A 61,183-nucleotide genomic window follows, 5' to 3' on the forward strand; every position below is an offset into this window, starting at 1 on the left:
GTCTTTGTAAGGAGGCCTGCAGAGCTGGGAAAGGCTGAAATTTCAGCTTCATATGGTTCTGTGGCTTCTTAGACGGTCCCCACCCTTACAGATGTGAGATTAGTTTATTGTAAAGAACAGAAACAGGGAATTACAAACTTGTAATTCTATCAAAATGAAAAACATGCTTCAGAAACATATAGCTGGCTTGCCTCAGTACATAAAAGTGTTCCCTCCTACTCTCGATTTTTAAAGGAGGCAGTGGGGACACAGATTAAATTATTAAATCAAATCAATTGACTAATTACATTTAAGCAGTAAATTGGATAAATTATTTGGGCTTGCTTTACAATATTTTGTAGGCTAATTCCCTGTGCAGCTTCACACATAAAGTAGGAAAGACTCTTATTTAATGGGATTTGGTCACAGGAGTTATGCAGAGGATCAGAGCCAGAAATAGCAGTCAGAAAGAAATGATACTTCAGACAAAGTGGAGCAGTACTCCCTGACAATTCTGCCAAAGTTGTTGATTTATTTTAATCATTGTTTTCGAAGCACTGAATGATGCTTTGTTTTAGTGGAGGTAACCTGCCCAAGCTAGCAGGCTACATGACACTGAAGTCATGTTTTGATTAGCATCAAGATTCCTACATACCTAAATCAATTTATTGTGCAAAGGTACAAGAGCCAAAAGGAGTAATACTCAGAATTAATGATGTTTGGTCATCCATTCTCTGGCAAGGCTAGAAACACGGATGAATGTGGTGCCCTTCCCATTGTGTGTCATCAGAACTCTCTTTTCCTCAGCCCTGAAGAAAACACCTTTTTAGCCTTGCCAACTCTCTCTGCTTTATCACACACCTCATTTTTGGCATGGTATGATCCTAGAAAACTTATCTTTCATTTGAAAGACAAAATAAATGTTCTTTAGTACTTAGAATTGCCAAAAAACTTTCAAATGCACAACCATAGGGGCAATAAAGCCAAAAGATAAGTAACATGAACACAGTATTTATTATGTTTTAAATTATCATTATTTTGAAAATAATTTCTTGATTTATCTTGGGGTTTGACACATACCTTTTTTATTTAATGTTTGCTGTTGGCAGGAGTAGAGTCTGTTCATTTTTCAGTTCTCCTGATTTTTGCTCTTCAGTAAAAGTTGAACATTTCTGTTTTCATTTTCATCTGCATGGAACACCTTCTTTCTTTAATGTTACCACTACCATTGAAGTAAGAGAGTGTTGCCGATAACTTCAGAATGGAGCTTAATAAAAATATCTTTTGGTAAATTTAAGCAGAATCTTTTAGATTGTTTCATACTGGACCTTTTTTGAATCATTGTTATTCTTTTATTCCCTCTATATAAATACAACAGCAGTATAAAAATCTTTTTGATGTCTAGGATAGCGTATGGCATCACAGGAAAACTAAGGAGGTCTTCTAAGCTGATTAAATAAAACCAACAAGAGTCACAGGAGGGAAGGGAGGAGGGAAAACACTTGCTCGCCTGATCTGAGATGTTTGCAAAAGCTAAAGCAATTCTCCATCAGTTAAGGATTGAAGTTTCCCTGGTGGACTGATGACCTTTGATGTGATAATTGCTGGTTTTCCTGAAACTCCGAAACAGATCATGTATAGTATGGTTAGAAGAAAAAGGATAAATATTAATGAAGCATTGCATATTCATTCAAAACCAGCAGGAGCCCAGCAGTTAAACACCCCTTTTCATCCCATGAGGCAGGATGGAGACTAAGATCCCTATAATATTTGCCACATAACTTACACACCTTAATCTGGGAGCAGTTTTACAGAGTGTTGTGTATCTCTGTGGCTAAAGCTTATCTTGTTATTGAGAAGAATATTCTTTCTGTTAGGTTTTCCTTCTTTTGAAATTGTCATCTAAAGTTTAAATTTAAATATTATTTAAAGTGTTTTTACCTCTTATGTAACACATACATATATGTGTAAGAGTATCAATTTTCCGTCATGGTGGCCTTAGAACTGAACCCAGGTGGATCCTAAGTTACTGCTTTTCAGCATCCTCTTGCACACAGTTCACTACCATCTGCTTGATCTTAGAAAATAACAGCTAAATGTGTTATAGTTAGCATACAGTTCTCTTGCTTTCTCAGGAGTTGAGAAAAAAGATAAATGTTTGCAGAGCAAAGAAGGGACAACATATCCTATTGCTTACTGCAAAGACTTTATTTTTATTATAATAAAGGTGCAAGTGTTTTATTTACCACTTGAAGTTACTTTCTTCTGGAGTTAGTTGTTGCTTTAGTTCATAGAATCATAGAATTGTTATCATAATCACATTTAGTAGGTGAAAAGATACATAGAGTTTGTCAAAAGGCTTATCATCCCAGTCAGATGTTAATTTGCATGTCTGTCATGGCTTGGAAAAGATTAAGTATTAGCCTTTCTTCTACCATGTCAGCCGTATTGTGCTGTTATCTTGAAGTATTTTAAAGTCAAATAAAATTGAGATTTTCAGACTGATTAGCTGGTGTGACTGCAAAGGCATTTTTGTATTCAAGAAATGTCTTTGTTGTAGCAGCGATCATATCTGACCTGCTTCCTAGGTCAAGAAACTTGAAGGGCTCTTGGTCTGTTGCAGAAGCAACTCGTTGTGGCCTGCAACTGGGCCTGCTTTCATACGCAGACACTTACTGCCAGCCTAGCAACATACATGTTCTCTTCAAATGATTAATTTAGCATCAAATGAGACATACTGTTTCTCTGGAAAACATCCTTGTAAAGCTGACTAAAATGGGAGGTTAAATATCAAAGGGCTAACACAAAGAAAGGGAATGATCAAACAACTAGGCTATTTTGTGATTTACATGGGTTATTTTGCTGATGATTAAGTAAAGAAAAACCTGCTGGGATGAAGAGTAAGCAATTACACATTGAGGAAACTCTCATACTTATTGGTAGTATTCATAGACTGAGAGACCCTCCACAGGGTGATCACTTGCTAATTCCTTGTAGCCAGCAGCTTTGATGTACTTACACTATGAGATTTTCTTAGAGGAAGGGAATAGGCAGGAAATATTCACTGAATGCATAACCACTGGCCATCAAAGAAAAACTGTGGAGTGCGGAAAAGATCTGTAAATAAGAAGGCTTCATGCAATATTGATGGCTGTATCCTGTCTTCAACTGTCAATATCTTTTTCTAGAAGGCCAGTTAATAAGAATAATACATTAATCATAACCCTTGGTTATTCTAAGATACAGAATAATTGCCAAAAGTGGGAGGAAGATATTTCATTGTCAGCACAGGTGACAACAGCAGTAATAGACATGGAAGTAGAGAAAACTTTGATTACAAGACCATAAACATTTATTTTTACTGAAGTTCCAGTGTGTTGCACTGAAGACTTGGGAAAATATTTTCACTGCACTAGTAATTTCTGGTTCCTCCCATGTGCAATATAGTTTCCTTTCTAAGGAACCTTGACTTTACGCTGACAGCTCCTTTCCTGCTGCAAGGACAGGGGAAAGATCCTGAGCAAAAATTAGGTTCAGATGTGAATTGATATTGTTAGATAGATTTAAAACCAATTCTAGTAATGGTGGATAGAAAAGAACATCTTACCTGTGCCTGTGCCAGTAATGAACAAAATCAACAACAGATGGTGACTCCTGCTTGAATGCAAGTGCTGCTCCTTGAGGCACAAGCATGTTGTGAGGACTTTTTTCTGTGGGACCTAGGAACAAAGTACAAGATAATAACACTAGCCTGATTGTATGATCAGCAAGTTCATCCACTGGCACAACTGTGCTAACTTACAGTTCAAGATGTGCTCCACTTGCTGCAATGGATGACATGCCTAGTTAACAAATGATGCATCTGCCATGATAGTCCACAATAGCAGCAAGTGATGTGTCATAGTTTAGTTCCCACTAGCATTGTCATTGCTAAAGTCTGAATGCCCTGTAGATTACACAATTTCAATGCCCTCTGTCTTCAAAGATAGAAAAAGCAAGGGTGTTGAGGAGCAATTAAAGATTGAATGTTCCATATTTACATATGGCAGAGAACCATAACACAGATGAAGACTGTAATATGAACCTGTCTGAATTTTGTTTAAGTAAATAGGTAAACATCAGTAAAGCTTTCCCAGTTCCCCTGTTTGGCTCCTAAGGTAACAAGCACTATACACTTCTGAAAAAATACAGTATCATGGCTTAACCCCACTCAACAACTTAAGCACCACCCAGCTGCTTTCTCACTCCCCATGCACCCCAGGATCATAATCAAGAAATGAGAAACAGAAGCATAAAAGTAAGAAAACTCATGGGCTGAGGTAAACACAGTTTAATGGGACAAAAGGGGAAGAAAGGGAAAAAAGAGCAAAAATAATAACAATAACAATAAAATAATTACAATATACAAAACAAGGGATGTACAATGCAATTGCTTACCTCTTGGCGACTGGTGCCTAACCAGTTCCTGAGCAGTGGTCCCTGGTCAGCTTTCCGCCACCCTGTTTATTACTGGGCATGACATCATGTGATATGGAATATCCCTGTGGTCAGTTGGGATCAGCTGTTCAGGCTATGTCCCCTCCCAGCTCCTTGTGCCCCTCCACCCTTCCCACTGTCAGGGCATGAGAATCTGAAAAGTCCTTGAATTAAGTATGAACACTATTTAGTATAAGCACTACTTAGCAACAGCTAAAAGCATTGATGTGTTATCAATGTTATTCTCATAATAAATCCAAAACACAACACTGCACCAGCAGCTAGGAATAATTAACTCTATCCCAGCCAAAACCAGGATATACACGCTGTCTGATATTCCTACAGTATGGAGCAGTAAGTGAAACGATGGTAATACTTTGAACACTAACCCAAATGCAGCATTCTCAGCTTATCATTATTTTAATAATTTCTGAATAATGTGTGATAAGTTTACAGGTAAAGAGATGAACTAAGTGTAAGACAGTCTTAGCTCGAATGTAAGATTGATGAATGGAAACAAGTCAAGAATACATCTTCAAGGAGGTTTAGTTGGGTGATTATTAAGGATCAAAGCTCTTTGTCCAGTCTAACTTTCAAATCATCATCCATAATAAATTACAGAATGGTGTTGGATTTGGAAAGCCCTTCCTGTACAACATCCTTAGCAGTAATATTATCATTTTAAGGGAGGTCTTGTTCTTCTGACTGTTGCCATTTAATATCATAGGGATGTATGATCTGAACTATGTAGGGATGTATGATCTGAATGATGTCTTTCATTAAAGGTAGAGCTGGACAGAGAATGACAGTTTAGCTTTCAAGATTCAGATTTTTTGATTTCACACTGCAATGAAGACAAAAGCCTTCCAGTGGAATTTTTTTTGTTTTTCTTTCCACCACATAAAAGTGTATTGACATTTATTTTCAGGTTGAACAGTTAAGGATTGAACAGTTTGAACAGTTGAACAGTTCAGGATTTCCTACTGAGCCTCAAGTCTCGGAGTAAGTAGGAAGCTTAACCTGGACTCAGAGTAGTTGAGCTGATCCTTCTATGTTTTAGTTTCAATGTTTTTTATTGATACCAGTGATAATCAATTAGCTAATTCTTTGCACAGTGAATCCAGAAACGTACATAAAGACATCGTGTAAGAAAGCAGGAAAAAAATTCTGAAGGTTTTATATCCAACATAAAGTTTGCAAACAGAGAATGACACATTAAAAATTTGTTCAAAAGCCCTATTCAACAGGATATTTCCATAACATATGGCAGAAGGCGTTTTTCAGCCAAGCCTTAAGCAGGTATTAGATGCTAACTTGTGACATTCATTGCACTGTCTAGGAGACGCATATGATTCACACTAGTCAATCAGCTACCTTGGTTTTAAGCAATTTCACGCTAAAAAGAAAATGTATTAGCAAAAGCTCTTTCCTATTTGGTTATGGTTATGTGCTTCCTAAAATTGCCTTCCCACTGTGTCGTCACCTGTAAGCTAAAATCTGTATCATTTGACTGTTAACAGTTGATTTGTATTTTGTATAGACTGCTGAACTCAATGTTAAACCATAGAAGATAGGATAATTTGTAATAAATAGATCCCTTTTAATCATACTGGTACTGTAAGGTGATGATTTGTGATATGCTCCATTCTACTGTGTCAGAATTTTTGTTTGTTGCTATTTACAACCTTCACCACAAAACTGAGGATTTATCCTTAAAGGTTGCCTTGTGAAAGGTGCTTGTCCATTTCAGCTTTGAGTGCAACCTTTCTGTAGTTATAGATAATGGGTTTTGATTCTCATTCAGCTGTGTAGATACTTTTTCATTCATTTACAACTGATCTATTGTTGCCTGTGCATGTCATGAACATGAGGTACTTCTGGCCCTGCCTGCTTCTGCCCACCCCCTGGGGCTTATGACTCAGGACCCCATTCCAGCCCCCTGGGGCTCCTCCATCACCTACCCATGTCACAGTGATGGATTTAATTTGCAGATACATAAAAATTGCATTAGCGAACATAGGAAACACATTCCAACGTTCAGGCATTTTGCTACATCTCTTTGCATTTCTATCCCATGAAAAGCTGAATACGCAACTCAATATTGTAATAAAGGCCTAGTTTGGCTAGAGAAAGTCATGCAGGAGTTTTACAAATAGTTGCAATGTTAAGATAAATGCCTCTGAGCAAGGGTCAACAGAGTTTTAAATGCAGGAGACAACGGAAACATAATCCAGTGCCATATGATACATTAGTGTAATGCATTTTGCATTTCAGATTCTCTCTCTATACCCTGAAACCTTGGCATATTTTTTTCCTGAGTTTTAACATATCTATAATCTAAACATATTTTACCAGCTAAGGAAAAGTTTCTAGGAGCTTCTAGTAAAATGGGATAACCCAAGCAGGTGACCAAGAAGTGGGTTATGCTGTGTGTTATATGAGTGTTGTCATCCCGCATCCCACAGCCCAGGGGAGGGAATTTAGGGTACATCATCTGCTTGAAACCACTCTGCTTTTAAAGGAGATTCTAAGGAAATCTAGTAATTTCTGCATCTGCTGTCCAAGAGGCACTATTTACTCTTCACTGTAAACCATGGAAAGCACCTCTAATTTGGAGGGGGGGAAATATCTGGAAGCTATCATAATCTAAGAAACCTGTGATCCTCAGTCTCTATTAGAGCTTATGATCAGAGTTGCCTTTCTGCGGACACAAATGCATGTTGTTAGCTTCATTCCCAGTGTAAAAAAACCGTGGAAATGCATTAATAGATCATAATAATATCTTCAAGAATAATATGGGGGTTTGATAGATTTTAAGATATTAAGAAATAAAAAGATTTGTAAAATTTAATACATGAAGGGCTGGTTATGATTTCCCTTTTTTTTCCACTAGACTTTTCCTATAAAACTGCTTTATTGTGGTTATACCTTCCATCAAAATTTCTTAAATAAAATCTAGAAATAAACACATTTTGAAAATGCGGTGCCATTGTAAATAGAAGCTTTGGAAATTATAATTATTCACTGTCTGCAGCCTGTGTTTAGTTTTTCAGTCTTCTAAGAAACTCATAAGCAGCTTGAATGATACTTTCAGGAACAATTGGAACTTGTTGACAGCGCTAAAAATTTGAAATTCCATGTTTTAAAGCAGTAACTGTTTCACATAGTGAGACAGAGGTTGTAACTTAAAAACTGCCTGCATTTAGACTTTAAAATCAGCCATATGGGACAGAAAGGGTCCCTCTGGAAAAATATTCATTTAACTCTTGATAAATTACTCATTTTTGCTTGTTTATTTTAAAGGACAACATACACAGGTATGTATTCATGGCAGATGAATTAGCTCCTATATTATGAGTGTGGTGTGGTTAGTGTGAAACATTTACACCACCCAGCTCATCAGAAACCAGTCAGATCATTTGTTTCATTCCAGCTGTGCTCTTTACATTTACACGGGGCCTGGGACAGATGGGATTTCAAATCTCTGTTCCCTCATATATAGAGTTGCACTTTTCCAAATCCTGACTGCTTTTATCACTCTGCTTTATTAACAAACACACACACACACACAAAAGAATGTTTAAATAAGCTTTCATTTCTGTTGAAGCAGTCACCCACTGAAATAATTGGAAGACTTCTGACCAGCTCAAGGGACTTTGAATAAGGCCTGAAATTCTGTCTAATTCCTGTGACTGGGGAATAGAATTTGGCCTTTAACATTTAAGACTTTTAAATGGGAGGGACAGATGTCAGACATCTCTTATAAACTGTGTATAGTGATGAAATTAAGTGGACCAAGAAGACAGTAGGAAGAGTGTTAGACTTGTGGACAATGAGAGACACGGATGCTATTCTGTGATACTACTATACACTGAATTCCAGGACTTGCTTTGGTGGCAGTGTCCTTAAGAAAACAGTCTACTAATGTACTGCTGCCTTCTGGATCATGGTCAGCCTGTAACTGTAACAAAACTTGTGGTTTTTTTTGTCATTATTCATTTCTGGTCCTGAGAAAAACACAGAATGTTCAGAAATAACCAGAAATAGAAAAATCGTGTTTTAGGTCAATACAGATCTTTGAAAATCTTTATTGATTCATTTGCTTTGAAAGGAAAGGCTCTGTGAAAGTTTTGTTTCATTTAATTCATCTCACTTTTCCCTAATAGCAATACCACTTTAAACAAATATTAAAATGTATTTGAGTCAACACTTGCTAAACAGCATCTAAAATACCATGTCCAGTTCTAGGTCCCTGATAGGGGAAAGACATAAGCAGATGGCCATCAAGACGGCTGGGGGCTGGAGCCCTTGTCCTGGGTGAAGAATATAGGGAGCAGGGTTGTTCAGCCTGGAGCAGTGACAGCTTTGGGAGGTCTAACAGCAGTACCTCAGTGCTTACAGAGAAGTCATTGAGAAGATGGAGCCTCTTTCTTGACAGTCATGAATGGCAGGAAAACAAGAGGCAGTGGACATAAATGTGGACAAAAAAGGCTCAGACTGAATGTAAGGAAAATCCAATTTCACCCTCAACTCAGTCAAGCAGTAGAACAGGGCCCCAGTGCATTTGGGCAGTGTCCATCCTTGGAGTTTCCAAACCTTGGTAAAGTTCTGAGCAGCCTGGTCTGACCTCACAGCTGAGCCTGCTAAAGAAGTGGATTCTCTATGTGTTGGTCTAAGCATTCCTGAATTGGGTCATTGATGCAGTTTGTGAGACACCTTTCACATAAGAACATCTCATCTACATTTAGGGAAAAAAAAAACAAACCAACAAACAAACAAACCATCCAGTAAAGCAATCACTGATGGTTTCCCCACAATAATCACTGTCAACTGGGATGCCTCCCAGATTCCTTCCCACACAAAATGAAGAAAAGCACTACATTTCTGTACTTTGCCTTTCTATCTCTTCTCCATTAGGTGGGAATTATTTCAGATACATCCTGCTCCTTTCCGCTCCTAATCTGTACTGTATTATTCAGATGCTTCTACCTAATGATTACCAGTTTCCATTCCTGTCTTCCCTCTCTGTGCATAATGCAGTCAGACACTGGGACATCAGGTGGACTGCCTGCTCCATCACTGATAGAGAAAATATTTCAGTCAGTGTTGTGTCAGGCATCTTAGTAGAAGCTTGGCTCATGAACAGGCTTACCATTGATTACCTATAAAGATATGTTATATATATAATTTATAAATATGATATAAAATCATGTCTCTTCATTGCTAAATAGGAACTTCACTTAGTAAGAAATGCGTTGTAAATAAAATTATGGGTGCTTCAATATATTCAGTTTTGTCTTGCATCCTTTAAAACTGCTCTCTCATCTACAGAAGCTAGGATGGTGAAATTGAAAGTACCTGTATGTGAGCTTGAAAGATGAAGAAAACCTTTCTGTAGGCATTTTCCCTTGAAAATGAAAGCACATTTATATGTGCTAGCCTTTCAAAATGTTTTCTGAGATAAAATTATTCACAGAATAATTTCAACAAGTCCTTCTGGAGTCTCTTAGATCTCAGACTGAAGATTATTTTCAAACAGCTCTTTGAGAACAAGTTACCAGAATTCAGGCTGAGAGAATTTATATTCCTCAGACAGATAAGTTGTATATGGTATATTCTGTCCTTGAACAGGCAAGGATAACTCTGATTTTGGGCTTTTTTGAAAGGTATACTAATTCTCAAATGAAATTCATTATCCAGATGATTCTTATATTTTGGCCTTTCTCATGTGTTTAGCTTTTCTTGAAGTATTTAGCAAAGATCTTAAAGCAGCTTTGCACCAGAGATATATCAAAGAGCCTGCAAGAGGTTGTTTTAAGGACCTGACCAGTCCTGTTGAATCCAGCAGGCATATTTATTTTACATAGCGGAACATATGTATTGGGATCTAAGTAAGGACCTGGGACGTCTGATTTGGCAGTAAATGCATTACTTGTGTTCCTTGCTCATAGTTGCTGCCATTCCTGTGCAAAACCTTTTTCACCTGGAAGGACATGGCCATGTGGAGCTAACTTTCTGAGTTTTCCCACAGTGAGTCAGTTGCAGGTCACTGGAAATCCCCTCAAGCATATGCAGGTGTGTGTTTGAGTGGAGGCTGTGGGACAGCAAGGTGGCAGGACTGGAAGAATTGCTATGATAGACACAAGTCCCCTCTGTTTGTGGACTGGGGATGTACCTTGTGCCCCCCCAGGTGTTTACAATTATTAGTAAGCTGGTTTCTCTATAGCACAGGTTTGTCAAGAACTTATTTGAAAACAGATTTCTTTATCTGTCAAGGAGCTTTTACATGTATATCAGAGTAAGCAAAATTATACTGTGCCAGGACTGGAAAAGCTGCTTGACAAAAAGAAGTAGGCTAGTGAGGACAATCTTGCTTTAAAATCAGTACTCAGGACCTGATCTGTTGGGTCTATCCTAGAATTCCTACTAAAGTCAGTTTGAACTTACCTAGAGTAAAACTCATTTGAATACACTGCACTACAGCTTAAAGTACATCTGAGATCCTCTCCTAGGAGTACAGGTGATGCTATCTGTTTATGTACAGACATCTATATAGATTCATAGTGCCAGTTCCTCATGCTTTCAGACCTAGCATTGGCTCCTCTGGGCCCCTGAACTCCTGATGCTTCCCCCTGTGCTGTCAGCAAGGAAAGTAGCCAGAGCAGCCATGCATTAGGCTCTGCTCCCACCGAAAGACCACCCACCCACACGATGGCACAACCTACCTTAACCTCTCCCTGTAATAATGGAGATGTGTACATTGCCATGAGGAAATTGACATGTTCTCTGCCTTCTCCTATATACGTAGATCCATAGCTACTCTGTGCTAAAGATGCTGTATTCGTATTCAAATTGATCGTGTCCATTTATTTAGGAAAGCAAACTATTTACCAAATAAAAAATAAAAAGTCCCTCTTTCAAAGAGAATTTCAGAAATTTGAGGGGAAGTAAACATATGTAGGAAGGAAGCTTTTTAAATTGAAAGAGTTCTTTACCTAAAGGGGATGTGAAAATCTGTACTCTTGCACTGTTTCTAAAGCTGGTGGACTTAAATAGAAATTTAAAGAAATGTGCAAACTGTGTCGCTGTTGTTCACCTCTGTTATATGATCTCCCAACCAAGACTACTTACTGGATTACTGAATCGGCACTGTGTTATTGTAAGGTATGTTTTCATAATGCCCCACACTGCTGAAGTGAGCAGGGATATAGCAAAGATATGTGGGTTTAAATGGAATTTTAAAATTATCTGCAATTCTTTCATACACAGAATTTACTCTTTATGTTTGAAAAATAGTTGGAGTCTCTTAGTAATAATACTACCTGGTAGCTGGAAAGCCACTTTCTTTAAAGATTAAAAAAGTCTGATATCAGAAGCCTGTTTGGACCCTAGTGCACATCTAATTATCTTTCTCAGTCTTAATTATTTAGCAAGTGCTAATAAAGTGCACGTATCATGACACTCATGTTTAATAAGCATATAAATTTAATTGATTTTTTTCCTCTCTTTGAAGACTAACAGACACGGAATTCAATCACAAGGCAATGGCATTATAACTTCCAATATAACATCAGGTTTTAATAAGCCTCCTGTTTGCTGCACACATGTGCTTAAGACTGCCTGGAAACCAAATCAGTAGAGAAAAGGGATTACTTTAGATTACTTTGAAATGTGCATTGTTTGAAATGGCCTCTGGTGACCAGCTTTCATGAATGGCTGATTTTACTTGTGGGGCACATCATCTGGCTCAATTATACCAGGCTCTTTTGTATGACAAGTGCTCTTCTTGGCTGTGTTGAAATATGAAATTCTAAAACAAAGTAAATCAGATGGTGAGAAATAAATTGAAGTAACTGTATATTATTAGCAGTTTGTAACTTAGCAGCATGCTGAAAAATATGCAGGAATTTTCTTTTAAAACTTTCACAGATTTGAAGCTAATACAAAAAACATTGGTTTTATTTTTCTCTAATGTTTTATTCAACTATAATAACAGCATTAAAATCAAAGACACATTTTCCTTTTCTCAAATATAGAGAATTTCTTCTGCAGTTACATATTTTTAAAAAGTGATTGGAGTTTGTTGTTTTACTCTGACATACGAAGTGTTGGAAACTTTTACCTAGAAGAATATTCCTTAGCCTATACAAAGCTATAAAAGTGGGTTAGCAAGCGTGCGTTATACTTTCAAGTCACTGCAGGCTTTTTCCTTTCCTGTCGGTAACTGTGAAATTACAATGTAAAAACGTAATATAAGGTTATGATTCTCTCTGCCTTCAATTGCTTTAAATTACAGCTACTTTAAATTAATCTAGCCTGAGGCATTGACAATACATCATTATAATACACATATTATGTTTGGAAGGAGAGCAGATAACTGATTGATTAGTAAAGTGTGCCAATAGATAATTATTAGATTAGACCCCGATAGGAGCTACATTCTTTGTGTTCACTGCAAATCCTCTACTTTACAACTAAGATTAGGGGATTAACCTTTAAGAAGAGATGGTAGATCTTACTTTTTCCTGACTTCTGCTGTACTGTAAATGTGTTTCCCATGGCTGCAGGCTCACTATTCCCACAGGAAACTGACCTGCAGATTTACGCGGTCATGCCTGGTAGTCTGAGATTGCAGTGTTTGCCTTTTAAATATAAGATAGAAGTGTAAGATGTGAGAAGAGCACTAACATTACTAAACTTTAAACAGTCATCTCTCAACAGCTTTTTCCACTTAAGTACTCACTGTATTAGAGAAATTGAGAGTTGTTGTTGTAGGGTGTTACAGCCTTCTAGTTGTCAAAGCAATATGGTTTAAGGAAAGGTTTAAGACTTCTGAACCAGTAGGTTGCTTTGGACAGATGAACATCTCCCTCCCTGACCTTATGTAATTTCTATCTATCTGCACAATTACTAATCTCATGAAGTTACTAATTTTATTGGTCTCTAACCACACACCTGTTATAATTCATTTAACATAGACTATGTGAGGCTTTAAGAAGTCCATCCACACTTTGACACAAACATCAAAGGCTCACAGAAAGCCATATGTGTGTGGCTGAGAAAACATCTTTCACTCCTTTCACTTTGGAGTTTCCACATATGCAGAATGTTCCAGAGTACAGGGCATTTGCTAGGTGGACACAGCTCGCTTCAAAGCAAGGAACTGAAAAATGGTAGGCATAAAACATGGAATGTGACCTTTGCAGGGGTATGGATGTGTGAAGCCACCTCCAGCTAACTTGATGACAGTGACAGTGATTTCTGGTACTACAGGCAGACGGGCAGGTGTTTGGAATGGTGTTGACAAGGTGCTCACCAATGTGACCAACCCTCAAGTTCATACTGGAAATTACAAAACTGTGTCAACAGCAGGAATCTCTACTCTGCTGTTTATGAATTATAAGAATTCTTCTTGTTGTCCTTTGCCTTTCTACTTTTCTTATGGAGAGTCCTGATTTGAAGGAAATGGAGAACACTGGGGTCATATTTCTGTAAAAAAATGTTCATTAAAGCTAAACAGTCAGCAGGTCATAGACAAAGTGCATAGGAAGATAATGCTTTTCTGCTTGGGGTGAGGAAGGAAAACTCATTTTATTGTGGTGATTGACATCTGGGGTCTTGTTTGTTTGAGAGGTTTTATCCACTTATTTATCAGAGAAACCTATAAGAAGAAATTATCCAAGATGATCTTTTACATTAAGGAAATGAGGCAACTTATCACTTGCAATGACAAGGCCGCCTGCTTCTTTTCTGTGCTTTTGATATATTTTTATGCAAGTTCCTAGTATTTGTCAGCAAATCTTAGAAATATCCTAAGTAGCAGAACATTAATTTTTGGACTATATCTTAATAATATACGCCTATGTAAATTTTTGGAGGCAGTGAAATCTAAGTACAGAGAAATAATCAGTAGGATACTGGATAGTAATGAGGAACAAAACACTTAACCAAAAAATTGCTGCTGCATTAGGAGTCTCTTGATTTAGGATCCCTGTGGTAACTTATATTCTCAATTCACTGGGCACATGTATTACTAATATAAGCGGAACAGAATCCAGACTTCTGCTGCTTAAGCTCCACAATAACAGTCCACATTATTACTAGTACTATTAGTATTTATTATTACTGTGGCTTCCTTTATTGTCCATAGTTGATCCATATATCTTTCTAAGGAAAGGCCACTAGAACAGTGGGCCTTAACCTATGACTTGGATAATGTGATGTCCTCAATATCATGTTCAAAAGGAAACAGCAGCTCTGTAGTGCAGAGAAGACAAAGTTGTCTCACTTGGCCATGAATGTGGGGCATTGCATAGCCACTGTCCTTATTAATTATCTCCACATTTGATTTCAGATTTACAAGCAAGAAAGAATCTGTTCATGTAAGCCAGATGCTCTGTGTAAGGGTATGTGGAAGCCACATTTGTAGAATGTTAAATATGGAGAAGTTCATACACCTTTAAAGCCATAATTGAGTATTCTTGTTGATACTCAGTGCCCTGTTTCAAAAGCAAAAGTGTATGATTCTGGACAGATTTTTGTTGGCCAAAAACAAATGGCACTTCTAGTGATCATAGTAAAAAATGTGGATGTGAAAACAAAGCGGATTTTCGAAGGGAAAATTCTCTTTTTTTGAAAACTATGTCTTTTGTTGTGATCCAAATTAAACACTTTCAGTCAATGCACTGAAAAATCTTGGCCAAAACTGATATAAAAACTATGAAATTGTTTAAAAAAATACTATGCTACCTTTTGTTCTTCTTCCTAGTCACTGAACATCCTCTTAAGAGACCTAGAAATAAGTCTCCTAGTTTTTATGCCACATCACATGAAGTGGTACTGTAGCCCTTCTTGCAGTGCCCTGCCAATGTAATTCAAGTTTCACAGGTACTTAATTCTCCACATCAGTGAGTCCATGAACTGCCTTTTATAATAATAGCAGCATAGAACCAACCAAAAAATCCAAGTTTTCAGATTTTATCCATGAAAGATGAGTACAAACGGTGAATTTGTGCTCCTGGGGGATAAAAAAAAAAGAATCACTGAATGAAAAATTGCATCCAGATGAGGTAAAACAGTTTCTTTTGGATTTTTCTGGTTTCATTTATTTACTGATTACATTTCAGTTGTCCTATGTACATTCTTAGGGAAAATATCACTTAAATTTCCCAAATAGCATATATAGAAGTTATGATCATCACTTGTTTACTTGGCTAGAGAAAAGCATTTTATAGTTTTTTACTGCCTTGATTTCTGAACACTGCACAAAAATTTTATTTCTCCAAGTGGATTTGAAAAGCTTCCTTTTAGAATTTCTCTCTATTTTCATCTATTTCTCGAGACAGCTACAGTGTCCATAGGGCACTTACAGATTAACCAGCCAGTAACCCCACAAAACATTGCAGCCTGTCTTCCCTATCAGCCTATATTTGATAGTTTACTTTGTTTCCTTCTAGGGCTGGGAAACAGACTTTAAAAGGGCAAGTTATCAAAGATCACCTTTCAATAAAGATTTATCATATGCAAAACTGAAATGAGCAAGAAAGGTGGCATTACTGTGCTTTTGTGCAAGAAACAGTCAATGAATCTTGGGTAATTAAGTTTATAACGCATAGGTCAGTCCTGATATCTTCCTTTGTCCTGCAAAGACCAAAAATAAGAGTTGGTAAAGAAGCCCTTCACACTTCTTCCTAGAAAAGGCTTGTCTAATGTGGCCCTAACATGCTAAAGCAAAAGGAAGATTTAAAACTAACTAATAAAGCCCAAAATGATGAAATGGAGAATACTTGTTAATGTTCATTTGGGTTAATATAATTTTATTAGCACTGAGGTGTAATTGTCAGGAACTTGCAGTTTCATCCTTGGGGGATTATTCAAACACGTTGGTGCCAATGTTTGCTCAGTGTAGTCCAGGATGACTGCGCTTTCTGGGTCACATTGTCAACATTGTCTGAAAAAGTTTGCTGTACGATACAACTGAGGTAAGAAACTAAACACTGAGTCTCACTTCACACAGCCTTTCGTGCTTTGTGAGATGAGTCAAAGGTTTGCTATTTAAAGATCAGACATTTAGAGAAATTGTATTTCTGCTGTTGCACCAAGAGCATGGTATCTGGTGTCTGTCAGAAGAAGGCTGACTTCGGTAACCCTGGTCTTGGGGGCTTTTGTTGGCTTTTATGTGACTTAGAACAAATACATGGAAATTGAACTATTTTTAAAAGTCAGTCCAGACTAATTACAGACTTCCAGTGTACTTATCTGAATGTTGTGTAATCACTGAAATGGTATTTAACTTTAAAATGCCAATCCCCTGTATTGGCTTTGCAGTGCTCTAATGTAAAGTGGGAGGCTGGACTGTTTGTTGGTGTAGAGACAATGAAAGGCAGATTTCTTTGCCACAGACGCTTGGATATTCCTTTTAAAGATGTTCACACTGTTCTGGTGTAATTGCAGCCTGCCAGAGTGAGGAGCATGAAACTGTTTAGCTTGTGAAGCTTAAAATAAAAGGTGTATGTGAACACAATCCTTTTTCTAGCAGTCCGACACCAAGTCCCATCCCCTGCCTCTCCTCTGGCTTCTTCCCCTGAAATTTAAAGCACCTTCCTATTAATGCATTTTTAGGTAGGTGATGAGGCCTTTTTTGTCTTCTCTGTTGCTCTTATTAAATTATTTCTACTTATTAATCTGTTTGTAGCTCATGTTGCATGTCTGAATGCAAAGTCTCAGGTGTGGGTGCACACAGATCTCCTGATGAATTATGCTCCAGTCTAATCATATACTGTACATCCCAGTTTCCATGCAGGCTTATCCTTGGGCAGACGTCTTAAAAGTTTTTGGGCTCGGGTGGGATTGTGATTTGGGTTTTTTTTATTGACAGATATCACTGTGCTTTATCCATAGCTCCGGAATAAAGCTAGAAGGAATGTATGTGGCAGGTCAATACCCTGGAGGGAATAGGCATGACTCTGAGGTTTCTTTCCCAACCCCTTCCTTTTTGCCCTCAGATATTCCCTTCCTTCCCTTGTGTAACAGGATGGTTTTTGCAAAGCTTCATTCAGTAATGCCAAAAGTGTTAAAGTGTAAGTGGCTACCTACTCCTTTCCGCACAAATCAGTCATTTGCAGTCACAAGTTTAAATCTGCTGCAGCAAAGACAAGCCTCGGTGCTTGCATCAGGTCTTACAAAAGCAAGGCTGTTTGACTGACAGGTACAGAGGGGAGGTTCTGATAATGTACTAAGCTGAGTCTGAAAGCAGAGTATCGAGGATGAGGCAGTGCCAGAGGTACTGTGCATTATGGATGAGGCACTCAGGTCTGTTGTTGATTGATTGAAGGACAGTTAAGGTCTTTCACAATGCTGGGTAAGATCAGCTGGACTGTCATTTAGTATGAGCTTTCTTGTCAATGGGAAGACGACTTTTCACGTAGTGATCGAATGCAGATTGCAAAAGATAGCCATGCTCTCCCCTCTGCTTTGTAAGGGTTTAGTTGCTCACGCAGGTGATTTAACCTAAAATAACTTTATCACTCTACCACGTGTCATATGATGTAATTAACTCTTATTCTTGGAATCTTATGCTGGCTATAAATATTGGAAAGTACCTGTGTTTGATGACGTGAGATACACGTCCTTCATCTCTAGCAGCTAAGGTGCCATCTCATGACTGCGTAGGTATGTATTAAATTAAGCAGGGAAGCTGGGGGGAATGCAAATTTTCTCTACGTTTTTCTTTCAGAGCAGAGAAAGAAGCTGTAGTGAGCAGTTCTGGAGACTTTGAAACACAGCCACAGTACTGAGGTCTTTGACTGACAAGTCTTCTTCTTTCTGCTTCTTACAGGACTCCTCCTACAGATGTTCTGAACACGTCTGCATCCCAAGCAATTTTTACTGCTCCCAGGTATTGAGTATAAGGAGCAAGCATAAAAAGAAGCGTGGGGTGTAGGAGAAGCAGCACTGTGAGGAGTATACTAGAAGTCATGCCTATACAAAATGCAGGCAGTGGCATGACTTCAAGCAAAAATTATTTGAGAAAGCATAGTTGCAGAATGACCGAATTTATTCTTATAGAATGACAGAATAGAGCTGTTATTCAACTATATGGCTTATGATCTTGTTAAATGGTATGTTTCGGGCTTGACTTTCCTAAGTGTTATCCTTTCATTGTGTGACTGAAAGTTTATTTATTGCTTGAACGGAATCTCTTTTCTTCTCTGCAGGTCTTGAAAAACTAGAGCTCAGGCAATTCTGGACCAGTCTTTTCATTGAAATACTGGAACTACTATGAAGTCTTCCTGGTTTTCACTCATCTTGGCAGTGCTCAGTACTGAACTGCTAAGAAGTCACTGTTCCACTGTCAAGTCCCCAAGGTTTAGAGGACGTGTGCTGCAGGAGAGAAAAAATATCAGACCAAATATCATCCTCGTACTCACAGATGATCAAGATGTGGAGCTAGGTGAGAAATAATTGTTATTTGCTCCTTCATTCATCATGTGTCTTTCAGTAATTTCTGCCAAGCAGAAAGTACTTTAAATTCAGAGAAGGTACTAGCACTGCAACAATAGCAGAATGTGGGACAAGTTTGGAAAATGAGTTAACTAATTTAATTTAATAACATTCATCACATTTAATTAAAGACTTTAGGAAATGTATGCTTATCAAAATCCACCAAGGAAGGCTTTAATCACCACTATAAAAGGATTTAATAATACATGCAAGGATATACAGGTAAAAAAAAAATTTCATCAAAACCTCTTTTTTCCTTTGTGGCTTTCTGTAGCACATCAAAATTTGAACGTTGAAAGGTTTAACCCTTCCCTCAGAGCTGTATAGGTCAGTATTTGTATTCTCTACATATCTGTCACATGCGTGTATGTCTTCTGATATGTTTATGCACACAGACAAACTGGTCTGGTTTCAGAACAGATGCTTATCTTTTCCAGAAATTATTGAACCATTTAAAATCCATCTGCTTTTGTATAAAAATAGGATAGTTTTGCTTTCACAAGTATACTAAATATCTGAGCACAACCTGGACATACCAGCCAGAAGTGATTTTTATTTTTTTCCTTAGGGTGGAAAAAGTTAAAACACTTGGATGATGTTCCAGGAGGCCTTTGAATGTTTTCCATTAAGTTAGAAAGGTATTAATGGTAGTTATGCATATAACTGATTTTTTGGTTCACTGGCCAAAGTGAAAAAATCAAGGAGTGCAATAGGATCATTTTAGGTTATCCCCCAAGCAAATATTTTAGTTTTGGGGGTGGAAGGTAGGATCAAAAAGGTGAAAATTTGGCAAATCAATTGAAAGTGAAATCTTGCATTCTTAGTGGTTTTTAATGTCAGACATGTTTTTAATAAAACTGTAGTGAATTTCTAAACAAAATACCATATGACACTGAAAAATCAAAACTCTTCATTCCAGAAAACTTATAACAAAATAGTTCATTTTTTTCCTAAAATCACATACTTGTAGCCAGAAAGTTGTAGACAAAAAGCGGTATAGATCTAAAAGCAATTCATTAGTTGCCAGCATGCTTGTATTGTCATGATGCAATAATAATTTACGCAGTCCTTCAGGACTGTGAGAACACAATTAATGAACTATATTTTATGACTGAGAGTAAGTGCTTTTATGTAGCAGGGATCCAAGACCAGGCCTTTAGATCTGAACACATCTTATCTTTTTTATTTCTCACTCTTTCAAATGTCTGCTCTGTTTAGCCATGCTGCATAACGAATGGCTGTTCCCAGCTCTATTTCTGGCCTAAAATACAGCTATTACAATAGGAATGCATTTCTTCTTGATAGAGTTGTTCTGAAATCTTCGTTAAAAGGGTCAAGTCATGTCTTCCTTTTCATGGTCTAAAAAAACTTACTTTTTCCAAGACACTGGGAAAGGTAGGTCAGCAGACACATGTCTCTGTTACTGACAGTGTTACTGACTTGCTGTCTTCAGTCTTGTGAGAGGGTTTGCAAGTGGTGAAAGAGGAGGAAGGATGTGGCAAGCCACTTTGTTCATATTGTGGAGCTCCTCTCTTTGAAAGCTCCTCTGGATGTTCACAGGGCACTCTGGCTCCTATTAGCAGGCAGCTGAGCAATAGCCTGGATGTGTATGCATTCCCACTGCCCTGAATGAAGACACAGGTTTCCCTTTTTCATAGATCATTTCACAGGAAACAGGATTCAGCCCCAAGACTTACTGTACTGCATTATTCTCACTTCTACTAATAAATCATTCTGTTTATTTGAAAAGTAAAGCCATACTGTTTTCCATGTGTGAATTATCCCCTCACCCTTCAGTGATTCCTGAGAAAAAACTTTAGTTTCCCAAAGGTCAGTGCAAAGTAACACTTTCTGCCACAAACAGAATAAAATTTCGGCATTGGTGTCCAAAATTCATATGACTGAAAGTCTCTTGATATGGATTCTTTGCTATTGTATTCCCTGCACGAGCATTTCTAAAAGCTGTTCTAAATGAATGTTTTAACATAAAAGCATAAAAGTACATTATAGACTTCAATCAGGAAGAATTTGTCTCCAGAGCACGTATAAGCATTGAACTAAAATATTCAGCTGCCTGAGTGCAGAGGATATACTCAGGAGTTATCCAAAGTAAAATCTACAAGAGGCAGAGAGCATACATTTAGCTAGTGCTTGAAGCATAAGGAGTATGTACATCCTCCTATCTATCTGCAGCATCCCCTTAAGTTTTGCATTCTGAATACAAAGAACTTTAGCAGAGCTACTGTCTCATTCAACTTACCAGATAAAATGCACAAATTGCTCCACAAACTCCAGTCAGTTCCTATTTATGCTGTGAGGAATGTGTCACAGAGGATATTACAGATCAGCTGGTGGATGGTAACTTACGTGGTGTGAAGCAGCCTGGCCCACAGCTCTTGGAGAAACTCAGCAAACACCTGGGCCCAGAAGCTGGGAAATGTCTGGTTAAATTATGCCTTTGCACTTTCTCTCCCCTGCCAAGCTCCTGAGGGTAGAGAAATAACTGCCCAGCACTGAAACAGATGGGCATCTTGCTCAGTGTAAACACCAGCACCCAGGAACCAGAACTGCCCAGAACTACTACTGCCCCCCTCGAGAAAACAAATTGCTCCTCTTCAGGGCAGCATCCCCAGCTCCCACTGGGGTCAGGTCTGTAATCTGTTCAGGCCTGAGGTCAGGTATCTACAACCTTTTGTTCATTCTTTAGTCTCTTCCCCTCCTCTTGATTCTCTATCACTTGCACATATCAGTACTCAAACCATGATCCTCAAACCACTTTTACAATCCTCACTGTAAATAACATCTTGTCAGAAAGGAGTCAAAATTAATGAATACATTGGTAGTTTCAGTGTTTCCAACCTAAAGGCCTATGAGATGTCAGGGAAGTGGGAAAAGTTTAGGAAAAAAAGGAGTGAGAAGTCCGTTTTAGACAACTGCTTTTTTCTGTACCCTTGTTCACAGCCCAATGCATCACCCAGTGAAATACATATAAACCATCCACTGAGTACAGCACTGGCTGAAGAGATCACAGAATCATCTGAATACATCAGACGAGGCACAATTTGCTCCGTTTGCTTTCCATCTTCATTAGAGCTAAAGCACCAGAAAACATAAAATGACAAAATGGGGATATGTGCTGTGACATGAGAAAGTCCATCACCTTTCTGGGGCCTTGCATACAACCCATGTAAAGACAAGGTGGCTCTAACTATCTCTGTGTAGAGATGCCCACCTGTGATGCACCTGAATAAAAATCCATAACTACTTTAAGACTTGCTGTGAAACCTTGGTTACTAAACATATTTCTTGACATATGAGAATCCCCTGAGAAGTGACACTGAATTTCTTGCTTGCCAAAATTTCCTAACGTCTGTGTCCAAAGTGGCCATTCCAGTTACTTGTTTCCCCTCAGGTGCTCCCCAATTGGTCAGGTAGAACACAAGTGTGCTGCTGTCAGACAGTGCCTGGGTACATGTGCCCTGAAGACTGTGGACCAGATGGTAAAGCACAAGCTGTGACGAGAGCTACAGACAACAAAGGGCTATAACTTATATCAGCAAGTTTTATCTCCTAGTTGTGTTTTATTTTCCGAATGAGGAAGTCTCACCTGCTTTGAAGTGCCTATTTTAGAATTTCCAGAGGGGCTAAATCTATTATCAGTGTCAGGGAGTGCATGCCTGGAAGAAAAACTTACGCATAAACAGCAGGTTTGCAAGAGCAGAGGGCTGACCAAGCAGAGGAATGAAGAAGCGCTCTAACAGCTGGTCATTTATAATGCATAGAGGCATGAAAGTGCATATCAGCTCTTCTGTTGTTACTGTGCATTACTGCACCTGAACAGTGCACTTTTCATCTGAGGACCTCAAAGCACTTCACAGCTAAGCTCTCAGCAATAAACTGTGACATTTCAAAAACAGGAGAGCTGTGGCAAAAACAGAACAAGACAAAACAAAATAAAAGCTAAAAAGAAAAAGCCAGCTTGTGGTCCAAGATAAAGACAGGTAGAATGAGGATGATCTCTCACTTTTTTACTCAACAACTTGTTGAAATGCTCCCACTCATACAGATGGAATTTTGTGTTCAGCGACCACTCATTTACTCCTCTACTTCTCTGTATTTTTAAACACATGGCTTTTGTACGTATTAAGTTCAGGAAAGCATAAATACAGATGATCTGCATTTGGAAAAGTAGGGCTGTGAAAGAGGAAGAGTCCAAAATGATGGTGACTTACTTGCATTGTATTAAATGTATCCTTAAAGACACAGCCATTGACACTGCAAAGGAAATGCTGAAGAGCTATCTCTTCCTCTTTTTAACCAAATAATTTTGATGCAAAAGATTTTGTATTCAGCACTGACTCCTTAGTCCAAAGGCAAACCAGGGCATGCTTAATTTCAAAGACAAATTCTAACTTTTTAAAAATTTTATTTTCAAGTTACCCAAACAAAACAATCAAGAAAAACTCTCACTGTATCAGTGGCATCAATGGACTTAAACCTGCAACTGTTAACTGTGCAAAATTAAGTGTAAAACCGAGGTGAAAAAAAAAAGTAAAATTCCAGAAACCTCTTTTTACCACCAAAATTTTGCAACTATTACAATTCGCTCTGTTGGTATGTTTCCTGGGCACATACTGACATATCAGTGGTTCACCCTCACCCTTCAATCTCTGTTCTGTTGAATAACAGAAATCAAAGTTTGACAGCTGTCAGCAAATACTGACAGGCCCTATTAGGAGCTGCTCAGTATTTCTGCAGTCAGAAGTCTGCAAGCCCTGCTTGTCTCACCTTGTTGTTCATTAAAATGTTTTGAAGCATGCAAAAAAGGTCTTTGTACTTTAAACTGGATCAATGTAATTTCTTGACAAAGGTGATGAATTTTGCCAATATTTTTGTGCACAGATTTATCCCCAGAAGCTGATTTTGAGCACAGTGCTTTGGCATTGGAGTCAGATATGCTGATCCTGTGTCCACGTAAACTTCCCTCTAGAAAACTGTTGCTGAATTCTGTCTCTCCTCCCACCATCTTTCACTCCTTTTACCTCCTTCCTCTCTCTCATATTATCTGATAAAATGGAAAGAATTGTAGCAGATTCATTGGTAAACACAGCATTTTACATATTTTACTGGTGCATTGACTAATGATACGATCTCTGTAACACACTGTTTTCCTACAGCCATGTTTGAAGAACTATGCACCTATAAATCTGATGCAGCTTTAAAGTTTAACATTCTGTTTCTACATCAGTGTTTTGAAGCCTGAGATAAAAGAACTCTGTATTTCTGGAATCCTGAAGAATATTTTTGGTGATATAATAAAACCCTTATCTTCTAAAATTACCTAAGCTACAGAATAGAACAGACTGATGTCCAAAGGCAAGCTAATCACTGAAACTTTACTTTTAATAGCGTAATAGCAGCCAATATATTCTAACTATTTTTTTTTTGCAGCACAGTGATGATCAGTACCTCTTATTGCAGGGTCTTTGCAAGTGATGAATAAAACCAGGAGGATTATGGAGAATGGAGGGGCCACTTTTATCAATGCATTTGTAACCACCCCAATGTGCTGCCCATCGCGTTCTTCCATGCTGACTGGGAAGTATGTGCACAACCACAACATATACACCAACAATGAAAACTGCTCTTCTCCCTCATGGCAGGCTACTCATGAGCCACGTACCTTCGCTGTGTATCTCAATAACACTGGGTATAGAACAGGTAAGAAACAAAACAACAGTAGTTCTTTGTTAAAGTGAAGATGACAGATGTTCAGCAACGGGTCTCAAATCACTGCCTAAAATGAAGCAACTGTTGTCCCAAACTGAGTTTACAGAGCATAGATTTAGTGTTCTGGAGAGGGAGGGTAGTGCTGCCTGCTGGTCCAGATCCGCAACTAACAGCCATGTAAAGAAACTCACTTGTAATGAGCAGCATATTTTCACATGTGGATGTCCCAGGTGGGAAATTAGCTGTTGAGCAGTTAAACCCTAGTGTGAAAGAGGTGCTTTTTAGTGGCATTGTGGGTCTGAACTGGCAGTTCCAGCCATGATTATGGTCAGTATTATGGTCTGCTTGTGGACAGCTGCTGACTGTTACAGAAGAAGATGTCAGGGGCCAGGCTGGAGACTGGTGCCAAAGACCTCACAGGAGCGAAGTGCCTGTCATGGGAGTGAAACAAGGTGAATGGTATAATTTAAACTTTGCCATGGGGTGATATTTCATTTGCATTTTCTGCAAAGGAATAGAAACATGTCTTTAAAAAGGATTGTCTACTGTGCACCAATAAGATTTGATAGTTTTCTTGTAAATTCCTGGTGGTTTTCCGTAGTCAGGAGATCTCTTTCCTGTCTACAAAGAGCTCTTCTTATTCCTCCCGTCTGTGCTTCAGCTTGATGTAAAACTTGATTCATTTCTGCATCACCTAACCCCTAAGATCCAATCTGTAGACACGTTAGGCTCCAGCCTGACTTCCCCTTCATAAGGTACAGGAGCTGTGCGAGGTCATCAGAGTGCAATTTGTCCAGAAGCACCGTTTGACTACAAAGACTCCCCTTTACAGGACCAATGAGGCACAAATCTTGGTGCCAACTATGTTTTTTACAATGTAATTGGCAGCAAAGAAATTTGTCCCTATCACTGACTTAGGCACAAGAACGGACCCCTTTCAAAAAACACAGAACAGGCAAATGTCTCCATGCTGTCTGCTTGTCCTAATTCTTTTAATGCTGCTATATCCAAAACGTCAAATTTATCTGCCTGTTTGCCATCTTCACTAAACAGGCAGTTCACTCTTCTTAATTCTGTTTCTCTGCATCTATAGTTCTGGAGAGCATTTGCTCCATGTTAAAAGCAAAACCAGACAAATACTTAACTTCTTTGAATGTGGTGCTGGGCATGTGCTGAATAGTATTTCAGTCTCTATTAAGCTGGTTTTAGTGAAGTTTCCATCTGAGTACAGCACTGCTAAATCCAAGTAAGGGTCAGCATCAAGGCTTAGGAGAACAAGAGTGAGATAGAATTGGCAATCACTGCTAAAAAAGGTGCTGAATTCACCCTGAAATATAAGCACTGTCTCATGGCTTATGTCTCAGAAATCCTTTCTGTTTGATCTGCTTCATGTGGATTTCTTTCTTTAAAAAATTATTATTTTACTGATTCATAATCTAATACTTGCACAACTAAATGCTTCATGCATTAACTAGATAGTTCTGTCACTAGTCATCTCTGCACTTCTGGGGGGAAACACTCTGCTTTAGGCATATCTTCTGCACTGCTTTGTATTATGAAGCAATGTGTAGATATCTGCTAAGTACAGACTTGGCCCTATTAAATGGAAAAGAAAAAAAGGATCAAAAGAAAAGGAAAAGGGAAAAAAATCCCTTTCTAAAAGTAGGCAGAGAGAACATCGGTTCTAAAACTGTCAGGGTAGGTGAATTTTAACAAGGGACAGGAAGGAGAAAAAAGAAATGGAAACATGAAAATATTTGTGTGAAACTCCAATTCTGACCAAGTACATTGTTCAACCCTATAACAACATGGCCCCAAAGAATTTAACCATTTACTCCTTGCAAGATGAGACTACCTTCTAATTACCCCACAATTATTTTTTGAAGTGGTGGCTTAATTATCAGCAGATCGTATAATACATTTTTCAAGGACAATGTTGCCTCATTAAGAAACCATCAAAAGTTCACCAACCAACTAATAATCCACATTTCACAGCTATAAAGTCTGGTAAAATTATAATGACTCAAGAATACCTGGGAGTGAAGAATAATTGGGAATGAAAAAGAGGGAACTGGGGAGAGAGTAGCTATGTGCCACACAGGCTACTGGTGACTCTGTGATGATATTCCAGACATTATGGGTATTTATCCTGTGCATTTCTGTGTGTTTTAAGAGGATATTGTCATCCTCCTCAACTGGAAAAAGAAGTGGGTGACTCAAGGCCACTCAGTTTGGTGACAGTCCTAATAAGGCACTGGTCCAGAGAGCTCCAGTCCAGAAGAGGCAATGTGCGGTACCTCCAACCTGGTTCCGTGTCTGAAATGTTGAGAATTTAGCTCTTACTTCTTACATAGGTTGAAATAATTATGTAAGTCGATTGAAGTAAAGGAGTGGGAGAGTGTTTATATAATATCCTTACTTCTGTTCACTCCAAATAGTTTCCAACATCTATAAAGCATCTGCTGTTTAAACCTGCCACAGCCTCAACTAAACCCTCTATATTGCAATTGATCACATGTGGGCAGACTGCCTGTGAGGGGAGTCCTGCTGAAGCCATGAGGACTCCACATAAGAACAGCAGGACATTTAAAGAGAGGTCTGAAATGTGCTCTAATAAACTGCAGTTGTAATTAGAGCCCACTGGGAAAACCTCCCAAAGAACAGAATGGGTTTTTCTTCTTTCTGTTTTACTGTTCTACTTCTGTTCTACTCTGATGTGACCTAATGGAGAAGTTGCATTTCATTTCATGGAAAATATTCAATTTTGAAGATGATATGTCATTGCTAAATCATAAAAAGGGACTGTGTCAGGTACTGTCAGGGCATACAATATTCAGAAACAACACTGCCAAACCAAAATCACTTTTGCTTCCACTTATCATTTTAAAAAAAAATCCCAAAACCATTAAGGATGTTTTAATGTTTATGGTTTCCCTTACTCACAAGCTGTATGCTAGAGTGCAGAAATGAGTCAACTGCACAGTTTCCTGATTGTTGGAAGTTCACAAAATCAGTAATATGAAACTGGAATTTGTAGGAAAGAGAAGGGAAGACTCAGTAAATAGGTAGAAAGAGAAAACAAAGCAGTTCTGGAGAGCTTCAGAGAGAAGATATTTGTTTCAATTACATAGGCTCTAGCTGCTCATACTGGGAAGGAAAAAGTCATTTTGTAATCACTTTCAAATTTTGTGGAAACAGAGAAAAGCTTGGGAAGTTTTATTTCACCTTGTAGCTGTTAATGTCAGTAGGCATCCCCTCAGCTATTTAGATTCAGAAATTTTAATCATAAGATTATTAGATGCAGGATTTAGAGAGTTTGCTTTGCGCATTTCAAAGTATTGGCTGATTATTTGCTGTTCTTCCGGTCCTCCCTGCAGTTCTGTTGGAGTCCCTTACTTTCCTTGCTTTCTACTGTTCTATGCCAGCTCTACAGGACATAGCTTTGCCTCTCAGATATGCCCTTTAGGGATGTCAGTTCACACTGCCATTCACCTGCACAAACACAAAGGAAAACTTCAGGAGTGTACTACCTCAGCCTTGGCTTCCTCCATCTTAATTACCAAGCAGTAGCTATGCGTTATCTTAGTATTTTAGAAGATGAAGATATGAGAGCAACACAGACAATATTCAGTGTTAGACAGTATGCCACACTTTGTATACTGCAGGATTTTTACTAGCTGAAGTTTCATCCCTTTGCAGATACGAAGAGAAATGCAAGTTTAAAAATCTTACCTTGACTGAACATGTTTATGTGTTCAGAGCCCTCTCTGCTTAGTGATACTTTGTAGAATTACTACCTTCTAATCCTCTCTCCTCTTAGGCCTTCACAGGGAGTGCAACTGTGCAGGAGAGAACAGGAGTCTGCCCAGGCTCAGCAGCTGCTGACAGCCACACAGCAGAATGCCAAACTCAAGACTAGGGGCTCCCCTTATGGAATCTCTCTTGAAAGAGCTGAGATCACCAAAGCAGGCAATTATTTGCTGACCGTTTTTTAGAATTGCCTTTGGGAAGATTTATTTCCCAATATTTTATTTCTTGCTCAGAAATATCAGCCAAGCAGAACAACGTTCAGGATTCATGCATGCAGGTGTCCTAATGGTATTCTCAGCCTTCTGTGGGACAAAAATTGAGCAACTCAAAAATTTCTAACTGCTTGTTTTTGTAAAACTCAAAACTCAGGAAGTGACTGGGCAGCAGGATGTCATTGTCTGGCACATTTGGACATTGTTCACAGACTTCTGTGTAGTGATGAACATAAATGGTCACTTGGTTGACATCTAGTTAATATGTTCAACAGTACATGTCAGCTTCTGATGTGTGTCAGTTGACATCTGTCACTTATTGGTACATTTCTTAGTGTCGTGGCCAAAGAACTAACAAAATGCCATGATGACAGGAAACTGAGTATTTAAACTGTGCACTATTCCCTTCTGACACACAGGGGAAAGTTAATCTTTCACAGAGGGAGCAAAAACTATGCCTGCTGAAGGTGTGGGCAGACAATATGTTTCCTCTGGAGGCAAAGCCAGTGTGTTTCCTGTTCACAGCCTTACAGTAGAATTCAGTGCCAGCGCATCCTATTTTTAGTCTGCATCGTTTCAGTGACCTAATTTGTATCCTGCCTCATGCACCCTTTCAAAACAGAGTGACAAAATATGGTACAGGGGATGAGTGAGAAGGGGATGAGTCCTGGTTTTCAGAATATTCCTAAAGTGAAAATAAAAGAAGAGAGAGAAAACTCTGAGCTTTCAGGTTCTTTCTTAATTGGTATAAAAGAGGCTGGAAAGCACCAAATACAATTTAAATTGTAAACATTTTAAATTATTAAAAATAGGCCTCACTTTACAGAATAAAATTGCACTTTCAGTCAAACTAAGAAATGTATCAATAAAAATGAAATATGCTGAACATATTCAGATAGTCCACAAAAAGGGAAATATAGAAGAAGGAAAAGGCCAAAAAGAATAACATGCAGGATTTTCTAGTAGTATAGTATCATATGAAGTGAAACTGGTTTCTGTCTAGGACCTCATCACTTCTGCTTACTTAGGCTTAAAACAGAATTCTGTACTATTAAAAATTGTACAGAAAACTGTACACTGAAATATATTTAGCATATTTATGCATTCAAGTGCTTCATTTAGGAAAATCTGGGTAGAACATTGTGCGACAATTGCATCTCTTGTTCACATGGCTGAATAACTGCATAATAACAAAACGCTTTTGGGAGGGTGAAGTTTCCTTGGTTTAGAAAGATAGACCAGCTTTATCAAAAGGCATGATGCTGGCATCTGCATCAGCAAGGATGGGGGGTCTCAGATCCCCTCTGCAAATCTCTACTGCTTTCTCACTAAGTAACAAAGCAAGGTGGGTTTTTGTAACATATATGGGCAGGGTGGCGGGGGGAGACAGCTATATGTTTTCAGAAGTATGCTGAAAGCATGGTACAAGTGAGACTCAGGAGTCCTTTCAGGCATTGCTGTGGCCTCTCCATTATCCAAAAGCAATTCTGGCTCCTTCCATCCTACCTTGTTAGGTAATGCAGTCACTGCTCCTTGGTTCTCTCACCCCAGTTTTCTGGCCCTGCAGGACTTCATCTCAGCCTCTGCTCTGATTCTTGTCCCCCATGCTTGTATGTCCTCAAGATGTTCCCACCCACCATCCCCTCCTGGGTTCAGTCAGTCCTCGACAGACATGTCCTGTTTCCAGTTCTTAACATTAGCAATGGCCTTTGGAGGCCTGATCAGCAAATCTTCCTCTCCCACCCCCCTTGCCTTGTCAGTCAGCATCTTTCTCCTTTCTGCACTCACTGTCCAGTTTCTTGTGGTTGACATTACCAGTCCTGGGCCCCCAGGCCTCTACTGGCCTTCTGCTTGCCTTACCCAGCTCCTTTGCTGGATCTCCTGCCATTCCCCAAACTGCTTGTCCTTATCTGGTTACCTCCTGCCCTCTGCATTTCAATCAACTTTCTCCCCACTACTGACACCACTCACAGGTGGGCAAGAAATAAAGCCCTGAGATGCCCAGGTCTCCAGTGCACACAAACTGCAGGGATGTTTTGAAAACAGAAAACTTTGGACAGTTCTCGCCAGGATGATAAAAGATACCTCCTTGACAGAGAGCCCATCATGTCTTTGACAGGGCTCCTGCTCTCAGTGCTGAGCATGGAAGTGCTATCAAATGAAAGCTCACTTAATATTTTCAGATGTTAAACGTAATTCATTTTCCATTACTGCGGTTCTCAAAGATGGCTACTGTTTGGGCTAAGAAGTTTCAAAAAAAATCAGCCTGAGGCAGACATCCAGTGTGGAAAATTTCAGTCCAAGTATGAGAAAGTTATAAGCAACTGAAAACAGGGCCTTATAATGAGAAGTGTCAGACAACATCAGTGTTGGAAAGTGCTACCAGCTTGGCCCATAATACAGGCTTTGTTAAAGACATCACCCAGTCTAACGAGTGTTATATCAAGTTATAGGCTAATGCCTTTTGCAACTGCTGAGTTATAAAATCTTTAATGCTCTTTTTGGTTATAATGGTAAAACTGGCAGCAACTGGGAAAGATTTACAAAGCCGGAGAAGAAGTAGAAAACCTGAGGTTTTCTGTTGCGGTTAAGTTACAAGACTGGGAACTGAGAAATCTGAATAATATTCTTGGCAACACCACAAGCTTCCTGCATGACTTAGGTCTAGCTGAAGGTTAACCTCTTGGTGCCTCAGTTTCCTCACCACATTTTTGGGATAGTGCTTATTCCATTTCCTAGGCAGTGCTGGCATCCTGAACTGGCTTTCTGCACTTTAATGACGTGATACACTAATCCTCTGTAATTTCTCACAGAAGGGAAAAAATCAAACTTCTCAGCTTTGAATCTATCACTTGCATAATGGGAAGAAAGCAAGGAGGAATTTACTGGAATTATCCAGAAGTTGCAGTTTTGCTGGGCTCTGTCCCCAGAAGCACAGAATCCCTGTGTGTCAGCCCTGAAATATCATATAAACAGTGCTTTGCAACTCCTGTAAATGGTTTGCTGACTTTGTTAAAGGAAGTGGGCTGTCTACATAAAGCTCTTGTCTGGGTCACGGTGACTAAACCTTACTGCAGCATGTAAAGGCTTGGGTTTGTTTTAAATTGGAAACATTCGCATAAGCCTCAACAAATAACAAGGGCATAGAACATAATATACGTCCTTTGATCTGTGGGAGTACAGAGATGTCTCACCAAGTAGATGTAGCCCAGTTCACCTGTACTCTAATCTGCTAATGCCAGCAGGAGTTATGGGGCTAATTCTATTGTGTAATACTGTAAACGTTAGTCATAAATGCTTGTGGAAGATACTGGGGGAAAAAGTACTGGGAATCTGGAAATTATGAAAATTTGAATCACATTCATCTATAAATACCCTGACTTCAAACTCCAGAGATCCTCTTGGTCAAATTCTCCTTTTCTTCCATCCATTGGAACCCCTATAACTGCCAGACCAGTCCAGGAATCATCAGCTGATAGCTAAAGAGAAAACAAAACCTGTATGAAGGTGTCTATTCATGTGAGGTACCAAACATGTATAGTCTGCAACCACTCCTGAGACTCATCAATGTCTGTATAACTGTTCACCATGTTGTTGTTTGCATAAACTTAATTGAACATACTCATGCAGAATACAATTACTCTGATATACTAAGCTACTCTACATGTGATTAAAAACTAACAATGTGTCCTGGGAACAGTTAGCAAAACTGCCAGAATGCAGATAAAAACTGCCTTATTAAAATGCAAAAATCGGTATTTATCTTTCTTGTTATCCCTGTGGGGGCCATTACATGCAATAATGAAAAGATGTCCCTTGAAATGGCATTACTTTTTAATGAGGCTTTTACTCATTGAGCCATAATCTCCATTTTATTAATTACAAGCAGAAATTATTTCCTAAACTGCTGAATTCAAGTGGCTTCTAGAGCTGAGCATTCCCAGTCAGACTTGGACAATTCAGCAAGTGTTGGGCTACAGCTAAGTTAAAGATGTGGGTTGTCTTTACAAGCCAAGCATGTGAAGATCCAACAAGGACATTTACACATCATGGTGTTGGCTTCTAGGCAGTTCTGCAACATATTTTGCAGCACTTTAATTGTTTACAATCCTCTGGTTAACAAAAAACCACCAGGACACCCACCGCGATTACATGCTGTTATTATTTGTCCCCATGGGCACTACTGTGCTTTCTTTTTACTGTGGCACTTGTCTTCATTCAGAGCGTGAACAGCCAGACACTAACTGCTGGCACAGGGCTCCAGCTCTGACTCATTTGCCCTATCCTCAGTACTCAATGGTACTCAGAAAACCCCACCATGAAGGAACTCAAACCTTATGTTTCAGTAAAAGCCTATTTTTATCCTTTCATCTGTCAAAAGCTCATATCTTCCTGAGCTTTTGACCAACAAACCACTCTTAGTTAAAGCAGTGTGGCAAATGTGATGATCCATTATCATGGCTACCACTGCTCCTATTAGTATGCAGTGCTTTACTACACATTTGACATGGGAACTCTTTATTCTGCAACAGAGGGAAACATCTAATTCTGCAAACCGTCACTCCAGAGGCTGCTTAAAACTTGACAGTTCTGAGATTATTTTTATGATAAAATACTAAATTGTTGCCAACACAAAGGTGAATTGTTCAGGCTGTCAATCCAAAGTCTCATAACATGGACCAAAATCTGGAGTTCAGGGGGCCACAAGGGAGCTAACAAAACATTATTAAAGTTAGAAAATTAGGTCATCTAAGGCAAGGAAATTCCAAGATGAATTGACCCTCACCAGCTCCAAGCCTCCCTTTCCTTTTCTAAATTCAGTTTATCTTTTTTGTCCTTATGCCCCAGGTCATTTCATCTCTGCATTTTAAGCTGGTGGCTTTCTCTCAGGTAATGCCTGAATATCAAAAAGGGAGAGGAAAGAAGGAGAGAAAAAAGCTGACTTTTCTTTGGTTTAGTGCCAATACTGAAAGTGTGGGGACTTTTTCAGGTCCATAAAGAAACAACCTATAGTGACATTAAACTGCGAAGCTGTAGTTAGTCTTTCCTGACCATCTGTGTGCTATTGTCTGTCTGCTATCACAGCTTGGCCATTTTGAGACATGCTCATAGCCAGCCCTCTTATTTGCAAAGACACTACATCAAAACCTGCAGATACTAACAATGCTTAAAGAAAAGTTTGCCAGTGATTTTTAAATGGTCAAATCCATTTATTTTTCCCTAGCCTTTTTCTTGGAAATTGCTGAACTGTTCAGCTAAAACGTTCCACAGAGCAAAATATAGCCTGAGTCAGATAGCATGGAAACTTATCATCACTAATGATTGAAGTTTGGCAAGACTGTAAATAGGAGAGTTCAGGTCTCTGGATTAGTCAATGTTAATTATAGGTGGTGCTATCAAACCATTCTACATGATAAATTGCCATTACTTCAATTTCACAGCCTAAAAAACTCTGATCTTTGTGGGAGGTTGGTTGGCAGTAGAGTCCCTTAGAGAGGAGTACAGCATGCGGAGGTTCCTCAAGGTCACGTAGTAGCTGCTGGTGGATCTGGGATGGCATTCAGGAGGGCTGACCTCAGATCTCCGCTATAAACCACAGACTGTCCTTGATTTTGTTTGGCTTGGTAATGCTTCCTTTGTCTTGATCATATCACTTTCCCATACTTTTCTTCACTGTTGTCTCTGTCTTCCCTTTCTACAATTTCCTTGGCTTCCCATCTCACAGTGTTTCAGCATTTATCCTTACACTTTCCCTGGACATCTGACTCCCTGAGAGTTTAACCCAGTTTGGCTGCCTTCAAGGAGAGGTATGGTTTCCATTCCAGCAGGCAACAGAGCTGGGTACATATTCTCTCCCCACATTCACCCTCTTCACCTCAAGCTTCATGACTTCTGTTTGGCCTCCAGAGAAAAAAGGAGATGGGCTGGCTTGCTTTCTTGGTAGCTGCGGGAGGAAGAGCTGGAAGCCTGGTCTAGTATCTGTAGGATTTGTTTATATGTCACATTCCAAGTGGTATAGGAAAGTAACATTCTAAATGACCGTAACCTCTGGTTAGTGACATTTGGCAGTTATATGGTTTGCTTGCACCATATTTATGTTGCCTCAGTCAAGTCTTAATTATGAACATCCTGATTTTTCCACCAGTTTTCCCAGGAAGTTCACCATGCCCACATCAATCAGATCTGCTTTATTTAGCCCTTCCAAAAATGTGCGTTTTTGGTTAAACTGAACGTGTCTAGGTTGAATGCAAGGTTTTCCAAAGTGACTTCATTTCCTAGTACTAAAGAAGTGTGGGGGCTTGATGTTTGTCCCAGTGCCCAGGCAATATCATCTCTCTGCAGTCAGGCCTGGCTGGCTGAGCCAGGGCTGTCAGTGAGGGGGCTGTCCACCATGAGAGGTGCAGAGAGATGGGCAGCTATCACCCAGAGGAGCTCTGTCCCTGGAAAGGGAGAGGTCTCTCATTCCTTCCTATCCAGGGGTGTCTCATTTTGTGAGTACCTTTGTCCTGACTGCTGGGGCACACCCAGCAGAAATGTTGTCACAGCTGACTTTCCAGGTTCTTGAGCTCAGGAGTGTTGCATCCCAGGTAGAAGGAAGTGTAGCAGGAGGGCCAGGAGACCTCCTTGGATGGATAAGGAGCTGCTGAGGAAAATTCAAAGGAGAAAAGAGGGTTATAAAAGGTGGAAGCAAGAACAAGTGGCCTGGGATGAATACAGGGATGTCTGGGAAGCTAGAGACCAGGTTAGAGAAGCTAAGGCCCAGTTAGAATTAAACTTGGCTAGGGATGTTAAAGATAACAGGAAGGGATATTATATGTATGTAGCGGATAAAACACAGAATAGGAACAATGTAGGCCCCCTCCAGAAGCTATCGGGAGAACTGGCTACACAGGATTTGGAGAAGGTTGAGGTTCTGAATAACTTCTTAGCCTTAGTCTTCACTGAAAAAGGCTCTGACCGCACCATCCAAGTCTTGGAAGGCAGATGCAGGGACTGTGAGATTGAAGACCCTGGACCCACCATAGGAGAGGATCTGGTTCAAGATCTTAAAAACCTGAACTTACAGAAGTCCATGGGAAATGATGAAATCCATCCACGGGTCCTGAAGGAGCTGGCGAATGAAGTTGCTAAGTCACTGGCCATCATATTTGAAAAACCATGGCAGTCAGGTAAAATTCTCAGTGACTGGAAAAAGGGAAATATAACCCCCTTTTTCAAGAAGGGGAAAATGGATGACCCGGGGAATTACAGACCAGTCAGTCTCACCTCTGTGCCTGGCAAAATCTTGGAGCAGATTCTCCTGGAAGGCATGCTAAGGTACATGAAAAACAAGGTGCTTGCTGACAGCCAGCCTGGCTTCACTAAGGGGAAATCCTGCCTGACCAATTTGGTGGCCTTCTATGATGGGGCTACAGAACTGACAGACAGGGGTAGAGCAGTTGATGACATCTGCCTGGACTTGTGCAAAGTGTTTGACACTGTCCTACACGACATCCTTGTCTCTAAATTGGAGAGACATCAATTTGATAGGTGGACCACTCGGTGGATAAAGAACTGGCTGAATGGCCTCATGCAAAGAGTTGTCAATGGTTCAATGTCCGGCTGGAGACCAGTAACGAGTGGTGTCCCTCAGGGATCAGTGTTGGGACTGGTCTTGTTTAATAGCTTAGTCGGTGACACGGACAGTGGGATTGAGTGCACCCTTAGCAAGTTTGCTGATGACACCAAGCTGTGTGGTTCGGTTGATACGTTGGAGCGAAGGAATGCCATCCAGAGGGACCTTAACACGCTTGTGAGGTGGGCTGATGCCAACCTTATGAAGTTTAACCATGACAAGTTCAAGGTCCTAGACCTGGGTCGGAGCAATCCCAGGCACAGCTACAGGTTGGGCAGAGAAGAGATTCAGAGCAGCCCTGTGGAGAAGGACTTGGGGGTGTTGGTTGATGAGAAAATGAACATGAGCTGGCTTCAGTCTGTGCTCACAGCCCAGAAAGCTGGGTTGCATGAAAAGGAGCATGACCAGCAGGTCGAAGGAGGTGATCCTGCCCCTCTACTCTGCTCTTGTGCAACCTCCCTTGGAGTATTGTGTGCAGTTCTGGTGTCCTCAACATAAAAAGGACATGGAACTGTTGGAACAAGTCCAGAGGAGGGGCCACGAGGATGATCAGGGGACTGGAGCACCTCCCATATGAAGACAGGCTGAGAAAGCTGGGGCTGTTCAGCCTGGAGAAGAGAAGGCTGCGTGGAGACCTCATAGCAGCCTTCCAGTATCTGAAAGGGGCCTATAAAGATGCTGGGGAGGGACTCTTTGTTAGGGACTCTAATGACAGGACAAGGGGTAATGGGTGAAAACTTAAGGGAGGTTTAGATTGGACATAAGGAAGAAATTCTTTACTGTTAGGGTGGTGAGGCACTGTAATGGGTTGCCCAAGGAAGTTGTGAATGCTCCATCCCTGTCTTTGTTCAAGGCAAGGCTGGATGAAACCTTGCATGGCATGCTTTAGTGTGAGGTGTCCCTGCCCATGGCAGGGGGATTGTAACTAGATGATTTTAAGGTGCTTTCCAACCCTAACTATTCTGTGATTCTATGATTCTAAACCACAAGAAAATGCAGAATGGAGTTACTCAGACACCCCATTAACTTACTGCAACGGAGCTGGAGCTAATAAATCCCTAAAAACCCAAGTTGAAGGCTCTGTCAGGTGTTTTGTCACCACACTTCCCAGGCAGTGGAAAACCAGGGTAGAGCCATCCAAACTGACTATTTTACCCAGGCCAAAGACTATACACAAGTAGCTAAAGAGCTTTCATACCCATCTGTCCCTATAAGCAAAGCGGCTGTAGTTGCCAGGGTGCCATGCCAGCATTAATCTTCCCTCCCAAAGCCAATTGCCTGGCTTTTGGTGTCTGTGCATCTTTGGCATAACCAATTCACAACTCCAAGATAGCTGGGAGCCCTCTGCACCATTATATTGTTTTTTTTTTTTACTTCCTTCTAGAGCAATTGGCAGGATAACCCGCAAACCCTCCTGGGCTCAACAGCAAAAGCTGAAAGGTTCTGTCTGGGTGGGTTCTGACTTGTTACCTGGAGCTAATGGAAAAAAGTACACTTAGCTGACACGCCAGGCAGAGGTGCTTGACCTCCAAGTGTTCATCTCTTCATTAGTTTTGCTTTAGAGAAGCTGTGGCAGCAAAGCAGGGTGGGTATTCCCTCTTGCTCTACCCAAACACGGCCCATGTGATGCAGATCTGGACTTCCCAGGCCTTTTATCAAACCAGCAAATGCAGCCAGGCTGCCAAGACCAAACTTTCAAAAGTCAGAAACAGCTCCAAAACATCACAGAACTTGCTTAAAACCACAAGGTGTTTCTCAGATGTTTCCTCTGGGCACTGCGTTTTATTCCATTTTCAAGTGGAAACCAAGAGAAACATACTTATTCTAAAAAAAAAGAAACCTGAAAATGTTTCGTGTGAGCACTAGATTCCAAAAGATTAAGAGTCACGAAGGCTTTCAACTCTCATAAAAGCTCTGGAAATAACTTAATTTTAATTTCAAAACCCTCAGGTATAAAAGGAACATTTTTGATAAAGCAAACTCTGACTCATTATAACACATTTTATCTTCATTCATACATGCTTTTGATGCAGACTGTGTCTTGGATTGCAAAGCCTCATGTGTGTGTGTGTGTTCTTTTTTCTTTTTTTTTACCTTCACAGCTTTTTTTGGAAAATACCTCAATGAATACAATGGCAGCTACATCCCTCCTGGGTGGAGAGAGTGGGTTGGATTAGTGAAGAATTCTCGCTTCTATAATTACACCATTTCTCGCAATGGTAACAAAGAGAAGCATGGATTTGATTATGCAAAGGTACTTTCCAGACACATAAATGCCACATCATTAATCCATATTAAGATAGCTTTCAGATAATTTATTAACTAGATAATTAATTAATTAACCAATTACAACCACAAAATTGAGATGTCATTTTCTCTCCATGTCACAGCAGATCAATTTCCACATAAGAATATTAATCACACAATGGAAGAAAGTTTACAAAGGCTCTTCAGTAGAGCCTGGTGATTCAACCCTTCCTTTCTCCCTTCCTCCTCCCTCTGCTAGAAAGTGATGGTTCGGTGGCAGAAGCAAATAGTAAATAAAGACCTTTCCCCAAAATAATTGTGTTCCTTGCACTACTGAAATCTGAACGGAACTGACTGTTTTCAGTTACTACCTACATAAGAGACCTTGGTTAATGTTGTTTTCCATTATACAGTGGACACCAAAAAAAAGGCTGTCAGCCTTTGTTGTCAGACTCTGGGTGTGACTATGAGAAAAGATAAGCACGAGAATACAGCCATTGGAAAACTTTAGAGCTTGTTTATGCTCTTGACAAAGTTTGGAAAGTATGCCAAGGTGACCTGCCCACTGCCGTGAAGTTTCTCAGAAAGGCTTAGGAGTGCAGATCACAGACTTTCCAGCCTGGAGAAAGCAATCTGGAATTTCCTCAGACTGCAGCTTACGGAAGATGATACAGATGTTGCAGCTGTGGTGTCTGACCCATGTAATGAGATTTTATTGGAAGTTTGCAATGCCTGCTTCTGATTTCCCCACATGTAGAAATCACATTATTATATATTTATATAAAGTAAAAAAAAAATAATGAATATTGGTTAGTTATACATTCCTTACACACCCTGTGTATGTAGCTAGAATAAATAGGGAAATAGGAGGGGAGTAAATGCTTTTGGAGAACAGTCATACAGACATTTCGCTTGAACAGCCCACAAACCCAGAAATTATCACAACCCTGGTGCCTCACATTCATTGAAAACCAAAAGTGGAAACCAAAAGGTGACTCACTGTCTCTTCCATATCCTTGCAGAGACTGTAGCAGCAAGGGCTACTGGGTGTGCTCCAAGCATGCTACAGGAGAGGGGAAGGGGCAGGGGGGACAGGGAATGGGCAAGCATGGAGGTCACAGCTGGTTGGCTTGTCCTAGTACTGACATGCGGCACAGACCTTGTCCCTCAGGCTCTGCTTTTGCAGCTGTTCGGGGCCTTGAATCCACAACATAAGATTAGTCATGCCTGGAAGTGCTTGAAATTACAAACATTGTCTCAGCACTTTCTCAATGAAGCTCGCGCTAGACCTCCAGGCCAACAGTGAATACTCCAAGGTGGCAGGTGGTTTAATTTAAGTTTTCATCTTTTTTTCTTAGCTCCATTTCCTCCCTTCCCCTCGTAGGCTTCCATTTGCCACCTTGGCTGTGGGTTAAGCCAGTTTATTAGCGAGTCACAAACCTTAATCTCAGCAGCTGCACTTCTTAAAGTTGCACAATTAACAGAGCCTGCAGGAATTCAACTGCTCCCTGCATTGGTTTTTGCAACTTCTTTGGTAAAGATTTTTGCAGTCTGCTGCCTGTTGTAGCTTTCTTCCACTTTGTACATACATAAAAGTACACTCTGAACAAAATGTGGGCAAGAAATGTTTATGTAAACAGAAAACCATGCAAGCGTCAATGATCTCTTGCAGTTAGGAGCCATTACCTTGTGAAAGTGTTTTTTTCAGTGAAATTCAAAAATCATATCTTTGTCAGTATAGTCTGTTATTTTTAAATGTTACCTAGCATTATATTACAAAATCTGGTAATCATTTTTACTTAATGCCTTCTGTTGTATCTGATTTGCAAAATACTGTCTCATTTTATGTGGCATCGCCAGCTTAAGAAAGTCATTACTGCACAGTCTCCCCTATGCTCCCTTGAATCATACATCTCTTTGATGGTACGTTTTTACTTCCTGATCTGAGCTTTAATGAGGGCTTGAAAATAGCATAATAACATGATAGTATGTGATCTAATTAATCTTGCACTTTGTAACTTTTGCTTTGTGTTAATCATATGTTCCAGGACTACTTCACAGACCTAATCACTAATGAGAGCATTAATTACTTCAGAATGTCTAAGAGGATATATCCCCATAGGCCCATAATGATGGTCATCAGCCACGCTGCGCCCCATGGCCCTGAGGATTCGGCACCCACAGTTCTCAGAGCTCTACCCCAATGCTTCACAGCATATGTAAGTCAAATTCACATGCTGCCAGACCCACTCCTTGTAGCTGCTTCTTGTGAGATACTTGTTTATGGAGATGTTGCAGGAACAGAGAATTCAAATATAAGAAACGCACAGTAAGCAGCAAGTGTTTGCTTGTTTCTCTTGCTGTGCTTGCTCCTCTCTGGGAGAAGAGTGACAGCTCTGGCCATTATTAAAGCAAAGAGAAGCTCTTTTCCTCCTGGGAAGTTGTGGGAGATTAAAAGGTCAGTATTTGGCTTTGTAAGGGCAGCTTCTTACAATACCCTGAAAATATGTAGATGCAGGTCAGGATCTGTTGGAAAGATATTACTTCCTTCATCTTCCTCTAAGATATGTGCTTCCTGGGCTCTAACTAAGTGAATACACTGAGTAAAAACACCCTTTCGTAGCTTTTGAGTGCAGCAGATTTGTTTTTAGACTAGATGCCAGCAGATTCCCAAAATAGCCTTTTAAAGACTGCAGTTTTAAATTAAATATACTTAATCTTTTCTGGTCACTTAGCTACAACAGTAATTTTTGAAGAATTCCTCATTTTGTTTCTAGAACTTAAACCAACTCTGGGTAAAATTCTGTAGATAGTCCTGGATTCCACATCTTGCTTAATACCCTCTTAAGCATATTCTGGGTCCTTTTCCTCATAGTGAGGTGTTATGGAAGCTTTCCATTGCCTTTCTGTCTACCATGGGCACATAGACCACTTTTTCCATTTGTGCTTAAGAGATGTCTTTGCACCTCTTTCCACACTAATAAAATACTTTACCTGTACTGTACATTGATTTGACCTCTGAGAATGAGGAGGAATCACCTTCATCTCACAGTGAAAAACCTCTTTGATCTACAAATTGCCTTTTGGACATTCTAGCTCACACTAGGGAATGTTTTTTGTAGTTATATTAACTACTTTAAAATTGCAAGGAGTAGTAGTCACTGCATAAACTGCATGCATAAACTCATCACCAGTTATGGCCAGAAAGACATTGTTCATGGCACATGGTTAAATATTTGTTACTTTGTACTTTTTTGCCTTCCTATTGGCTGCTACTTTCTAGATGTGCCACTTTCCCTGACCTTACATACTTAACTGTATTTTTCTTATCCTATATTCTCAATGATCCCACATTCCTGAGTCTAGACTTTGCAAGTAAAGCAAACCAGCCAGCAGTGTCTCATAGCTATTTAGATGTTCAGGATAATTTCTACCTGTGTACAGAAGTGATGAGATTCAAGTTTGTGTATATTCACTTTAAACTGGTTCTCAGGTAATCATGCTGAAGAATTATTATCACCTTTTTATATCCAAAAGGTAAAATAAGACAGACATGAACGCACAAAACCTGCCACATTGGGTTGTATGAAAGAACTTTCTAACTCAGGATCCTGACTTAATGTGATTCAGCAGAAGGCAGCAGGGTTTGTTTGAGGAGGGGGGAGACAACACTCAGACAGACAAAACCTCACAAAAAAAACTGGGAGAGATTAATTTTCCCTGTTTTTCCAGCTTCTGAATATTACCAGTTCAGGCAAAGCATCAGGCCACTGTGCCCCGTTCCCTCTGTACCAGTCTGATCACTATTTGAACTGCAGTGGCAGCCCCACATCTTGTGGCCACAAGTTCCACAGTGTCCTCTGTATACTGGGGACAAAGGACTGCCTTTTCTTTCCTTCTAACCTGGAGCTTGCCCATGCAGGGTCTCCCCTGCTTCCCATCTTGTGAAGAATAATGAAAGTCACTACATCAAATTTAATGGACCTCTCCCATGTCTTCTTTCAATCACCCCTTTTCATAGGAAAGAGAGTTATATCTATTTGTTGTCGCTCTGTTCACAGATTGCTTCCCATTTAGTGGCACAGATTGCCTGGCCTCAGGCAAGCCATCCTGTCTGCTGGGGGACTATCCATCATTCAGGAGGGTAGAATTGAAACTGTTTCCGCTTAGCTGTGGGGACTGTGTCTGGAAGAAAAGCACTGAATCATTGTATCTCACCCTACCTCTCCTCAGGCCAAAGCAGCTCATTTTAGGCTCCATGCTCAGTGTCCTCTGATAAAAGAGTGCTTGTAGGGAACTTGCATGGGTTTATCATGCTCCTGGCACTTTCTAATGCTTTGTGTTTTCAGCCTACTTGTTTTCTAGCTCGTGCTGCTAGAACCAAGGGTTTAGGTTAGCATCCAAAATCATAACACCCTCTCCACCTTACAGGTTGGATGCTATCTGCAAATATCAAGTAAAGATCCTAGTTATCTGTTTGCAGGCTTAGTTTCATTTCAATACTTTAATTTTTATTTGCGTGCACTACTGGGGTCTGAATACCTTTCCCTGCTAGGCTGCTTGTGAGAATACCCAGAATATGAGACTCAGCTGTGCTGCTTCTTGTCTTCTGGTGTTGTTGAGTTTTGGCACACCCTCTTGCAAAGAGTTTTTTTCTCTCATGACCTTAAGAGATCCTTGCTGGGTTGTTTTGTGTTTCTTCTTTCATTGACTGACTGCATGTGTCTGCAGACTAAGAAATGAGACAAATTGAGATAAACTGCCAATCTGTGTGGCTGAGGCCTCCAAGTAACTGATTTCCCTAGCAAAAAAATATTAGCAACATGCTCTAAAAGATATAGGAAGTTTAGTTCTCATGGAAATATTCTGTGTTCCCTGTGAAAACAGCACAAGAACAATAAAATCTCTCCTGCCAAGGTTTGTATAATTTGAACGTTTAACCCTTAGTGTTCTTCCTTGGTGGTCAAGCAACATTTGAATCCATTTCTTTCTGACCTCGGTGGCAGCCATCTGACCCTGGATTTTGTTTTTAAAAATGTAGTTGCTATATCGTGTTACTGTAACGCCTACCTCCAACAAAGAAGGGAAACCAGGTCAAAAGCTGCTTGCTGGCTTTACAACTGAGATGGAAGGTTATACCTACAAACCAAGGATTAAGATAGCCTGTCAGCCACTTGTGAGGGGAAGTTTTGCTTAAAAGGACAGTAGCTGAAGCAGACCCTTAAATTAGGCAATGTTTCTTTGCTGGTAAAGTACCTGTCATGTGATTGAAATATTGCCTTTATAAATAAAACAAACAAACAAACCCAAACACAAATAAAATATTTGTTTAGGAGAAGTTTTCCATTTGCACATATGAAGAGGGGAGCAGCCACAGCAGGAAATGCTCCAGTTCAGAGAGAGTATTTCTGCCCTCAAATGTGGGCGTCTGTTGGTCTCATTTCCCCACTTAACAATGTGGAAAGAAGAAAATTAAATGAAAGCAGCAGCGAAGTCTGTAAGATCTATGAAAAAATCACCAAAGACAAAAAGAAAAGCAAGAATTGCAAAGCAGTGTAACCTTACAGTCATGTCCTCCTCAGCAAAAACAGGCCTGCTTGAGTGCATGAAGAGCCTTGCAAGGACAAGAAAGGTAATGATGTATACACTGCTTAATCATTAATTTTAAGTGGTTCCTGCTAATTCTCATTAGCTCCAGTTTAACATGAAACACACACTACATCATCCTGGAAGGCAGCAGACACTCTACTGTTTTAAGCATACCATGTCTCTCTCTCACTCTCCCACCTTAAATATGTCTTATTTGTGACACCTAAAAATATTTCTGAAAATTTATCCTGGCTACTATCACCAAAATGAAGGATTATATTTTCTGAAAAGAAATCATACTAATGCATGTACTCTAGCTGTGGCTCTAGAAACCATTCTGTGGAAGAAAATGGGATTTGAGAAGATGTACTAGATGAAAAGCAATACCTATGTTTTTGCTGTGGTATGAACATCATCTGTGGGGGAATAGGGTTGGTAGACCTTTAGAAATATTGCTAAATATGAAGTTATGACACAAGAAATGGCTCTCTAGGTGTCCCTGGGCAGCTGTTAAAGGGGCAATCTTGTTCCATCGGACAGCTGAGGCGGGAAAGCACTGACCCAAAAAGATGGTCTAAATGAAAACCTAAATTCCCAGTTGTGTTCAGCGCCTCAGGCACTTTAGCTTCCCTTTACCTTCAAGTGTGAACCAGTCTTGGGGGAACTGTGAATCATACCTAAGCTGTTTATAAACTGTGAAGCAAACATTAGAAGCAAAAATCTGTGGGAGGCAGGTTTACTGAAGAATGTAAAAAATGGAAATCTGGAACACTGATGTTTGTGCTGAGTTAAAGATCCTTGGGCTGGCAGGAGGACTGACAGCCAGATTAGATAGACTGGAAGTTATACTGCTGCCAAGCTGAAAATCTAAGGAGGAGCAGCTACAAGTGGTATCTTGGAAGAGACTGGAAAGTTTTCCAAGATAATGTGAGAAAATGTAGATAATTCAAGAGGGCAAAAGCTTTATATTTAAAGATACTGTGAAGGGTGTTGATTGACCACGTCTGGCTGTAGCCATGTGTTTGCAGTAATGAAGCATGCAGAACAGTTCTGTTGCACCTCTGCATGCCCATTCACAGTCTTAACTGTGAATTTGGGGTGTGAGGATGGCTTGCATTCAGGATGCCTTCTAATTGCTGAGTCTGAGCCTCACACAGCCACCAGTTATGATGGTACGTCTTGTAATGTGGGGCACTTACTTACTCATTAGAGTGGGATCGTACATTTGAATCAGTCATAAAATCTTCATGTATTAGTCTGTGTTGTCACTGCTGGCCTGAGGGCCTACTTGGAGTCCCAGCTTAGAGATTTATGATCAAAATCATTGCACACACCATTACCAGTGTACAGGGCTAGAAGAAATAGTGTGATACAGAAATACAGTAAGATTCTAGTTACACAATTAACTTCTGTATCAGCAGCAAATATCTATTCCTAAAAATAAAAAGGTGTTATATTTAACGGGTAGACAACTTTTTTCTTCTTTATTGTGAAATATAGCAGTTGTTTACACTTCAGGAGTGAAACTTTCATACCTCACATCCCCAAATATATAAATATCCCTGGGTTTCAAAGATTCTCCACTTAAAAGGCTGAAAAAATAGACCAAGAATGATGAAATTCAACTTCACATTAATACTGACCATGCACTGATCATGTTTTTTTGACTTTTAATTCTGCCCAGAACCAAGGCTTCCTGCTTTCCAAGAACATTGTCGAAAGCCTGGAAGTCTACTTTCCCTGGAAACCAAGGATTTGCTTCCTTTGTTTATTTACCCTTTTTCGGAAGAAATATGATCACTGATGTAATGTTTGTTCATCATATCTCAAGGAATAATATAGGTGTTAATTTTGAACAAGAGGCCGATTAATTTAACAATGAGTTTTAGCATGGATATTATTTTAAAGATTTGTTGACTTCTATTTTCATGAAATGAAAATATTCCTGGGGTGTACAAGTACTGTATTATTTTCACTAACTGGAGGATTCCCAATCCAAACAGAAGATTAAGCCAAACACTTTGGGATAAAAAACCCCCGAGAGCTCTATGGAATTAATCAAAACCAACATTTTTAGGCAGTATTTTTGTGAGGCAGGATTTTCTTTTGTTGAATAGGAACAGGAGGGAATTAGGAGATTGTAAATAGAGGCAAATACAGATTTTATAGTGTGAACAATTGAACAAATGTTTGTAACAACCTTGTTTCTTTCCACATTAACCCATCTATAAGGAACATGTATAGATTTAGATCAAATTTTTAGAAAGCAAGTGTTTAATTTAAAGTTGCACTGAATTCTGGGAGCTTTTGAAACATGCTGTACTCTTCTTTATTTCTTTTCCACACAGATACCACAACTGTGTAAACAGAATTAGCCAAGCCGAATCTCCCATTCTTTGCTTAACTTGTAAAATACCTTTTTGTAATAATGATTTGCAGAAGGATTGTATTCCATTTGATTCATGGAATTCACACAAAAAGCAGTTCAGTTACTAGTAAAAGATAATCTAAAGTAATTCCTAAAATGATTTGCTGTTTGGGGACCCCATTTCAATAGGTCCTCAAGTGGAAACATCCATTCTTTTGTGCTATTTAGGATTTTTTATTTCTTGTCAAAACTTGAAGTTATTGTGATGTCTTAGAAGCCAAATAAGATGCATTCTCTATTTTGAAGTTAAAATTTAAAATACAAATATGTTGTCAGAGTAATTAAAATGTGTGATATGAAATGCTGATTGTTCATGTAACTAAAGGGTATTGAGGCCTTTTGGATTCAGGGCCACAAAGCTGAGTGCTAATATAGTTTCTTTCCTCTCGTTATAACTTTAATTATCTGCTTGAACTGATGCTTACAGATAAACAAATGATAGATCTCATGGTGAATCTTTCTTTAAAAGAGAAAAGTGCACTAGTACTTAGCAGCTATTTACTCCTTCTATAACCTACAGAACACTTAATTATCACCACTGGGGCTTTCCTCTTGCAGTTTAAACAGGTGGTAAAGAGACAGGAAGTGCAATTTCCATGGTGTAGTATGAAAAAAATAATACACGTTGATATTGAGACATTAAGAACCCAAACCACAAGTTGTTACTTTCCTGAGGATACTGTAATCTAAGGCCTAGAGAAGGACAATATTAATTTGCTTTTTTGTTTTTTTGCAAATGTGCACATGAAATGGGGATGATTTCTCTGTAAATGTATTCACGTAAGTAAATGGTTATGAAATCTCAGGGTTTATTTATTGTTATCATACTGAGCACGGTGTTTATGGAAAAGTGCCTGACTGGGTTCAGCAGTTGTTGTTAAGTATTTGGATTTTTTTGTTTGTTTGTTTGTTAAACTACGGGCAGCAATTTGAAATTTTATGAACCTGGCATGTTCTAGTATCCTGCCCAATGATGGAATTTCAGGAAGTCTCTGTGTAGTACGTTCCACACGGTATGTGTTGGACAAATGTAAGTGAGCAACTGATGCGATCTAGATCAGTCCAAGCTAGTATAGCCTGTATGAATGCTAAATACTGTACCTTTTTAGTAAACTAATCATTTGCTCTCTCAGTACTTACCCTCTCTACAAATTTAATATTCGTGTAGTATGTTTTTAGAACAGAGTTACATGAGGTGGAGCACTTTTTCATGTATCTATTTTTGTAATGTGTAAAATGAAACTCTCAGTCAGTCTCTGGGCACACATTCAGAATTTTAAGTGCTTTACTATTTGCTGATCAACTAGCAAGAATGACCTTGAAATCAGAAACTGCACTCTGGGGCAGCATCTGAGAGCTACTCAGAGCAGGCCAGCAAAGATCAAAAGGCAGGTGAGCAGTAGCTCCTTGACCAGATTTACGGACCATGGGTAACCTGAAAAATAATGGGATACCTGGCATTGTCTGCTAATCATGGATCAACAAAATGGGCTTAAGACAAGATAGGCTTCCATTACTGAAAAGAGGCAATAGTGAGAAGAGACAATAGAAGACACATCTGCAATCTTGTATTCACAGTGCAAAGAGGAATCAAGGAAATGTAGATGTCGATGTTACTTTACAGCAGTGATTGTCAATACACAGTAAAGTTGTTCCCAAAAAATGGAAGAATAGAAACTGTGACAGACTTTCAGTGTCTTATAACAGTTGAACATTTAGTTGATATCTCCAACTGCTTCAAGAAAAAATGTTGTGATAAACAGTTATCACTGACAGGGAAGATGTCTGTCCTGCTTGGAAAGGTTTTCAAAAATCAGCAATATTCTCCCCAGAATTCACCTCTGTTGGGTTTGTTTGTTTATTTTACACACAAAACGGTAGACAAATCTGAAGGCATGTCAGATCTTGTGCCAGGCAAGTAGTGCTGTTCTGGTGGATTTCTGCAAGGCACAACAAAAGGGGTCTGCAGGGAATATAGGTGATCTGGATTCCTTTCTGTCTCTTCCTTAGTACTCTTTCTCCTTTACTTTGGACCCCTGTGTCACATTTCTTCCATCAGCCACTGCACTGGGTATTTCTCAGAAGGTCCTGTTCCTTGAAGTGTCTGGGAGGAAAATTCTACTCACTCTCTGCCTACTGCATTTCTCACCCAGAACAATTCACAATGCATTTGGAAAGTGTCTGTGAAAGGGTTTTAAACCGCCCTGCTAAACCCTTGAGTGCTGCTTTTAGAGACTATCCATTATGTGGAGGAGGCTCCTCACAATGGGCTGGGAACATGAGACCTGAGCTTGCTTCAGCAGCTGGCTCTCCTTCCTGGCACAGTGGCAGGCTGTCACAGTGCTGCTGGCTGAGTGCAGCTCACAGCCACCTCATCCCTCTGTGGCAGGCCCCTCAGGAGTCCACTAAAAAAAAAAAAAACCCCAGGCTTTCGCTGGAAAAAAGCTGGTTAATCAAAACTGGTTAATCAAAACTGAGCTCTTTCATGGGAAAGCATCTTGTTTGACAAAATTACACAGAAACGGAGGAAAGTTTGCACTGTCAGTGTGCCTAATACCTCGAAACTCTGAAGACTTGCTTCTTCTTCAAGCTCTAGGGCTCCATAAGTCCATCTGCTAGGGCTGCTGGCTAGCCAGCAACCTAGAGGACTGTGCTCCTGGGCTCAATTTCATTGATTTTGTGGTAGTAGAAACACCCCTTTTAAAAATCAGATATTAACCATGGGAAGTGTAAAATATTTTGACTTTTCATCTGAACTAAAAGACTTTCCAGCAGAAGAGTAGTTGTAGTTTATGTTTTGTCCTCTGCTAAGTAGGAATCTAACCTTTCCATATTTCTTAATATGAGCAAAAGTTCACATATCCTTTGATACCACTGTCTCATTTCTGTTTTGCCCAGGGCTAATGGCTAAATAGGTTAGTCTAAACTAGCTGTATGTACTAGACACACACATATTTCTCACATTCTACATAGATTCTCAAAAACAGTCTCCAATTAAAGTATGGACTCCATTAAATTGTTGCAGTTTGTCTATCAGTCTATTATGTTGTCCATTGAGCTGACTTTATCCTTGGAATATATAGTTATAGATTATGCATACGATAGCTGATAAAGTAAAATCAGCTGCTTCACTAAAATAAATTGGCTTCCATCACTCTGTGGTTGTATATATCTATGACAAGAAAAAATAGAAGCTAGTCAAGGGTGTTGACTTTAAGTTATCAATATACAATGTTCTGATAGTGTTCTGTGCTACCTCTTCGAAAAGACAACTACACATAAACATTTATGTGGGGAAAATGTACTTTTGAGTAATGCACGTATTAGAATTATCAGTATCTAAACAGTAAATCAATATTGAATTGGTGTTATAAACTGAAAAGAGAACTGCAGAAATCAAATTAATTCACACAACAGCATTTTTTCATTTTCTATTTATGTTTAATTTTTCAAAGGTATGGCTGCAATGCCTCTATCATATACTGGAAATCAAAATGGCAAAGCCTAGATTCTGTGACTCTTAGAGAAGCAAAATGCTCATCCACAGATGAAACTGTTACAGGACAGGGTTCTTTTTTTTGTTTCTTTTCACCTTTAAGTTATCATGTATGATAGGTATAAAAGCAGGATTAATGAAGAGCTTTTGTAATGTGCAAATCCATACAGCAAAATTACTTGGCATATTTTTTGCAGTACCTTTTCTTCAGAGATGATATCTGTGAATAGATTCTTGTTTCTTACATGATGTCCTTCAAAAATTCACTGGCTTTGGATAGAACAGCTCTCTTATATCTTCCTTTTATGTTTGTGCAAAACTCCTAAGGCATCATTCTTTGCTTCAGTAGGACTCTGTGACATACTTCTTAGTACTGTAGTATCACTACAGGTATTAGTTCAACATTGTTATCACAGTTCATGTTATGCTGGTAAAGCACTGTGCTTTGCAGTCACATGATAAAAATAACACTTCAACAGTATTCAATATATAAATAAATACTATTTTGTTATGAATGGAATTGGCACATCTTTGGGTGTCGCTCAGGTGAGGGCCAAGGGAAAGTCTTGGAGAGTGAACATGGGTCTGGGGTCAATGTCCACTGGCTGCAGCACTTTCTCAGCTCTCTGATGAGTGTCGCTGTTCTTTAGAACTGATTACTGAATTTCTTTATCCATCAAAAAATTCTTCCTTGTGACTTTTGTCCAACTTGTGCTAATATAAAGGTAATTTCCCCACTGGAAGATCAGGGAAGTTTACCGTAGTACTAAGGGGAAGTAGTCATCTTTGATCTCTGACTTTCCTTCATTATTCTGCTTGTTGTTACAGGATGCACTATTCAGATAAGCAGTTTTAATGTTTACACATACCTTTGAGAAATAGATTTGGGCATATCTTAAATATTAATATGTATCTGGTAGTGGTCTTTGAGCCTGACAGCTCAGAAATCAAGTGGTTAAAAAAATTTGAGGAAGTGATGTATGAACCAATGAAGCTTGGAAGCCACTGAAGTGATGTTTGTTTGTATTTCACACTGGAAATACCAGATAGAGCACAGAATCTGTGGTTTAAACTGTTTGTTGGCTATTCCTGTAATTAGGGAAGTTCCCACCTTCCTCTAAATGCCTGTGATCCTTTCTTTTCCTCCCAGCACTCCCAGCTATAACTATGCACCAAACATGGATAAGCACTGGATCATGCAGTATACAGGGCCCATGCTGCCTATCCACATGGAGTTTACAAATGTCTTGCAGCGCAAAAGGCTTCAGACCCTGATGTCTGTTGACGACTCTATGGAAAGAGTGAGTGCAAGAAAACTGCTGTGAATACAAACTTATTAGTTGGTAACAAAATTAAACTATTTCCTTCTTTACCTTCACCACCCACAGCCTGGGAAAAGACCTTGAGCTACAAAGAATTACTCCATGTATCCCCAGTAGAAATTAATTCTGGTTCTCTGCAGCATAATGCCAAGCTCTTTGCTGTTTCTTTTAATTGCTGAGTGGATAAACTGACGATTTTTTTTAAGGGAAAAGTCACTGGGCCTAATATAAAGCCTGGTATTACAGAAAATGCATTACCTGGGTGTACATGTAGATAGACACAGGTCCGCGTATGACCACGTCTATTCATTTCACACACTCCCTTCACAGTTCGTCCTTCAGCCGAAATCTGGGAATTGGCAAATCACAGCAACTCAGGGTGTCAGTCTGCTAGTGTTTGCAGAAGTTAGGCAATGCACTGTACAGCTAATTATAAGTAACATGATACACAAACTGTTAGGTGTACTTTGCATGACTTTTTGTTCCAAAATCAAGCACCATGACCAAAGATCTTCCCCCAGAGAGACTTCTTTAAACTTTAATAAAAATTTACAGCCTTTTCCCAAGCCCACAACTGTAAAGAATGAAAAAGTTGTAGACTAACACAGTAAATCAAATCTAAGTACCATTTGCCCTAAAGCTGTAACAGACTTTTTTCCCAAGCTGTTTGAGTGTGTTTGAGCTGTTTGAGTACACAATGACTTTTGGACACACTAATGCAACTTCACCAGTATTACCATATTTTGCTACTCTAATTTTCCAGACCTGTTTAATTTTCCCATCTGACAAATGTGAAATTAAACTTGTAAGTTGATATTTTTGGCAGCACAGTAAAGACAAGATGTAAAAGTGTCCATCCCGAGAATGACCACTTTGACAACCTCATGAAGGCCATATTTGGTTCAGTAAATTTAAGGGAGTAAAATGATGGTTATACCTGATTTCAAAAAAATTTGTTTTGCTACATTTAATTCAGAATTTTTCCTGTGCTCTGTTGCAGTTGTACCAAATGCTTGCAGAGATGGGAGAACTGGAGAATACCTACATTATTTACACTGCTGACCATGGTTACCATATCGGGCAGTTCGGACTGGTCAAGGGGAAGTCAATGCCATATGACTTTGATATTCGAGTTCCTTTCTTTATTCGTGGTCCAAGTGTAGAGCCAGGATCAGTGTACGTTCTCTTATGTCTCTAGCACAGCTGTTGAGCCTAATGTAAAATGTTTTTAAGAACATGTAATTATTGCTTTGTGCAATTTCTTTTCATAAAGGATGTCATATTTTTGCAGACCAATGAGTCTAATAAAGGGAAATGTCTTTCATTTTGCATATTATTAAGTTACAGTGCAGAAGAGGAAATTGTATGATGATGTGTCCTGTAAGATTAGGCTTTGGGTTTTGCTTTTAAACATTAGGCGCTCATCTTTATTGCTCACTTTTTGATTTATCAGAATGGATGGCATCATGCCGTCATTGTCAGTGAGATAAGAGTAGTGTGGCTACTGCTCCTCCATGTTTTATTGGCTTAACTTTTTCTTTGTGATAACAGTCTGCAGTGCTGGCCTGTCGTTCTGAGATGTACACTTCAAAGTGGATTTTCTAAACTTAGCGCTTCTGTAGAGCTTTACCTCTTCAAAGCCCTGATATACATTAATTACCATTCTGTTTCCAAGAGAATGTGAAGACTTACATATTGAACATATGACAACTGTGACCTTTTCTGTTGATTTGCAGAGTGCCTCAGATAGTTCTGAATATTGATCTCGCTCCAACAATTCTGGATATAGCAGGACTTGACACACCTCCAGATATGGATGGTAAATCTGTCCTAAAGCTTCTGGACTTGGAGAGACCAGGAAACAGGTGGGTCCCAGCATTGTATCTTTTTAACCAGTTCAGAAGCAAACACCTAAGTAAATCAACTGAGTGGAAAAAAGAGATTCTGTGAAAATGAGCTGTGTCATGGCAATGACCACAGCGTTTGCATTTTAAGAGTCTCTTAAATAGCACATCTATAAAATTGCTGGTGTATATATAAGTGGAGAGGCGGGTGTTTTTTTAAAAATAAATTGTTAACCCTGGCAGTGCTATACATCGGTGGCAATAAATATTATTATTTTGCTTTCAGATTTCGAACAAACAAGAAGACCAAAATTTGGCGTGACACATTTCTGGTGGAAAGAGGGTAATTATTAGGGGTGAGAGAGTTTTGGGACAGCTTGCCTGCTGGGAATATTCTCCTGTACATGTTTTCCTTTCTGCTCCCTCCTCTTCCTTTTTATGGTCAACAGAGCAGTAAATTTTGCAAGCAAACTTACAGGCCTGACTTGTTTCCTATTTTCCCACCACTGGCTTTGCAAGCTGCTATGCTCCTAAATCCCTGTCTCTGAAGAAATTTGAAAGCATGCTTTTCTGGTGACTTTCTTAGCTTGTACCTCCTCTTTCTTTGACATTGTACTTATGCCCATTTATGTCTCATTATCTGACTCATTTTCTTACAAAATCTCTGTTTCAAAACCAGCAGAATCCTTGTATCAAATACTTTTGTATTTTTTATCTCATATCCAAAGCATTCTTCATTTTTGTTCTAGCTAAGAAAAGGTTTATGTGTAAATGAGATCCATAACTGCTCCTCATTTCACTGATATTTCTTTACACTTTTTACTCTCATCTTGCCAACTACTGCTGTGAAAGTTTTCTCTGGGTAAAAATTTTACAGCAATTTCCTCATGGCACTTTATGGCTTTACAGAATATGGAAATTTTGGGTGATGTAGTACAAAATGGTGCATATAAGGCACATTGTAATGTGTAAGATATAGCCAGGCTAAAGCTGAATGAGCATGGGAGCCCTGCAGTGTCTTCAGCTGGACTTTTCAGCCAGGCAAGTACTGATTCAACATGTTTTGCTTCATGAAAGAACGTCCATTTATATATGAATGGTGCTGAACTGTGTCACTTAGACATATTTCAGCAGCCCTTATTTCTCTTATTTCTCTTTGGGTAATTTCCAGCAAATCACTTGAGTCGTTTTTTTTCACTACATGACCTACCTTTAAGGTCAGTAACAGAAATGTGCTGGGGTTTTTTCCCTGAGAAGATGTAAACCCGTAAAGTAGCTTTGCTTTTCCAGTTAAATTCGTTATCTCCAGAGTTTAGAAGAATGTATCTAAAATATTCCATTTATTTTTTTTAAGCAAATTTCTGCGTAAGAAGGAGGAACCCAACAAAAACACTCAGCAGTCTAATCAACTACCAAAATATGAGAGAGTAAAAGAATTATGCCAGCAAGCAAAATACCAGACAGCCTGTGAACAACCAGGGCAGGTAAGACACAAGCAACTGCAGTCTTCTTGGTGCCACAGAGAAATACATATTTTCTCTATGGGTCAAAAGAATTCAAAGAATATGCATTTGGAGGATAGCTAAAAGACTATTCTTCTCAATACCTTCAGAGCAAAGAAAACCATACACAAATTGTTCTAAGCAATGGTCCAATTTAAGATGTTGGAGGGCTGGTCCATAATTTGCTGTTTCAGTACAGGGCTTATGGTAAAACTCCCGTGCTCAAATATAACATGAGATAACTAATTTTAATTTGATTCAGTGTATAGCTCAATATGCAAGATAATTCAATGATAATTATAAATAAGGGAGATAACCTTTTTGAGCAGTGAAAGCTTGTACTCACTGGGATAATTCAGAATTACTGAAGCAAACTGGCTAGTCCTATGTTTACGCATTATTTCATTTGCTGGGATAAAGTGGACAGCACTTGTTGAAACACCTTTAATAGAAGGACCCCTTGCTCAGATACACTTGCCTTTTAAGGTCACAGTAAGGATTCAGAGAATGATACCTATACTGAAGCCTTGTTTTGTCCTCTTGTAGACTTAATGATTTCGGTATAACTCCTGACTCTGATACAAAGGTCTAGTTGCCTGCCTATAAAACCTAAAGTTACTGCACCACTGACTTCTTTACTTACACCTGCAGCTCTGTAGTGTATATACAGGGAGGGAGCTAAAATAAGAAAAAGTGAGTCTGTCTCCAGCTCTTTTCAATCCATTCTGAATTAATACTATACCTATGGTAACATATGAAGATGAATTTACTGGGGAGGTGTGTAATAGAGCTGTATGCCTTCCCACTGACACCACCTACAACCAGGCACATGCTAGGGGCCCCAGGCAGTGGCTCGTGCCTACCCTGCCATCCTCCCCCTCCATGCCCATCCCCACACACCTCCCCACTGGAGTGTGGGATGATTTCTCCCAGGCAGGCTTTTGCGCCTTTCCCTCAGATGTTTGCTCAGACCACTGCAGCCAGCTGTAAACCTGGCGCTGAAATATTGGTAAACTGTTCTGAACGGGGACATAAAGCATTCACTGTGTTCTGCTTCCATCTGCAGCCACCCATGGTGCTTCACTCATGCCAGCTAGAGCTCTTCACAGCAAACCTGAGGGTGCTGAGGAGAGCTTGCTCACTTAGAAAAATGCTCTATCCCTACCTTTCCCCTTCTCATTCATTTGAGTGTAGTGTTACAGTGAATCTCAGTTAATCCCAGATTGGACTGGAATATGTTTTGGCTAGCATATCCTAGGTCAGGTCCTCTGCTACAGCTCTCACCTCACACATGCTCCTTAAACGCAGCCACTTTTGAAGGGATATACACAATATCACAGTCTCACCCAAGGGCAAAGTTTTCAGGAGTTTAAACACTGCCATTGTAAACAGAGATTAAATTTGAAAAACTGCATATATTTATAAAAAACTAAAGGAGATCAATGGAGTCATTTAGACTGTTAGACGCTAAAATGTTTAGTTTTAAAATACCAAAATATTTTCTTTGCAGTTATTTCTTATATTTATTACCTCTTATGCCAAAACCCAAGTTTTAGACAACTTTACTTTTCAACATGTGAATAGAAGAGGTTAAGTGTCCTGACCAGATATCACACCTGAAGCAGCAGCAAACACTGCTCACAGCCCGTTCCAGCCTACTGTGGTAGACTTGTCTTTCCACCCCATATTGGTGGATCCTGTTTGATCAAAGGAAGGAGAAGGCCTTGAGCCAGCAAGGAGCTTATGAGAGCCATTCTGTTTGGTAGTGGCTCATGCACCTACAAGCTCCCACTGAGGTCCTTTAAGAGCAGAAGATGCACTTGGAGCCCAGCAGCCATCCCTCACAGCTGAATGAAGGACAGGGCTGAACTGATCTCTTTCAGACTGATTTTCAGAGCCAGCCCTTGGTATTCATAAATTATTTTTTTAAAACAAAGAGATCAAAGTTGCCCCCTAATACTCCTAACATCCTGAAGTTTTCCTGCAGGGATGCTGGAGTTAAATGTTTCTACAGAAACCTGTCAGACAGAACACCATGAGGGGTGCATCCTCTGGATTTGTTCAGCCTGTGGTGAATGGAGCCACTTCTCCTGCCCTGTTTCCTCCTGTACCAGCCTTGAGAAGCAAGGGCAGATTCTTTCTCAGGGATGGACTACATGAGGTACTCACAGGGAAGTCAAAGTAGAATAAGTCAGTTTGAATGGAACTTCGAGAAACTTGGTCTAGTGGGAGGTGTCACTGCCACTGGCAGTGGGTTGGAACTAGATGATCTTGAAGGTCCCTTCCAATCCAAACCATTCTGTGATTCTATGATTGTATGACTAGGAAGGGTGTGAATTTAAAGAGCAACACTGTAATAACATGAATTTCAGTGAGGCATTGCAGTGTGAAATAAGTCTCCACAGGATTTTTTCCATGTAAAAAAGTTCTTTATATAATTTAATAACCCAAACAATTTTACTTTAGCCCAGATAATTTCCAGTGTGTAATATGAGGCATCATAGTTTACTATGATGTTCCTCCAGCACATTTCTCCTAGTCATTTCGCACTTCTTGGAAAAGAGAAAGAGGAAGTACTATCATGTGGGTCTTAATTTTATCTTATGAGATTAATTTCTTTAATTTCAATTACATAGATGAATATATAGAAAAAAATCTTCATTTTAATTATGATGGTTTATAATACTTCCTACATTTACTCTAACCAGTTGCAGTTAACATCACTTAAATTAAACTACCTTCACAGAATGAGTGATTGCTGACAGATTTTAAATAGTGAAGTTACTGGTCTGTGGGAAGCAGCTGCTAAATGTATGGAACTAAGATTAAGCATTGGGGGAATATATACACCAATGTACTGTCTAGTACATTTAGAGCTTGATCTGCAATTTAATTTACTTTGGTCAATGTCTAATATATTTGAAATGGAGAACACAAATGGAAGTTGAAAAAGAAGAAAATTTGTTTATCCTGTATTAAAATGAGATGTAATCCTGAGACCTATGAATTTTAAAAGCTCCAAGGATGTGGTATTCATAATTGCTTCAACTTATTTTCTATTTAATAAGCAACTTCTAAATAAATTAAAAATAAAATAAAGGAGAAAAAAAAACCCACTGGCATAGTAAATACATTTTTAAATTAAAAGGTTTGAAATTTAAATTTTTCTGTGTTCAATGGCTATCTGAAAATAGGTAAACTTAAAAAGTGAAAAAAAGGGGAATATTAAACATCTGTATAATTGCTATCATTATTCCATAATTTTGTAACTTCTAAATGGCTGTTTGCCAAAAAGATATAGGAAATTTAGATTGTGGATTACATTTAGCTGCAAATCAGCAAAGCTTTTAATGACCAAAATAACTAAATAAATTACGTTTTGTTTCATTAAGAAAAAGTAGGTATAAAATGCGTATGTAAAGCTGAGTTAAACTATTTTCACTGTGATTTTTTTTTAATGTACATTTTTTAGCATTATTGACAGATTTCATCACTTCCATTGCAGAGCATTCTCCCCTGGCTATTTTTCCATAATCCCCTTTACAGGAGAACAATTTCCCAGAGTTCACTACCCTCTATGAGAACATATCAGAAATGAGATATGCACAACTGCATGGAAATATTGACTTTTGAGTTATGTTTAAGCAGTCATTATCTTGGGCCAGCAGTGAATCCTTGTGGAGGTGAGGACCATGCCTGCTGAGCTGCATTAACAAGAGAACAGCTAATAGGTCATGGGAAGTGAATACTCACCTATCCTTGGTGCTTGTGCACTGCAGCTGGAGTGCTGCATTGGGTTGGGACCTCTGTTAGCAGTGGACTTTGGTAAGTCCAGTGGAGGACCTCAGAGGGGGTAAGGAAGTACTGAGGAGAGGCAGAGCTTTGTTTAGCCAGCAGAAACAGAAGGCAAGAGGGGAATCTAATTGCTTCCTTCAACTAATGGCTAATTAGAAAGAAGACAGAGCCAAGCACTTCTTGAAAGTGCACAGCAAAACAGGTATCAGCAGCAGACAAGCAGCAGCAAGGGAAAGTCTGACTAGGTGCGTGGAAAAAGAAATGTTGCTATAAGAGTGATTAGGCACTGGAGCCCAAGGAGGCTGTGGAATGTCCATCCAGGGATATTTTCAAACCTAATAATGTTGTTCCTACTTTGAGGAGGAGTTGGTCTAAATGACCTCCAGATGTTCCTTCCAGCAATTGCACATGCTCTTAATTTTTGCTTGGTTAATACCTGAGCTTGAGTATTTCACGTTTTCTTCTTTCCCATCTGCTTCATAACTTGAGAAGTGCTATTAGTTTTGTCCATCTTGTGAGTTATGGGTCATCTGCCCATGTTGTGTTTGCTTACAGACCAGATTTCAGCTCCCGCCCTGACCCAGCTGTTGACCTGCACTCACTCACAGCACAGCCAGTCCCATCACGCCCAGGCCAGGTTCACTCCCCCTGCAAAGGGAGCATTAGAGGGGTGGGCTCTCTGCTCAGTTCTGGGCCTTGGGGCAGGGTATAAGTTTCCTTTGCAGTCCCTCCTTCACATTGCAGAGAGTGCTCTAGAAATTGTGATGGGAACAAGAGTTTTCCTTCATAGTATATATGCCAAATTTGTCACCAGTTTATGTAGTGTAACTTACTGAGGTCACCTGATTGAGCCCTGTTGGTTTGGTAGTGACTATGATGAGGCTTAACATTTAAATTGTTTGCAGGTTTTTTTTTTTTATATTTCAGTGGTACATTTTTCCTCTCCAAGCTTTACTGTAATAAGCTATACAGTACAGAAATATCTACTCATCTGTCACATTGCTTCTTTCCCTATCATTTTAAAATGGGAAACAATTGATGCAAAGTTTTAACTAAAACTTCTTTAACTTTCCAGTAGAACAGAAATAATAGCATGTGAACAAGTGTTTCTCTGGATTAATGCAACCTTATCATGACACAAATCTCCTCTCAGATTTCCACTAAAATAACCTAAGACGAGAATATATGTTAGTTCAGGAAGTTTAGAGACAAGTTGCTCTTAAATCTTCTGGCAATTATTTTTGTTGAACTCACTCCATCTTCTCACCCATTAATTTTTCTAGATACTTAGCAAATATCAAACAAAAGCATGTCAACTGTGTTTTCATTTGTACTTTTTATTTCTCTCTTTGCTTACCCAAACATGTAATTAATGAGTTAATTCCGAAGTATCTATTCTTTTTCTCTCCACCAGTCTGAGTCATAAAAGATTTTCCTAAGGCATAATTTTGACTTCTGGGACTTAACGCTGTTTCCCAGATAGCAGTTACCTTTTGAGCTCTTGTGACCAATAGGGAGGGTGTCTCCAGTGTACTGTTCAATCCGTAGCCAAACATGCATTTTTATCCTCTTACAAAAACTGTAGAACCCACAACTTTATTTTAAAATTTTCCCAACAGGGAAAAAAAAAAAAAACAACCCACCCAAAATGAGGACTGTGAAGCTTTGTGTTTAGCATTTCAGCTCTTAGGCTGGATGACTCAGAAACCAAACCCAGACGCAGGTCTGTTTATTTATGGGCATACATCTCCTACCATCTGCTCAGCACTACCTGCCAGTTTCTGAACAGCAAAGGTCTGAAACTCGTAAAGATCTGTGGTCTGCTGCCAGCTCCAACGAGCACTGACAGTGGGCAGAATGGAAAAATGTGTCATGCTGCCTGTGTTTGTATGACATGCATACCCATGAGCACAAACTGAACGAGACAGTAGAATGCTGAAGTTGCTAACCTTCCTTGTGCTCTTTTTTTATACATCTCAGCTTTAGAGGTGCAGAATATTGTTTCCTCCTGAGGAAGTGTTGTCCCTAAAACTCCCTAAAGAAATAATGTTCCATTTGGAGAATACGCCTGAAATGGTACAGTGAGATTTTACTGAATTAGGTCTCAATGTATTTTACAGTGATTTAAGGCTTTACGGGTAATCACTGGAGACATGTTGCTGAATCCAAGCATCAGCTCTGTGGTAAATGTGAAAGATTCTTCTGGCTCTGATCCAAAGAGCAGGTTATGTCGTCTATACATACCTCTTTTTTCTTGCATATCCTTCATCATTTAAAATCTAGTGTAAGGATGTAAGTTTATTGTTCATATTCATATTTGTCACATTATCATATCAGCATTCAGTTGATTTGTAATGCTAAAGCAACACTTGCCATCAATCAGCTTACAGATTATATTGTAAAGGAAATTAGAATGGGGCTTATTAGGTGTAGTCTGGTTTGGCTCAAGTATCTATGTTCTCATAAAATAAATATCATAGACCATACATTTGTAAAGGTCAGCTTTATGACCAGCTGTGGAGTATGAATAAAAACACATAAGCCGGTAATAGCTGGCAGAAGTGTGAGATGGCTGGCCAGCCACTGACAGCCAGACCCAAGCACACACTAAAACTAACTGAAATATGATATAGCAT

The 61,183-nt window shown here is 39.4% G+C and overlaps 1 protein-coding gene across 1 annotated transcript; it reads left to right on the top strand.

Moving 5' to 3' along the window:
* Positions 1-18,713: 18,713 nt before the first annotated feature.
* LOC117438548 (extracellular sulfatase Sulf-1-like) lies at positions 18,714-54,734 on the top strand (the record flags this gene model as incomplete). Its single annotated transcript, XM_034074023.1, is given in 10 exon segments — positions 18,714-18,907; positions 24,439-24,678; positions 38,427-38,578; positions 40,620-40,748; positions 40,750-40,790; positions 51,235-51,385; positions 52,407-52,582; positions 53,143-53,271; positions 53,537-53,593; positions 54,605-54,734. Coding segments are annotated over 10 exon segments (1,377 nt in total), but the record flags the coding sequence as incomplete, so codon positions are not given.
* Between the last annotated feature and the right edge of the window lie 6,449 nt (positions 54,735-61,183).

Source organism: Melopsittacus undulatus, unplaced genomic scaffold (genome assembly GCF_012275295.1).
Source record: "Melopsittacus undulatus isolate bMelUnd1 unplaced genomic scaffold, bMelUnd1.mat.Z mat_scaffold_475_arrow_ctg1, whole genome shotgun sequence".
In the NCBI taxonomy this organism is placed as follows: domain Eukaryota; kingdom Metazoa; phylum Chordata; class Aves; order Psittaciformes; family Psittaculidae; genus Melopsittacus; species Melopsittacus undulatus.